The sequence below is a fragment of the Hevea brasiliensis genome, chromosome 10 (assembly GCF_030052815.1).
Source record: "Hevea brasiliensis isolate MT/VB/25A 57/8 chromosome 10, ASM3005281v1, whole genome shotgun sequence".
NCBI classification, from domain to species: domain Eukaryota; kingdom Viridiplantae; phylum Streptophyta; class Magnoliopsida; order Malpighiales; family Euphorbiaceae; genus Hevea; species Hevea brasiliensis.
Window position 1 is genome coordinate 84,315,279 of NC_079502.1, and position 72,089 is coordinate 84,387,367.

Below are 72,089 nucleotides of genomic sequence, written 5' to 3' on the forward strand. Positions count from 1 at the left end.
TTTATCAGCTAGTAAGTATGTCCAGGTTGACCTACTATAGTCATCCACGATGGTGAGGAAGTAGGATGCGCCTTGCAAGGACTTGATCTTATATGGACCCCATAGATCGAGATGTAATAGTTGGAAAATGGCTGAGCTGTTGATGATAATTTTTGGAAAAGGCAACCTTTTTTGCTTAGCCAATGGACATATATCACAAGAAAAATGATTTCCATTGAATTTTATTTTAGCAATATGAGAAAATGTAGACTCAGATGCATGCCCGAGCCTTTGATGCCACAAATAGGAGTCACTGACATGACTTGAAATTGCATTGATAGAATCTCTACAATTATTTGAAAGTTGACATAGTTCCTCAAATGTAGTGAGCACAGAGGGATGTCGAGCTTGGTTGAATGAGCTTGTGACAAGCTTATATAGTCCCTTGTCCATCCTTCCAATTGCCAATAACTTCCTAGTCCAGGGGTCCTGCATATAACAATGATTATTAGTGAAGAGAACAGGAATTTGTTAATCTTTGGATAATTGGTGAATGGACAAGAGGTTATGTTTGAATTCAGGTATATAAATCACATTTTGTAATTTCAAATGTGGATGTAACTCCACGGTTCCTATATGGGTAATTTTTTTGGTGGAGCCATCAGGTAGTTGAACAAAATTGGGTGATTTTTGGGGCGTAAGAGTGGTAAAAAGATTTCGATCACAACACATATGAGTCGTTGCACCACTATCAATAATCCATTTACCATCTTTACATAAAGCAGAGGTGTGAGAACTCTTACCAGCGAAGTTAGGGAAGTCGACACAACCAGCTTCATGATCAATTTTACCTTTCAATGCTTTCATGATTTCTTGCTGGATCAAGTTAGTGAGATTTGGGTTGTTCCAATCTCTAGAATGTTTGCCTTGTTCAATGGGTTCATCTGCTGTACTTCCCTGAGAAGTTGTATTTGCTAGATTAGCAGATGGTGTGGTTCTTCGTCCTTTATACCATTCCGGGTATCCAATGATTTTAAAGCAGCTTTCTGAGAAGTGGCCGGTTGTCTTACAATGCTCACAGTACTTATCCTCTTTCTTGATTCCATCCTTCCTTTTGTTTTGATTTTTGTTGCCTTCATGGATTCTTTTGGAGCTCAATCCTTTTGCCAACATGGCTACGGAAGATTTGGTGCTGTCAAGGGAAAAAGTGTTGATCTCTCTCTGTTTTTCAACTCGCAAAGCCATAGAGTAGGCTTTGTTGACAGGTGGGAATGGGTCCATGAGCATAATTTGGTTGCGAACATGGTCATAAGATGGGTTCAATCCCATAAGGAACTGAATCAATTTTGTATTATTTTCCATTTCTGCAATTTCCTTCGAGGCTCCACATTTACAAACTGGAAATTGCTTGAGACAAGCTAGTTCATCCCAAAGCTTTTTGAGCTTAGTGAAGTAATTTATGAGAAACATATTACCTTGGCTAAGAGAGCATATCTCTCTGTTGATTTGATATATCAAGGGACCGTTGCTTTCGCCAAATCTCTAGGCAAGCTCATCCCATAAATCCTTGGCAGACGATGCATATAGAAAAGCTTCTACTATTTCTTTTGACATAGAACTTAGTATCCAAGAGATGACCATGCTGTCGACCTTGAGCCATTTCTCAGAATCTGGAGAGGTATCTGCTGGCTTTTTGCATGTGCCATGGATGAACCCAAGTTTATCTTTGGCCCTTAATGCGATCAACATGGATCGACTCCAAGCGAGGTAATTATCGCGGTGAGAGGGGCGTTGACGGTGACATGCAGGTGATCAGACTTTGATAAGGTGAACTGGTCATGTTCTGTTTCTTTCTTGGATGTGTTAGCCATGGTGGAGTAATAACAGGTACAGAAAGGCTAGGTGTATTTGAAAGATAAACTGATGTTGTCGATGTGGGATCTTTACTGCTCTGATACCATGAACAAAATGGTTTCTCTTTTTTTCTATGTGATTATTTGCTGTACAAGGTATATATTTATATACATAGAAAAATGATATAGGTAAATCTACAGATTCCTTAATATCCTTGATTTGATATGATGATCCTTGATTTACTTCTACAAATTTCTTAATATCCTTGATTTGATATGATGATCCTTGATTTGCTCCATGAATTTCTCTGACTTCATGATTGGATCCAGCTATTGATGTTATCAGGGTTACTGATAGCGATTCTTACAGAAGAGGGAACCTGTCTCTATGACGATTACTCCATATAAGTGGTCTCTCACTCGGTGGATCTTGTGTAACTTGTGATATCTGAGAACTTCTTTGTGTTGTGTTTATGTCGACTCTACTATGGTCACAGGAACATTCCCGGTGCTAGCTGAAGTCAAGTTCTTTAATGGCCATTGCATGCCAGAGGACTCCAACATACCACCCCTGTGAGAAGCTAAGATTGGCCCTTAATTAGGCTGCTAGAGCCTGCTTTAGTTGATGCTAACCTCTTATAAGGTTCGATCTGTTAGAAATCAATTGGTGATGAGGTCTCCCAATTCTAGCTTCCTTGTTCCTAGTGTTGATGATGGCAACTTCAGTTTGGAGCCACAGATCGTGGGTAGGGTTTCCTTTGGTGCCCTTAGAAAAGATCATGCCCTAGATCCACAAATGGGATAGGGTTATGGATTTAGACCCTCTAGCTGCTAGTTTTTCTATTAGGCTTGGGACTATATTATTTGGATGTGGCCTGTTTCTTAGTTGTTTCCTATGTACTGTGACCTTATTGTAACTAGTACTTTTTTTACGTGCGTTCTATACTCATTTGTATGTACTTGTAATTTAATTTTTTTATTGGCAATTTTAGAAAAAAAAAATTTACTTACTAATTAATTAACTAATCTTAAAACTAATGAAAATTTTTCTTCAAAGCAAATGTAATAATAAAAAACACTAAGAAAAATAAAGTAAAGATCTAAATTAAAAAATATATATATTATATTCTAGTTGTATATATTTAAGAAAACAATATATATTATTATTATCATTTATCAACAATATCTTAGATTATTAGGAATTGATGTTGGGTTATTTTAGATTGGTAGAGAGAGAGGATACAGATTAGGAGACAGAGGTAGAGGACAAATAGGGAGAGAAAGAAATTTGTATTGTTCTAAAGCCATAGCTTCTGTGTATATGCTGCAATCTTCCTCTTCTGGGAAAAATTTAAAGCATTTCTTCTTAATCTGAAAAACCATTGGCCCTTTAAATTACAAAAGCTCACATTTTATTGAGAAGCATTCAATCGAGAGATACTAAAGATTACTGAGAAGTATTTGCTCTTTAAGGTTTAGATTTTTTTGGGTTAAAGGGAATTAGGTGTTTAGATTTTGTTACCTATTAATGCATTCTAGTTATAACTTTTTCAAGTTTTTTAAGAGTTTTGATGAACAAATTTGTGGAATTGTAATATAAGCTAATTTCCTGTTAATAAATTTCAAATATGATCTTTTTTAAACTGTTAATAATTTTCAAGTTGAGATTTTTTAGCGTTTTGATGAATTGGTTTGTGGATTGTGATTTTGTTTCATTGCTGATTTTGGTTCATTAGATGGAGAGAGAGAGAGAGAGAGAGAGGAGATATCATGCATAGAGAGAGAGAGGGGAAGAGAGCAAAAGGAGATGGCAGAGAGTGAGAGGGAGACTATTCATGGCAAAGAGAGAAATTTTTTACTATTAAAATGCCAACGTGGCACGTCCATGTGAGCTTTTCGCTAGAGATTCCATCTGAAAGTGGTTTCAAGGACTTTGGACAGTGCTAAATTTGAAGTTGAAGGATTTTTGTGATGCAAATTGAAGTTGAGGGATATTAATGAAGTTGAGGGGTGGTGAATGAAATTTAGCCATATTTTGATTGATTGATAGCCAAAAACTTGACTATAACCCATCATGTGAAGAAGGAGAAAATCTCCTTTTTCATTGGTTGATCTTTTGAAGTTACCATAAATTCATAACAAGTTTCTCACATAGTGAAAGATTTTATCTAGAATAAATTTTTTTCAAATATTCACCAAGACTTTTCATTTATTTATGGGACCACAGTTAAAGAGAAGTCATGGTTATAGATGGATTAGGCATTTTGGCTAAGTAATTAGCAAGCAAATGGGTGTGAAAAAGAGAACAAAGTAAGAGCAAAGTTGAAAGAGTGAGAGATATTTACAAGTGAATGTTTTAAATATTTGAGTTTGTGAGGGATAGAGTATGTAATACCTTGAATTTTTTTAAAATAAAATTTTTATAAATATTGATATTATTTTAATGTAAGCTAATTGATTAGAAAGATCGTTATAAAATAAGATGATTTATAAATAAGTTAATTTAATTTATAGTTAATAAATTATGTTAAGTAATATTTAACTGTCCCTAATCTTATTATTGCCTAAAAAATCAATAATTTATATATTTGATTGTTGTGATATTAATTTATTATTTTAATATAAATTATTAGATTCTTTGAAGTCTTGGATTTAATTTATTTGGAACAATAAATTTTATATTTTAATATTTTTAAATTTAACATTGTTGTTGTTGATATTTATAAATTTAACGTTATTGTTGCTGTTGGATTTAATTTTTTTAGAACATTGAATTTTGATTATAATTTTATGTTTTGATATTTTAAATTTAATGTTGTTGTTGTTATTGGATTTAATCTTTTTGGAACATTGAATTTTGATTATAATTTATGTTTTGATGTTTTTAAATTTAACATTATTATTGCTATTGTTAATATTTTTAAATTTAACATTGTTCTTATTGGATTTAATCTTTTTGGAACATTGAATTTTGATTATAATTTTATGTTTTGATATTTTTAAATTTAATATTATTATTGCTGCTATAGATATTTTTAAATTTAATGTTGTTATTGTTGGATTTAATCTTTTTGAAAAATTGAATTTTGATTATAATTTTATGTTTTGATATTTTTAAATTTAATGTTGCAGTTGTTATTGGATTTAATCTTTTTGAAACATTGAGTTTTGATTATAATTTTATGTTTTGATATTTTAAATTTAGCATTATTATTGTTTATTGATTTTTTTTTTAAATTAACATTGTTTTTGTTGGATTTGTCTTTTTGGAACATTGAACTTTGAATATAATTTTATGTTTTGATATTTTGAAATTTAACGTTATTGTTGTTGATATTTTTAAATTTAACATTATTGTTATTGCTGATATTTTTAAATATAACATTTTTGTTGTGGTTATTGATATTTTTAAATTTAACATTTTTATTGTTGTTGTTGATATTTTTAAATTTAATGTTGTTGTTGGATTCATTCCTATTGAAACATTGAATTTTAATTATAATTTTATGTTTTGGTATTTTTAAATGTAACATTGTTGTTGTTATTGTTGGTAGTTTTAAATCTAACATTATTATTGTTTTTAATGTTGTTGTTGTTGTCGTTCACTCTTAAAATAAAAGAAATTTAAATAACGTGTTTTATATTAGTATACATGAAAAAAAAGGAAGGCATATTAAATATATGTGTGTGTGTGTGTGTTTATGTATGTATGTATATATATGTGTGGAGTAATATGAGAAAGGCCAAAATGTTATAAAAAAAATTAAAATTTTATACGTTTTTGCACATTATAGCTAAACCTTTTTTTCAATTTTGACCTAATTTGAAACTTTAGTATTTATTGTGAATTGATCAAAATTAGAAAATTTAGGATATTTATGTGGCAAAAATATTATTTTTTAAATATTTTGTTACTAACGTAACAAATGTGTGGCATGAGTTTTTATGTTTTAGCTAACGTGACAAAATATTATTATTTTATATGTAGTAACTGATGTAGCGTAACTTTAATAATAAAAAAAATCTAAAATTTTTCTATTTTTATCAATTATAACTAATTCTATAAGTATGTTTCACTTATAACCAATTGACTAATTTTGATATAACTTAATCAAAATTAATATTTTATTACTTAATACAATTATCACAATCGAATATTTATATTACTTACCATAACAAAAAATATAATAATATTCCCCTATCTCTCTCCCTTCATTTTTTATAGTATTTATAGAATTTATTTATGAAAATAGATAAATTTTTTATTTATTTAAAGTTAAAAAATCCCTTTAGCAACTTCTCTCTCACCTCTCATCCACTATCATCCAATAATACATATACACCCCTCTATCCACATCTCTCTTTAAAAAATATCTCTACACCTACCCTCCCTTTCTCTCTCTTTCTCCCCTGCTCTCTCTCTCCCCTCACACCCACTATTATCCAATAATATATATATATATATATATCCCTTTCTAAAAAATAACTCTATGCCCTCCTCTCTTATTTTATAGAAAGGGAGATGGGTGGAGGGGTGTGTGATTGTGTGTGTATATATGTGTGTGTGTGTGTGTGTGTGTGTGTTTATTATTATTAAATATGCATTACAATAATGATTATTATTATTAATGATATTTTTTACATTAATTTTTATTTTTTAAATAAATTAAAAAATTTATTTTCATAAATAAGTTTCATAAACACTGTAAAAAAAAATAAGGTGAGAGAAGGGAAAATTATTTTTTTTATTATATTAAGTAACATAAATATTCATTTTTGCAATTGTATTAAGTAATAAAATATCAATTTTTGTCCAACTTAGATCAAAATTAGTCAATTGACAATAAATAAAATAAACTTATAGAATTAATTATAATTGACAAAAATCAAAAAGTTTTGAATTTTTTTTATTATTAAAGTTACACCTATTAGTAACAATATATAAAAAATAATAATATTTTGCCATATTAGTAAGAACGTAAAAGCTCATGCCAATTACATATTTAAAAAATAATATTTTGCCATGTCAGGTTTCCTAATTTTAATCGGGCCACAATAAATACTAAAGTTCTAAATTAGGCTAAAAATGACCAAAACAAAATTTTGGTTATAATTACAAAAAAGAGAAAAGTTTCGAATTTATAACATTAGACCTATGAGAAATGAACCAATAGGAACTTAGAAAAAAAAAATAAAAGGGAAAAGAAAGAAGTTGCCAATTATGTGCAAACAGCCAAGAACCCCCTTCTCTCTCTCTCTCTCTCTCTCTCTCTCTCTCCATCGCGGCCCTCTCACTTGAAATGCCACTATCCCACTTTTTCCCTTTCTTCTTTGATAAGCTGGCCAACCCACGACCAATGAGCCTTGCCTCCTCCTCCCATACCTTCGATTACACAGCAGGAGCATTAAATAGTGGCGTTTTGGGGTGGTTTCCAAAAGAAGAAAGGAGAGACCACCGAAACTTCCTAATTCCATTTTGGGCGATTCCGGTGACCATTCAACATGAGGTCCATAGCATTGGAATCCTTTCACTAGCAACTTTCATTTCTTATCAACCTCGTGTCGAATGGTTGTCGGATGAAGGAAAACATGGAGAGAAAAAATGGGTAGACTCGGAGCTTTCCAACTAGATTCTGTCCAATTTGATAGTCGGATCGACGTTTTGAGACTACTGATGAACTTAGCATGTCGAAACCTACAATTTGGACTTGTATTAGGTTTCTTATAGGCCAGAATAGGCAATGTGTTTATTGTGGTAGGCTTGAGGTTCTATGTGTAGTTGTTATTATGAAATTGTTAACTTTTCTTACAGGAGGGTTAGGTCTAGTTACAGAAGAGATTCTGTCGAAATTTCAACAAAGCCTTAGGATAAATTTTTGCTTCTATAATTTAAATTAATTAATTATTTTTATCAGTCATTTGATAGAGGTCATTGTGTGTGTATAGGTGATTAGGACCAATAGTCCTTTTTTTCCACTTGAACCAGTTGCAGTCGAGTCAAATAATTTGTGAGTTAGATACTGATTATTCTTAAAATTTCAATATTATTTATATATTTATAATTTCAATATTATTTATATTTTTATATTCTATATTTGTTGGCATGCTCATGCATTCACTTATGTATATGTAATTAGTTATTATGTTAGAGGCATCCCGTGTTTGTTGGATTATAATTTTTTGTGTTGTACAAGATAAGTTAGAGCTTATATATATGTATTATAGATGTGAAACCCCTAAGGTAGGTATGATATGAGAAAGTCACTAACTCCCGTGGATATATATATGGATAAGTGACGTAGGTATATGCACCATATTTTCATTGACTTGCTCCACCTATGGGGTAGGTACGTATGCTATATTTTTGCTGACTCCTACAATCTAGAATAAGAGAACCTGTTGGAATTTAAGTGTAATGATCGGGAACTAACCACTAGAGGAATTGTCCGCTTTGGCCATAAGCCTCACGGTTTTGTCCCATAGGTGGAATGGAGAACTTCCCAGGAGGTTACCCATTCTAGGATTTCTCTCAAGCGAGCACGCTTAACCCTGGAGTTCTTCTAACTCTCCAGGCCATTCCACCAAAAGGCACCTCTAGTGATTAATTCCCCCATTTTATATATCATTACTTTTTGAACCCAAGACCATCTCCGTGCTTTGCCAATGTGGGATTTGCCTAAGGAACCTTTCTTCCCCTCTTTCGGGACTCAGCTTCCTCGCTGAGGCTTGCCCTACCATCGCCCAAGAGGACACGTGAGCGGCTCTGATACCAATTGTAACGATCGGGCTCCAACCACTAGAGGAATTGTCCGCTTTGGCCATAAGCCTCACGGTTTTGTCCCATAGGTGGAATGGAGAACTTCCCAGGAGGTCACCCATCCTAGGATTTCTCTCAAACGAGCACGCTTTGGCCATAAGCCTCACGGTTTTATCCCATAGGTGGAATGGAGAACTTCCCAGAAGGTCACCCATCTTAGGATTTCTCTCAAGCGAGCACGCTTAACCCTGGAGTTCTTCCAACTCTCTAGGTCATTCCACCAAAAGGCGCCTCTAGTGATTAGTTCCCCCATTTTATATATCATTACTTTTTGAACCCAAGACCATCTCCGTGTTTTGCCTATGTGGGATTTGTCTAAGGGACCTTTAACTAAACATGTCACACCCTACTCCTCGTAAGATGTAAAATGTTCCCGTAGTATACCTAATGAATTACCGTACTTTACCTACTAGTAACCCATTAAATTTACTACAAGGGATTTTAAAACAATTTTCGTTCATTTTGAAATTGATGGGTAAAATTTTTTTCAAATTTTAAAAACCTTGATTTAAAGTCCAAACATAAATTAAATTCTTAGATATTTAAAAATCTCCGTAATTTTTACAAAAATTTCGGCAGAGTGCCGCCTGTATTTTGAGGAAACAGTTCTTCAAAATCTGAAAAATAGAAACACTCCCAATATATTTCTCAAACACAACTCCATTTGCAACCACCAAACTTCAAATCAACAACAATAGCAACACTTCAATTCAAAATCCAAATTTCAAATAAAGAATTAATATCTCAAAACAATTCATAACTCATGCACATTGCATTTTAAATCATTAATTTACAATCATAAGTTAATTTTACAGATGCAAAATCTCAAAAATAATAATATTACAATTTTATCTGTACAACTGCTCAAATTACAGAGATACATATGTATACTATCATATTTACATCAAACTAAACTACCAGGGTATAGACAAATACCCGTACAAAAATTCTTCAATTGTTCTCCTCTCTAACTGTAGCAGCTCGCTCTGCTGCTATGTCCTTTTCTCTATCTGCGACAGCAAGTTAAAGCTATCGCTGAGTATATAAATACTCAGTGGTGCACAATAAAGCATAAAATGCATAATATAAAACATTTATGAACAAATCATCATTCAAAAATCTCATAATCGCATTTCACAAAATTTTTTTTCTCAAATCACATTTATAACAAATCATTTTCCATTATGAAAACTATAATTTAAAAATTTTTGTGCACAAACCTGACGTGAGTCGCCTCTAGGCCTTGACTCAGTCCCTTATATCTTCCAGGTCTTTTTCAACTGAAACACAAAATTTATAGTGTTTCAGTATCTTATTTCACAATAAATCCAATAATTAATTCATAAATACTTAATTCTAGCCCAAATATGCTTAAATTAATATTCTTAGAAATTTTCATTTTGGAGTTACTATTCATGGTACTATTCAAGTCAATTTGTTGACTTTCTAAGGCTTAATAAGTATGGGAATTCCAACTTCACCCACATATCACATTTTGGTCACTAAATTTGTTGGTTTTGGTTGTTTACTCAAATTCTAAATCTTTTCGGCAAATTTGATAAATTTTCAGTTTTTGTGTCTAAGGTTGCACTGTTCCATTGGTCATTTTACTGTTAGAATTTTGCAAAACATTCTTCATAGAAAATGTTCCCTATTGTCTTAAGTTTATTCTCCTTTTTGAATCACTCCAATTGGAGTTTTGTAGCTCAAGTTATAGCCATTTGAACCATGGCTGCCGGATTAGACTTAACCCAGATTTTCTGGGCAAATTTTGGTTCTGGCAATTTTAGGTCCCCAAATTTGGGTGGCCAAATGACATGTTTAATGGCATAATTTGGGTTGGTGTTCTTCATGAAAGTTTTAGGTCTATATCTCATCTAACCACTGGTAAAATTTCAGATCATTTAGACTTGCCTAACTCAAGTTATGGTCAAATGAACAAATACTGTTCATTTGGCCAGTTTGTATAGGGCAGACTGAGATTTTCCAAGTTTGGTCAATTTGTTCACTAGATTTTGGTCACTTTTTGGGCATGCTTCCTAAATGAAAATTGTGGCATTTAGTGTCTATTTTCATTCCCAATTGGTCTCATACCAATTGGACTTGTAAATTTTCATTTTTGGTCCCTCAAAGGTAACTTGGTCATGCTGCAGACTCAATCCGAATTTGCTTTTGATTCAAACACTCCTAACACACCTCATTAGGTCACATTTGACCATTTCTCACCTCAAACTAGGTCAAATACATCATTCCACCATTTCTCCAAATTTTGTCTTCTAAAACCCTAGGTTCAAACCCTAATTCACTTGATTTGTTACATTTAATTAATTCCAAGCATTCCAACACCATTTCTCAACTCATTTAAGCTTCCTAACATATTTAATTCAATCAAACTCATGCATTCTCATCCCTACATGCTGCTGGCTAAATTTCATATATAGTCCCTCAACAATTGTTTTTGTTTCTTTTCTTTAATTTCTAAGTTAATTTAAGTAGCTAAGCATGCATTTAAATAGAAAATTGAAAGTTAAAACACTAACCTCCTTCTTTGAATTTCCAATCTTTAAATCTCTATTTTTCTTCCTTCCTTTTCTTGATTAATAGTTGAACTAAGGTGCTAAATCAAGGTTTAATTTAGTGGATTAGGGAAATTATGGCCTAAATGAGGGTTTTGAAAAGCTTGAATCAAGCTTTCATGGGGTTCCTTAAATGGAGAAAATGGGAGAGGTGGAGCGGCCAAAGGCTAGGAAAGAAGAAGAAGATAATTTTCTTTTTAATTATTTTGTCTTTTAACTTATTAATTATCCCACAATTCAAATTTTGTAAACATTAGGTTTATTGCATCATGCATGATGTCATGCATGATGTAATTAACCTTTTTCAACTTTTTCTTTTTCCTCTTTTTTTTTTTCATTTATTTTTCTATTAGTTCTTTAATTTAATTCCCGACTTTAAAATTTTCTTTTCTCCGATTTTATTTGACAGTTAGGTCAGGAGTCAGCTCTCGGGTTCAATTGACCAAATTGCCCCTCGCCGGTTCAACCCGGTTTGCAAATAATTCAATATTTCTTTCGGCTCCCTGACCTAATTATTTGACTGGCTTAACAATTCTTTTTCGTGATTTTCTCTTTTCCACTGTGTTTGTAATGGTCCTAAGGACCGCAGCGTCACATTTTACTGTTCAAAATTTGAGTTTAAATCGACTTCGCAGTCGTTCCCGAGAAGATCACCCATCGCTGTGACTCTCGGCTCGTTTAACTTCTTATGTTCTGTTCTTCTTATTTATACTTAACTAATTGGCAATTACTAATTATTTGTGTTTATAGCTTAACTAATTGTCTTAAGTGTGGTTTTAATCCCCTTAATTGTCCGGACCGATACCGGTCACCGGAACAGTAACATATACCAGGCTATAAAAATAGGGGTGTTACAATTCTCTCCCCCTTAAAATAATTTCGTCCTCAAAATTTTATCTGGTATCAGTCTCTAAACAGTTGTGGGTGCTGTCTCCTCATGTCCTATTCACGCTCCTAAGTAGCTTCCTGGCCTGAATGATGGTTCCTTAGCACTTTAACCAATACTATTTACTCATCAATTGCTTACCTCGTGTGTCATGTTCCTTATGAGCTTCTGTCATAAGTTAGATTCAAATTCATTTCAATTTTAGAGGTAAGCGTGCTAGTGGATCCACTCTTTCTAGGACCTCGTACGATCCTATGGGTGAGAACTTAGTTTTACTCTTTTCTTGCTGTTGTTTTAGCAATTATTTTCTTTTGTAGTCTTTTCTTTCATGGCCATAGGTCTATAACCATTATCTTACCATCTCCATTTATGACCAAGGCCTATGTGCCATTTTGCACTATCTTGTTTGCTTTAGTTTAACTTATTTCTTTCTTGATAAAATAGTTTGGAATATCATTACGCATCTTAAGTAAATTGCTTGCCTTGGTGGCAATTCCTCATCTAGTATTTTTCTCATTTCTTACTGTTCTATTTATTTTTATCTATCGATATTCTATAGCTTATTTTGCACTAATGTGTAGTCATTATTTTCTTTTATACTGAACTATAACTTTTCAATTCTAACTTTAGAGTTTTAAATCCCAGGTTAGGATTTTCAAACTCCTTTCCAATAAGACAACTTTATCTTATCATAACTGTACCCAAACAGATGCCATTTGCAACTATTCTTATTCTTGTGTACTATTGGGTAGTACGTAGTTCTACACAATAAATCCCAAGTCAGTACTGTAATCTGCAGCTTACAGCACAAACATCAAGAATATTGCATAGTTACTACGATACATCCCAATAGAACAAACTTCCCTATATCTTATTTCTTTTAAATTCACTAATATCTTGAACTTATTTTGATTATGGTACCCACTGACATCTATCAGCAGTAATACCCTTACCTGCATCTAAGGTAGCTATATTACTATAACTTACTTTTAGGTTCTCTTTCCTTACATAATTAGGCTTACTAATTAACTTTACAAATTCTTGTGTGCTAGCAAATACTTTTCACTGACAAACTCTTTCAAAATTAACTTTAAAAAGACTAGTCACTAACATATCAAAATTGATTTTTTTTTTTTTTTACACATATACATATCTCAGTTAAGAATTGAGAAAATACCAACAACCATACCAGAAGTCTCATCCTCGTCCCTCTATCGCATAGTGTATACTCTCACTGGAGCATCACCCTGTCCTGGTTGATTCACAGTACTCTGACTTCCAGGTGTACTACCCCTACCTCTGCCTCTGCCTCTACCAACTGTTGGTAAACTCTTCGGGGTAGAAACTTAGGCTGATCCTTTTGCCATGGTAAATGATCCATAACGGCGTGGACTTATGCAATCCTTAGCAAAATGACTAGTCCCTCCACAATTGAAACATGCTCCTATAGCTCTATAACATACTCCACTATGTGGTTTACCATAAGTCTCACAAAGTTGATCCGACAGCGTATTTCTGCGTGTCTGTTGAGTTTGCTAATCAGATTGAGATGGTTTCTGTCTAGAAGATATATCTCTACCCGATTCGCGCGAGTTAGATCCTCCAAAATGTTTTCTTTTCCCAGAGCCACTCTCAATAGCTTGACCAGTAATCTTTTTAGTTTTCTCTTTCTCTTGTGTACTCTTTTTCACTGCCCATTCTGATTCTATCCTTTCCAGTTCCAGGGCTTGTGAAATCAATTCAGAAAAATTCTAGTGTCGGAACCCTACCACTTGCATTCTCAAGCTAGGCCTCAACCAGCCTCAAACCTTTTACACCGGTGTCTGGGGGTGGAGACTAAGCTTCCAGCATAATGGCTTAGCCTTGAAAAGTCCCACTCATACTCTGCTATAGTTCTATCCCCTTGCTTCAAACTTAAAAACTCTTGCAACTTCATGTCTACATAAGTTTCAGGGACCCACTTTTGCCGAAATTCCCTTAAAAAGTCTGCCTATGTGAGGACTGGTGGCTCTACCAGACTGTAGGGGATGGTCTTTCACCACTCATATGCATCCTCTTGCAGAAGTGATACTGAATATTCGAACTTCAACTCTTCAGCACACTGTAGTTTTCTGAAAACATGTTCCATCCTCTCTAACCACTGTTCTGCTTCCAGTGGATCCACTGTTCCTTTGAATTCTGTAGCCCCAAATTTCATTAATTTCTCATATTGCCAAGCCGGAGGCTGTGGTTGTGCTGCAGGTGTTCGTGTCTGTGCTTGAGGTGGCACATTTCCCGCCATTTGTTGAAAGAACGCAGCCATCTGCTGTGCAAACTGAGCAGGGAACTGTGGTGCTTGAGGAGGAGCTGGAGTGGCTAACCCACTCACATTCTGGAGTGCTGGGGCTTCTCCTTGGCTCTCAGCCTCGACAGATTGCTCTACGGAATGATCACCCTCTTCCATTCCATTTTCCAGAAATTTTCTACTCTCTGATAACAAACACAAGGAGGTTGACCTTCGTTAGTGCATATTCATGATGTAAATATGTTATATATATCAAACATTTGAGCAGTTGTATTTATCGACAAAATATTTCAAATTCACAATTCAAAATTTATTTTAAATCCTTGCTCTGATACCACTAAACATGTCACATCCTACTCCTCATAAGATATAACATTTTCCCATAGTACACCTAATGAATTGCCGTACTTCACCTACCAGTAACCCATTAAATATACTACAAGGGATTTTAAAATAATTTTCGTTCATTTTGAAATTGATGGGTAAAATTTTTTTCAAATTTTAAAAACCTTGATTTAAAGTCCAAACATAAATTAAATTCTTAGATATTTAAAAATCTCCGTAATTTTTACAAAAATTTCGGCAGAGTGCCGTCTGTATTTTGAGAAAATAGTTCTTCAAAACCTGAAAAATAGAAACACTCCCAATATATTTCTCAATCACAACTCCATTTGCAACCACCAAACTTAAAATCAACAGCAATAGCAACACTTCAATTCAAAATCCAAATTTCAAATCAAGAATTAATATCTCAAAACAATTCATAACTCATGCACATTGTATTTTAAATCATTAATTTACAATCATAAGTTAATTTTACAGATGCAAAATCTCAAAAATAATCATATTACAATTTTATCTGTACAACTGCTCAAATTACAGAGATACATATGCATACTATCATATTTACATCAAACTAAACTACCAGGGTATAGACAAATACCCGTACAAAAATTCTTCAATTGTTCTCCTCTCAACTGTAGCAGCTCGCTCTGCTGCTATGTCCTTTTCTCTATCTGCGACAGCAAGTTAAAGCTATCGCTGAGTATATAAATACTCAGTGATGCACAATAAAGCATAAAATGCATAATATAAAACATTTATGAACAAATCATCATTCAAAAATCTCGTAATCGCATTTCACAATTTTTTTTTTCTCAAATCACATTTATAACAAATCATTTTCCATTATGAAAACTATAATTTAAAAATTTTTGTGCACAAACCTGACATGAGTCGCCTCTAGGCCTTGACTCAGTCCCTTATATCTTCTAGATCTTTTTCAACTGAAACACAAAATTTATAGTGTTTCAGTATCTTATTTCACAATAAATCCAATAATTAATTCATAAATACTTAATTCTAGCCCAAATATGCTTAAATTAATATTCTTAGAAATTTTCATTTTGGAGTTACTATTCATGGTACTATTCAAGTCAATTTGTTGACTTTCTAAGGCTTAATAAGTATGGGAATTCCAACTTCACCCACATACAACATTTTGGTCACTAAATTTGTTGGTTTTGGTTATTTACTCAAATTATAAATCTTTTAGGCAAATTTGATAAATTTTCAGTTTTGGTATCTAAGGTTTCACTATTCCATTGGTCATTTTACTGTTAGAATTTGGCAAAACTTTCTTCATAAAAAATGTTTCCTATTGTCTTAAGTTTATTCTCCTTTTTGAATCACTCCAATTGAAGTTTTGTAGCTGAAGTTATAGCCATTTGAACCATGGCTACCGGATTAGACTTAACCCAGATTTTTTGGGCAAATTTTGGTTCTGGCAGTTTTAGGTCACCAAATTTGGGTGGCCAAATGACTTGGTTAATGGCATAATTTGGGTTGGTATTCTTCATGAAAGTTTTAGGTCTATATCTCATCTAACTGCTGATAAAATTTCAGGTCATTTAGACCTGCCTAGCTTAAGTTATGGCCAATTGAACAAACACTGTTCATTTGGTTAGTTTGTATAGGGCAGACTGAGATTTTCCAAGTTTGGTCAATTTGTTCTCTAGGTTTTGGTCACTTTTTGGGCATGCTTCCTAAATGAAAATTGTGTCATTTAGTGTCTATTTTCATTCCCAGTTGGTCTCATACCAATTGAACTTGTAAATTTTCATTTTTGGTCCCTTAAAGGTAACTTGGTCATGCTGCCAGCAGCATGACCACACTCAATCCGAATTTGCTTTTGATTCAAACACTCCTAACACACCTCATTAGGTCACAATTGACTATTTCTCACCTCAAACTAGGTCAAATACATCATTTCACCATTTCTCCAAATTTTGTCTTCCAAAACCCTAGGTTCAAACCCTAATTCACTTGATTTGTTACATTTAATTGATTCCAAGCATTCCAACACCATTTCTCAACTCATTTAAGCTTCCTAATATATTTAATTCAATCAAACTCATGCATTCTCATCCCTACATGCTGCTGGCTAAATTTCATATATAGTCCCTCAACAATTGTTTTTGTTTCTTTTCTTTAATTTCTAAGTTAATTTAAGTAGCTAAGCATGCATTTAAATAGAAAATTGAAAGTTAAAACACTAACCTCCTTCTTTGAATTTCCAATCTTCAAATCTCTATTTTTCTTCCTTCCTTTTCTTGATTAATAGTTGAACTAAGGTGCTAAATCAAGGTTTAATTTAGTGGATTAGGGAAATTATGGCCTAAATGAGGGTTTTGAAAAGCTTGAATCAAGCTTTCATGGGGTTCCTTAAATGGAGAAAATGGGAGAGGTGGGGTGGCCAAAGGCTAGGAAAGAAGAAGAAGATAATTTTCTTTTTAATTATTTTTTCTTTTAACTTATTAATTATCCCACAATTCAAATTTTGTAAATATTAGGTTTATTGCATCATGCATGATGTCATGAATGATGTAATTAACCTTTTTCAACTTTTTCTTTTTCCTCTTTTTTTTCATTTATTTTTCTATTAGTTCTTTAATTTAATTCCCGACTCTGAAATTTTCTTTTCTCCGATTTTATTTGACAGTTAGGTCAGGAGTCAGCTCTCGGGGTCAATTGACCAAATTGCCCCTCGCCGGTTCAACCTGATTTGCAAATAATTCAATATTTCTTCCGGCTCTCTGACCTAATTATTTGACTGGCTTAACAATTCTTTTTCGTGATTTTCTCTTTTCCACTGTGTTCGTAATGGTCCTAAGGACCGCAGCGTCATATTTTACGATTCCAAATTTGAGTTTAAATCGACTTTGCAGTCGTTCCCGAGAAGGTCACCCATCGCTGTGACTCTCGGCTCGTTTAACTTCTTATTTTTTGTTCTTCTTATTTATACTTAACTAATTGGCAATTACTAATTATTTGTGTTTATAGCTTAACTAGTTATCTTAAGTGTGGTTCTAATCCCCTTAATTGTCCGGACCGATACCGGTCACCGGAACATTAACATATACCAGGCTATAAAAATAAGGGTGTTACATTAAGAGAGTCAAGATATGGGTCAGCTTCCAATATGTATTAGGAGTAGGGTGTTTGTAACTCTAACTTATCTTCTTGTGCAATGACTTGGTGCATTCATTCTTTGTAGGATTATATTAGCATTAGATAGTAATAAGAATTGTGATTATAATTAATATTTAAACTCTTTGAGTCGAACGTTCATTCCTGTTCAATATTTTTTTCCCAAGTTGCAGGAGAAGTAATTTTGTATGAAATCTAACTTGTATTTTTCTCTACAGGCTGTGATACCATTTAAATAATAATTTTTACTGTGTTTAGTTAATTAATTATTTGTCTATTTCATTTTTAGAATTCTGATGTAACACCAGTGTATAAATATATTGTCTCAATTAATGAAATTAGGGTAAATTTTAATAACTGTCTCTAAACTTATATAGCTGTAATACTATAGTTCTTTAGCTTTAAAATGTAACATAAAACCCCTTAAACTTTTAAATTTTGCACAATAAAATTCTTTTGACTTTTAATTATTGATTTTCTAGTTAGAAACTGATGTAAACAACTCACACATGCTATTTTGTCAATATTTCTCTCTCCTTTCTTATGCAAAGTGTAAAATTATTCTCTCCATACGTGAAAAATTATTTTGTCCATAGAGAGAAGAATGATTCAATTTATTCAAAGCTTGAGAGAGAAAAGAGAAATACTGACTAAACTCCATGCTAGACCTGTCCATGTCAGCGTCTAACTGAAAAATCAGTAATTAGAGGTTAGAAGGATTTTGCTGTGCAAAATGTGAAAGTTGATAGAGTTTTATGTTATATTTTTAAGTTGAGATACTGTAATGTTACAACGAAATAAGTTCAGAAACGGTTGTTAAAATTTATTAATGAAATTAATGAATTATGCATATTGGGTATTAGGATTGAGCTGAGCTCCCTAATTGTGAATTTATTATGGTTTTTTAATTGAGTTAACGTAAATTAATTTATAATATTTTATTTTATTTTGTTATATATATTAGACTTTAATTATGGACCTAATTATGACTTTAAAAACAATGAAACTTATTATAGGATTTGAAAACTTTATGTGATCCAAATCTTAATGCGGATCTGGTCATGATAGAGCAAGTGAGATTTGGATACAGTAAGACAATTGGGCTGAGAGCAATTTAATTATCTTTGTCGTATATCTTTAATTTTTTTTTTCTGTGTGAATTTTTTAACTGTTTTCGTATGTGATTGTACACTTATTACCAAATCACATTAAATTTTTATATTCTATTTTCTTATTTATTTTCAATCATTTTATTTTCTGTTGAATCATTTAATAAAGTCTTGGAATGTCATTTTTGTGACAATAAATGATATTAATGTAAAAAATTAAAATTTTCAAATTTTAAATTTAATTGCAAAAAATTAATTTCTATTAATTTATATATTATGTAAAAAAAAATTAAATAAAAAATTAAAATTTATTTAGACAATGTGTAAATTTAAATACTAGTATATCAACACAACACAAACGATATAATTTTTTGCTCAAATGTGTAATTGGTGGGTTGGTGAGACATATTTATCATGAATCATGATTATTTTGTTTTATCATAGTTACATGTGGACACTATAAATTCCTTTTCTTGGTTAGCATTACAATCACATTTAACCCTAACACTCAATTATAGATTACTAAGTAGATCTTTTACATCTTTTTGACTATTAAATTTTAATTGTATAAAAAAGTAGATGTCTAATCATTTAATTAATTGAGTTTAAACTCTAAAGAGAAACTAAAATTTTGTGTCTAAAGCTATTTCTTTCTTTTTTTTTTTTTCCCTCTCTCCCTTCTCTCTTCCTTTTTCCTTTTATTTTTTTTATATTTCCCTTTAAATGGTCATTAATGGATGTTTTTTATCATTCCTCTCTTTTTTTTCTATTTTTTATTTATTTTAATAATAGATTATATATATTTACAATAGATTCTGAGTATATCTCCTCATATTTATCATTATTGATAAAGATTGATAGAGATGTGAGAAAATAAATCTTTAGATTTGTCATTGTTAATAGATTTGAGTGTATATATTGTGTTTCTCTCTTTTTTTTTTATTTGTAAATTAAAAATATTAATTTTCTTAAGAAAAAAAGTGCATTAAAATAAAAAAAAGATATCATACAAATCAATCACTTAATTAGATATCAATTATCAGCTATCAACTATATTCAATAATTAAACCTTTATTATAATTTCTTTTCCAATTTTAGAGTTTTAATTCAAGTTATTTATTAGATTGATATGTAAAATAATTCAAGTTATTTATTAGATTGATATGTAAAAAAAAATTGAATTAATTTATAAAATGTGAATCATTTTGACTTAAAAATATTAATTTTCAAAATTAATTTTATCTATTTAAAATTTAAATTGATATGATTTAAATTTTAACGATTTCGAATTGAATCATATAATTAGATTGATCATTAATTTTTTGAGTGATTTGAATTCATATCATTTCAAATAGACTTAATATATATATATATATATATATATATATATATATATATATATATATATATATATATATATATATTAATCCATGATCTAGTTCTTTTCATAATTTGCTTTTTAAGATTTTAATTATTTTTTAATCTGGCCATTATGTATAATACTTTTAAAAATCATGGAAACATTTATTTAATACTAGTTTTCAATGCTGGGGATCTTATATCACAAAGTTTATATGCAGCCAAAATAAAAGGCCATTTAAATAGTTTTTAAATTAAATATTTATATTGAAATTTATATACTTACCATCATAATTCGAAATTGTGATAAGTTAATAAATAAAAAAAAGAAATAAGTTATTATTAAAAAAAAGTTAATAGAGAAAGAAATAAGAAGAGTATATAAAATAGTAATTACAACACCCTTTCTTTCTTGTGCTTTTCATTTCTTTCTTTTGCTAGGAGACTTGATCCTTTTTTTCTATTGGTGTGCAGTTGTTCTCTGCCCCATTTGGGCAGGGGACCGGAATTGTTCTTGTCCAGAGGTGGGTTTCCTCCCCCTATATCTGAGTGGTATTGTAAATAGTATATTTATTGGGATTGGATTGCCGATAGCGATTCTTACAGAAGAGGGAACCTGTCTCCACGACTATTACAGCATATAAGTGGTCTCTCACGCGGTGGATCTTGTGTTATGCAGAAGTTGCTGTATTGTGTTTATGTCTGACTCTACTATGGTCCTGGGAACATTCCCGGTGCTAGCTGAAGTCAAGTTCTTCAATGGCCATTGCATGCCAGAGGACTCCAACATACCACCCCTGTGAGAAGCTAAGATTGGCCCTTAATTAGGCTGCTAGAACTTGCTTTAGTTGATGCTAACCTCATATAAGGTTCGATCTGTTAGAAATCAATTGGTGATGAGGTCTCCCAATTCTAGCTTCCTTGTTCCTAGTGTTGATGATGGCAACTTCAGTCTGAAGCCACAGATAGTGGGTAGGGTTTCCTTCGGTGCCCTTAGAAAAGATCATGACCTAGATCCACAAATGGGATAGGGTTATGGATTTAGACCCTCTAGCTGCTAGTTTTTCTATTAGGCTTGGGACTATATTTATTTGGATGTGGCCTGTTTCTGAGTTGTTTCCTGTGTACTGTGACCTAATTGTAACTAGTACTTTTTTACGTGCGTTCTGTACTCGTTTGTATGTTTTTTTATAGGAAATTTTAGAAAAAAAAAATTTACATATTAATTAATTAACTAATCTTAAAACTAATGAAAGTTTTTCTTCAAAGCAAATGTAATAATAAAAAACACTAAGAAAAATAAAGATCTAAATTTAAAAAAAAAAATTATATTCTAGTTGTATATATTTAAGAAAACAATATATATTATTATTTATCAACAATATCTTTATTTTGTTATTCAAAATATTTGTCAGTATAATATTTTTGCTCCTAATTTTTTTTATTATTCCTAATTTTCAAAAAAATTAAGTTAACCTGATAGTAAAAAATTTAAAGTTTTCAGCTTTTTGCTATTGTAGCCAATTTTTTAATTTTTCTAAATTTTAGATTGATTTTACATATTTGTCATTTTTAGTTAGTGGTCAAAATTAAAATAGTATCAATGGTGAAAATTAACTGAAATAGAGAGCAATAGTAAAAAATAACACTTTAGCTTATTTAAATCAATTTTGACTATGGATTAACAAAAAATTTATATCAAGCTAAAATTAATTATAAAAAAAGATTTACATATAATTTTAAAAATCTAAAAAAAAATAATTTTTTACGATTAAGCCTTTCATATACATAAAATTGCTTATTATTAATAAAATTATGTGGGATCACCAAGATATCCATAAATATTTTTTGAAATAAAATTTATAATAAGATTAAAATTTTAATATATTAACTATTATTTATTTATTGTAAATTAAAAAATTATAAGAATAATATGTCCAAATCCTAAATTCTTCCATTTCTACTTTTATATTTTTTATTATTTTCTATATATAATTTTATGCAACATAAGTTAAAAAAATTTAATAAATTGAAATGTTTTATAAAACACGTAAATATCGTAAATATATTGATGAAAATTTAAATTGTATAATTTAAAGATATATTGTTATAATTATATATTGTATATTAATTTTATTTTTTAATATAATTTTAAATATTTATATATTTGAATAATTAGATAATAATATAAAACTTATTTAAATAGATTTGAAGTGAGTGAGCATTTAAATTTGATATTATGATATCTTTTATTTTTTAATATAAAATAAAATTTTATTTTTATTTTAAATAGTGAGTTATTCAAATAAAATCTAAATAATTTTTATGAATAGTATTTTTTTTATAAATTTATAAATTAAGATATTTTATTATCATAAAAAATGAAACAACTTTCTCATTAAAAAAAAGTTATTTCTCTTAAAAATAATTTAGGCTCTGTTCGGTATCACTGGATTTTTGTTTTTTTGTTTTCTAAAACCTAAAAACCGCTTTTTGTTTTTGTTATCTATTTTCTAAAAACTGTTTTTATAACAGTCTCTAAATAAATTACTATATATTAAAATAATAAATAAATAATTGTAAAACATATGACACTTGATAATAAAATACATATACAATCTAAAAGTAATTAATAAATTTGTATTTAAAGGAAAGTTTGTGAATTTCATAATAAATAATTCATAGTAATAACTAATACACATGTCAAATTCATCATAAAAGTGCAAAATAAAATTACTGACTATTATAATTTTGCCATAAATGATGTGCTATTCGGTCACGAACGTTGCTCATTTGACGAAGTTGGCTTGAATTAATACTAACAGTTTCACGAGCCCCTGAAGTACCAGCTTCATTTATTTGTTGGTCATCATCTCCCAAAGCGATATTTTCATCCCCATATATAGCAAATAAAGTATCCATATACTCTTGCATTCTAATAAAATTGTGAATAACACAACAAGTTAGAGGTATATACTTTTGCCGCTTAACACTATATGAAGGCATATCTCTAAGGATGGGAAATTGTGCTTTCAAGACCCCAAAACAACACTCTGACATTGCATAATGAGGAATGGATATAATTAAATAACTCTTCTGGTCCCTTTGGATTTGGTCCTTCTCTATAATCACGCAAATGATAACGTTCTCCACGATATGGACTAAGAAAACCAGGCATATTGGTATACCCAAAATCAACCAAATAATATTTACCTCGTGGAGGCATAGGAAACTCATTTTCTAGTTTGGTAATAGTTTCTAAAAAAATTCTTGAATCATTTGCAGTTCCTTCCCAACCAGTCATAACAAATGTGAATCTCATATCAAAAGAGCACACACACATTATGTTTTGAGTTGACTCAGTCTTTTTTTCACGGTATGGAATCTGTTGGTTAATTGGAATAGATGCAGAAATATGGATACCATCTATAGCTCCTACACAATTCTGTAATAAAAATAAATGATTTAATAATAATAATAATAAAATAATAACAACATTCAAATAATAACAACATAACACATAAAGTAAATTCTAATATTCTAATTTAAGTAAAACCAAAAAGTTAAAGAGGTAGTACCTTGAAAAATGGAAAGTATTTTGGATTGTTCTTTATCTCTATAGGTGTTTCTTCAAATGATAAAGGAACAATCACATGTTTAGCAAGAGAACAAATAACATATAAAACTTTCCTAAAATGTCCGAGATTGTGTATGTTGAGTGTTGAAATCGATCTCCAACAAATCTTTGTCTTTCATTTTGACCAACAATTAGCAGAAATATAGCTAGTTGTTCTTGTACTGAAACAAACTTAGAATCTCTTAATTTTGCTCTTCCTTTTAATTCCTCACAAAGGTTTATAAAAACCTATTTCTCTAAACGAAATAATTCATAACATGTTCTTGGATGACCATTCAATATTTCAACTACCCATTCATGACCTGTTAGTTTTGAAATTCTTTGTGGGCGAGGTTTATTTTTACACATAGGATTATACTCATTATTTAAATAAATAATCATCAACTGCTCAATCTCCTCTTCAGAGTCTGAAAAAAATTCCTCCAAATCCATGTGTGGATTCTTTATATAAACCTAAAAAAATTATATTACAATTAAAAAAAGCATATAATGTATTAAATGAAATTATAATAAATAAAGAAAATACAATAAAATAAATTCAAACTAGCTAACTAATAATAAACCATAACTCATATATTAAAAAATAATTAAGAGAAATTTCATTATCCAAATTTATTGCAACATAACAAATGTTCACACACCTATAAAATTAAAATAGCAAGAATCATAGAAAAGTTAATGCAATACAAAATGTGCATTACTAATGACTATGAATATAAGTTCAAATATTAAGCACCCAATCTTTTTTTTCTTTCTTTTGGCATGGCCAAAAACATAGATCTCCATAATGGATCGTCATGTATAAATCTAGTTGCTTTTGCATAAGATGATCCATCAATTCCTTCAAGAGCATTTAATGCATTAAGACAATTTAAATCGGATTCTTGATCTTGTTTGGAATGTGTTTCACAACTCTCTCCACTATCCCCAACTGAAGTGAATGACGTTCCTGAACTCATTCTTCTCTCTAATAAATATAATTTCTTTTTGGAATTTTCCCCCATTATGGTTAATGCTCAAGCCATTGCATTTTGAAATTGATCTCTTGTTTTGCAACGACTAATTCCTACATTATTTTTGTGCTTTTTGACTTTATGGGTATCTTCACCCTCTTCATTAGAACTATCAGACCCTTCTTTATTAGCATCTTCATCTTCACTAATAGAAGTGCTATTGGTAGAAGCATGGGCATGAGCATCTAGAGTGTGGTATCACCATAAATTATACATAACTTCTCATATTCTTTGCATCCATAGTTTTTAAACCTCCTTGCCATCTTATTCACCTATGAAAAAAAATTGCCAATTTATGAAATTGTAAAACTTCTCCAAAGAATGCATCAGAACTCCAATTTTTATATTCTACAATAATAAGATGACAAATGCATAAGTAGTTTTGAAAAATACCTCATATAATTTTCTCCATATATCTTCACCTGCAACAACTTGATCGGTGATTGAATTATATCCAATTTCTGTTTCTTTTAGCAATTTGTTGAAATTCTTCCATCAACTCCTAAGACCATTAAATTTATTTTTGTTGAAATTCTTCCATCAACTCCTAAGACCATTAAATTTATTTTTTACTTGGATTTGAGTATAGTCTCTCCTCGTCTTCTTTTTCATTTCTTCTCTAATCCGTTGCCATGCATTTTTAGTGAAAGTGGTTGTTTTTCTATTTCCCTTCTTAACTTCCTCTTCCATTAATAATATGGAATGATCTTCTACTTGTTGAGGCCACACTGCTCTATCATTTCCAACTTCATTTTCATCAGTATTCAACTCTTGATTTAGGTCATCCATCTAAAAAATACTAAGTTGCTCAAAGAAAAGGAAAAAAAAAACAAACATGTTATTTAATGTGTGATATACATAACATGTAATCTAATAACACAGTAAGTTCCTAGCCTTAGGTGATCTTAAGTTTCATATTGATTTGGGACTTACAATATAAATAATCATTTTAGTTTAGCAACTATTTGATGCAAAAAAAAAAAAAAAAAATCATCAGTTAATATATAAAATCACATCAAAAAAATTATCTCCATTATTAATATATAAAATCAAACATGCTAATGAAAGTTTCAAGTCAAATCTCCAAAGCTTAAATATCATACATGTTAGTGGTATCGATATAAGGATCCTCTTGGATCACTATGATCAACTATAATGCTAAGCATTTATGCTTAAAATAATTAATTATATCCTAATACAATTTAGAAAGGTTTCCTATATTGAATTCTATATTGAATTATGTAATATGGTGTTCCATCATCATATGGAGCAACAAATTCTGTGTCATTGAGTTCTTCTAAACTATACAAGTTTTCAAACAACAACCTTGTCTTTTTCCCATTTTTTAAAACACCACATAAGGTAAATAATTTAGTATCAATAAATAAGATAAAAGAAAATTTCCATATTTTGAACCTTGGCATAAGATGCTACCTCTACAAAGGATCCTTTAAAGCCTCTCCTTTTAATCAATCTTGAACCTAGAATAGATTCATATCAAGCAAGGTCATATCAAGACATGAGACATCCCCTAACAATCCATACAACATAATGATTTTCAATTGGAATGTGAAATTGTGAAAAAAATAACTCAGAGCATTTTCATGTTAGAATGATCCTAATATTTAAATAATTGATTTCTACATATAGCTTAGAGCTAGCTATCTTTTGATCATAATAGATGATCAAGAATCTACAAGAATGTACAATTCCAGAAAAGCCATATCCTACCAACATGATCTTAAATATTATTACAAAGAATATTCAAAATGAGTAGAATCCTACTTTTGGATGTGCTTTAGAAACTAACAGCATGAATTAAACAACTAAAATCAATAATACAAACAAAGGATATGGATCCGTGTGTTTAAAACTAATTATATATTTAATGAAAAATTAATTATGGAATTAATTAGTACTATAATGTGAAATCATACAACCCTTTTCTAATGCTAATTAAGAGCTTTCTAGTGTTAGTTAAAATTCTTTCTTTATTTATAATATCCATAGCTGGAATGTTTTCTTGCTATGAAAAGCAGCAATTAAGCCCACATTATTGCATTAGTACAAAGCATTAAAAGAAAAATAGTAAGAAATTGATAAGGAAAATAAGATTTGTCCATAGCTATTTGACACAAATTTAACAAATGATTGAAACCCATTAAAATGGTAAACCCATTGAAAACCCTAGTAACAAATTCATTATCTGATTGAGAGAGAGAGAGAGAGAGAGAGAGAGAGAGAGAGAGAGAGAGAGAGAGAGAGAGAGAGAGATATGTGTGATTAACTTACCAACTCTAGACTTGGAAAGCAACAATGGCAAAGCCTAGTTTCTCAAGCAAAATCCAAAGATCAAAAGAAGCTACAATCTATTTTGTTATTATAAGCACGCAAATCTAAGGCACACACACAAATTACACAATTATACAGTATTGAAAAGAAAAAAAGAATAACACAGGATTTAATATGGTTTAACCATAAGGTCTACGTCTACGGGCAAGACAAGAGAAAAAGTTCCACTATGATGAAAAAAGCAAGATACAATCAATAAGAACTCTTAAATTCTAACCCCAGTGTGTTTCTCGAATATCTCATAACTCTACCACAAAGGATAGAATATTACAATATTTATACTGGTCCATACCACGGGGGCAACACCCCTGCACCCCTAAGGAGATCAGTGGTCTCACTTTTTATCCCAATTGGGTCGCAGCGTGAAACTTTCCGATCAGGTCATAATTCGGATCCATGAAAAAATATATCCAAAATTCAAGCCACAAAAATAACAATTCTTCCCCTTAGCTTGAATTCCCTTTATCATCAACAAAATAACCACAAAATACTGCCTTGCTATATGTACTCGCAAGGGCATTACTGAGCGCTATAAACACCAACCAAGTCTAGGCAATACCTAAACTTGCTGACTGGGACTCCCTTAATCATCATATCTGCTGGATTATCATATGTAGAGACTTTTTGCACAACTATAGTCTCCTGAGATACAATGTCCCGAATGAAGTAATATCTGATATCAATGTGCTTAGTTCGCTCATGGTACATCTGATTCTTTGTGAGATGTATTGCACTCTGGCTGTCACAAAATACCGTTGCTTTGTTTTGTATCAATCCAAGATCACCCACCAAACCTTGTAACCATAAAACTTCCTTTACTACCTCTGCTAAGGCCATATATTCAACCTCTATGGTAGACAAAGCAACTGTAGCTTGCAATGTTGCCTTCCAACTGATAGCACTTCCAGAAAGAGTAAACAAATAACCTGCCAAAGATCTCCTCTTGTCTAAGACCCCTGCAAAATCTGAATCCACATATCCAACAACTGAATCACTCATCTTAGCCCTGTCAAATGTCAGACCAACATCTGTAGTACCTTTCAAATACCTAAAAATCCATTTCACTGCCTGCCAATGCTCTTTCCCAGGACACACCATGTATCTACTCACAACACTGACTGCATGTGAAATGTCAGGTCAGGTGCATACCATAGCACACATGATGCTACCAATGGCACTCGAATAGGGAACACTAGACATGTGCTCCATCTTCTCATCTATTTTGGGTGACATGTCTACAGATAACTTGAAATGGGTAGCAAACGGAACAGTTACAGGCTTAGCATTATTCATTTTGAAACGCTTAAGCACTTTCTCAAAATAAGCCTATTGAGACAAGAAAAGCTTCCCAACACTTCTATCCCTTGTAATTTCCATTCCCAATATGTTCTTTGCAACACCCAAATCTTTCATCTCAAACTCATCACTCAACTGCTTTTTCAGAATGTTAATTTGTGACATGCTTTTAACAGCAATAAGCATATCATCCACATACAACAGCAAATAAGTAAAGGAATCATCTGAAAGCTTCTTATGATATACACAACTATCATATGAACTACGATTAAAGCCATTACGAATCATGAATGTATCAAATCTTTTGTACCACTACCTAGGAGACTGTTTCAGACCGTATAAAGATTTCTTAAGTAAGCAAACATGGTTTTCCATACCTGGAATGAGAAATCCCTCAGGCTGACTCATATAAATTTGCTCCTCCAACTCACCATGCAAAAATGTTATCTTCACATCTAGTTGCTCAAGCTCTAGATCATGAAGAGCAACCATAGCAAGTAAAACTCTGATAGAATTGTGCTTCACAACTAGAGAAAATACTTCATTAAAGTCAATCCTATCCCTTTGAGTAAAGCCTTTTGCTACCAACCGTGCTTTATATCGAGGTGCTTCAACCCCTGGAGTGCCTTCCTTTTTCTTGAACACCCATTTGCAACCTACCACTTTTTGTCCCTTAGGCAAAGTTACAAGCTCCCAAGTCTGATTCTTATGAAGAGATTCAATTTCTTCACTCATAGCATCGACCCACTAATCTGTATCTGAACAAGAAATAACTTCTCTAAAATTGTTGGGTTCATGCACATCAACTGTCTCAGCAACTGATAAGGCAAATGTAACTATATATGCATATGCATATCTCTACGGTGATTTAATTTGTCTTCTCTCTCTACCAGTTGCAATGCTATATGATTCTTGTTGCTGTTGCTTAGGTGCATCCTCTTGTTGATCATGATCTTGCACCTCATCCTCTGAATCACTGAACTGAACTGTTGAAGTATCAATATCAAGCTCCACTTGTTCTCTAACATTGTGATCTGATTCTGCTATTGACTTCTCTCTCTGACTATCTAATGAAGTAGACTCATTAAATGTCACATCCCTGCTGAAAATTAATCTTGAAAACTTTAGATCATTGTACCACAACCTGTAGCCTTTCACTCCAGATGCATACCCTAGAAATATATATTTTCTTGCCCTCGACTCAAGCTTACCATCTCTTACATAAGCATAAGCAGGGGTAACTAAATACTCTCAGCTGAGAGTAATCAGCAGATGAATCGGATCAGATCTCAAAAGGAGTTTTGCACTCAATAGCTGTAAATGGAGATCTATTAACCAAGAAACAGGCTGTATTAATTGCTTCAGCCCAAAAATCCTTTTCCAATCTTGAATGTGAGAGCATGCTTTATGCTTTGTCACAAAGCGTTCTGTTCATGCATTCTACAATACCATTCTATTGTGGTGTCCTTGTACAAGTGAGATGTCTCACTATACCTTCATTGATGCAGAATGCATCAAACCCACGATTGCAAAATTCCAACCCGTTATCAGGTCTAAGATGCTTGACCTTCTTTTCTGTCTGCTTCTCAATCATCATCTTCCACTTTACAAAAGTTGAAAATGCCTTATCTTTTGTTTTCAGAAAATACACCCACACCATTTGAGAGTAATCATCAATCAAAGTCATGAAGTACCTGGCACCACTCTTGGATGGGATTCTGTTAGGACCCCATAGATCTGGGTGGATATAATCCACCGTTCCTTTGGTTTTGCGCAATGCCTTTTTGTCAAACTTCACCCTGGTCTGTTTGCTAAACACACAGTATTCACAAAAGTCCATAGATTTTGTTTTCTACCAATTCAACAAATCCCGCTTACTTAACATAGATAATCCTCTTTCACTTATATGATCAAGACGCATATGCCACAATTGAGTCTGATTCTAATTATTGCTTTCGGATGCTATAACAGCTTCCCCTAAAACTATACTGCCCTAATGAAAATACAATCCTGAAACCAAACTGGTCTTCATGAGTACCATAGAGCCCCTGCACACTTTGAGAACTCCATTCTCTACATGGTATCTGAATCCATGAGAGTCAAGTGTCCCAAGAGAAATCAGGTTCCTCTTTAGTCCTGGAACATGCCAACATTCTGTAGTTCTGACAACTCCATCAAACATCCTCAATCTGATGTTACCAATTCCTTCAACAGATAATGCATGATCATTGCCCAGAAACACCTTGCCACTCATCTGTTTGTAAGTGACAAACTAGTTTCTATATGGACACATGTTATAAGTAGCACCAATATCAAGAATCTCGGAATTTTGTCCATGATCTGAACTCACGAATAAAATTTCTCGAGCACTGTCATCACAATCAAAATCAATAAAACTATCAACCACATTCGCAGAACTTTCTGGTTGCTTTCCCTTTTTATTTTTCAACTTGGGACAGTCTCTCCTGCAGTGACCTTCCTCTCCACACTCAAAACAGTTGACCTTTTTCATTCTTGACTTAGATCTGGCCTTAGATTTCTTCCTGCTGGAAGAACCCTTCCCTGAATGTTTTCTTCCCTTGCTCACCAAACCTTTCCCCTCAAATCTTTCTCTATTTTCTGGAAATTTCTTTTTCAACTCCTTCGATTTTAGAGAATTACTAACATCGTCTAGTGAAATACTATCTTTCCCATACAACAGAGTATCAACAAAAGTTTCATAGGAGGGTGGCAAATAACATAACACAATAAAAGCCTGATCCTCATTATCAATTTCAATATCAATATTCTTCAGATCCATAATGATTGAATTGAATTCATCCAGATGTTCTTTAATGGGCGGACCTTCGCTCATTCTCAAATTGTAAAGTCTTTTCTTCAGATACAGGCGGTTGGTCAGTGATTTGACAGAGTATAACTCCTCTAATTTCTTCCATGTCGCAGATACTGAGCTTTTACCAGCAACATTATCAGTTACGCTCATGAAAATAGCACTCAAGGCTCTCTCATTTGGATCAGCCTTCTCCGCCTCTTTCATACCTTCTGGAAAGTTATCCTTGATTACCTTCCATAGACCTTGTAGGATCAAGGAAGATTTAATTTTAATCTTCCATAGACTAAAACTTGATCCACCATCAAACTTCTCCATCTCATACTTCGTTAAAGACAATGCCATCTGTAAACCCTAGGTTTTGCACACAAAGCTCTGATACCAGTTTGTTATAATAGCACGCAAATCTAAGGCACACACACAAATTGCACAATCATACAGTATTGAAAAGAGAAAAAGAATAACACAGGATTTAACGTGGTTCAACCATAAGGTCTACGTCCACGGGCAAGACAAGAGAAAAAGTTCCACTGATGAAAATAGCAAGATACAATCAATCAGAACTCTCTAACCCTAATCCCAGTGTGTTTCCCAAATATTTCACAACTCTACCACAAAGGGTAAAATATTATAATATTTATACTGGTCCATACCGCGAGGGCAACGCCCCCGCACCCCCTAAGGAGATCAGTGGTGGGCTTTAAGCCTGGACCTATAGGCCGATACCCTCTGCTACCACCACAGATCTTATTTTTTATCCCAATTAGGTCGCACGCAAAACTTTTGGGTCGGGTCATAATTCGGATCCATGAAAAAATATATCCAAAATTTAAGCTACAAAAAATAACATATTTTGATTTGGATGGAGATAAATTCTTGAATTGAAGGAAAGCTGCCATATTTTAAGATAATGGTGAAGGAAAGTTGGCCTTCTTTTAAGATAAAATCAAATCGTAACTAGAAAACCAAGATTCAAAGTTTTCAAATTTAAGTTTCTTATTTTTAAAAACGTTATCTGATAAGTAAGAAAAAATAAACCACATCACTAACAGCCGAACAGGTTTTATGTTTTTTTTTTTTTAAATAAAAAACCAAAAACTAAAAACAGCAACGTAAATAAACGCACTCTTAATTTTTTTTTATTAAAAAAATATTTTTTACTGATTTATTTTTTAAAGTACCTCATATACTAAAATATATTTTTTAAAAAATATTTTTCATGAAACGAATGAAAACTTAAATTAAAAACTTCCACATGAGACCTTGGAATAATTGTTTTTTAAAGTCTAAATAAAAAGAAACCTATTATAATAATAAAATAATAAAATATAACTTTTCATTTTTATTGTAAATTTATTATTGTACCATACAATGCTCTGCTGTAATTATCATTTACTAAAACACAAATAATCGTGCAGCACACATCAATATGTATGCCTCAAAAGTAGTTATATGAATAGTAACAGATTAAAATTTTACAGATATTTAATTTAATTAAATTTTAATAAAATAAATTTAAATTATATATAATTAAATTTTAATTTTTTATATTGAGTATCTATTATCTTAATAATATTTATAAATTTTAAATTTTTATTTTAAATAAAATAAATTTTAAAAATTTATGAAATCATTAAATTTTTAAAATATAAATATTTAATAAAAAATATATTTTTATACAAATTATTATTTAAAATATCTAAAATAAAATAGTTTTGGATAATAATATTTGGAATGGACAAGGATAGTTGATAATAAATTTTAATTAGATTTGAGATAAATTTGAGTTTTAAAAATATTAATCGAATTCAAATTCGAATAAAGTGATTTTTACGGGTACCCTACTCGTTGTCATCCATAATATACCATCCACAAAGACCACACCATTGACAACATTAGAGAAGTAGAGATCACAAACAGGTTAGGTTAGGAGGATTTGAGTTGGGTTTATTTTGAATTTTATTTTTTTAAAATAATTTAAATTAAAATTATTTTAAGTCGTAAGTTAATTTAAATTATTTATCAGATTGCTATGTAAAAATTTTTGAATTAATTATAGAATGTGAATATTTTGAGTTAAAAATATCAATATTTTCTATCTAATTTTTAATTTAAAATTTAAATTAATATTAAAAATAAATTTGGACAATTTCCAATTCAACCACATAAATTATTAAAATGGATTAACGAAAATATTTTTCTAATTAAAGGAAAAATTAAGTTATTTTTAAAGAAAATAACTTACTTTTTTAATAACAATAGAAAGTCATTTTTTATTTTTTAATTTTTGATAATTTTATATATATATATATATATATATATATATATATATATATATATATATATATATATATATATATATATATATATATATAATAAAGATACTTAAATGGCTCTCCACCAATTGTCTCAATATTATACCTAAATCTCCCTTCTCAAATATTTAGACCATTCCGTTACAAATATCCCTCACTCTTTCGACTGTTTTCTCACTTTACTTTTTTTTCACACCCATTTGTTTATTAATTACCTTGCAAAATGCATAATCAAATCATTTATATTTATTTTTTTTATAAAAAATTGAGAAAGTAATGATGTATTTTTTGAATTATTGAAATAAAGTAGATTAGGTGCCTGGTCTCTTCAAGTGTGGTCTCATTAATAAATGATAAGTCTCGGTGAAGATTTGAAAATTTTATTAAAGACATAATCTTTCATCATACGAGAAACTTGTCGTAAAGATTCAATCTTCAAGCAACGGACAAGGAGATTTTCTCATCCTTCACGTGATCGGTTATATTCAAGTTTTTTGTCATTAATTAATTTATGAAAAAAAAATGTGTTGAGAAGAATATATATATATATATATATATATATTAATTTAACATTATAATTAAATAATAGTAAAACATTTTTATAAAAATATTTTTTATAAAAAATATTTTTCATATATAAATTTTTTTTATAAAATAAACAGAGACTTAGGCTCCATTTGTTTCAAAGAAAATTATTTATATATGAAAAATATTTTTCATAAAAAGACAATATTTTCTGTCATTTGGTTGTAATGTTAAATTAATAATATTTATTTATTTCATGTATATATAAGTGTGTTCATATTTTTATAAAATTTAGAATACAAAAAATGACTCTCTCTTTTGAAAAATTAAAATTATTTTCCTTAAAAATGACTTAATTTTTGTTTAAACAAGAAAATATTTTTCACTGATCGATTTTTTTGAGTGCCCCTAAATACTAAAAAATATGAAAAATATTTTTCAGAAAAATATTTTTTGTGAAGCAAACGGAGCTTTAATATAAATTTAAATGAAAGGGAGTTCAAAAATTATCCCTTCTAAAGTAAAGTTTGCACTATTCTATATCAAAATGCATGTACCAGATAATTCAACAACAACTTTGTTATATACTTCTATAGATATAAAATCCATTTGTTTAGTAAATTTCTTAGAGCATTTTATACAGATATGCAAATATGCATTTTAAGGAAATTAATTATGTAGTATTTAGTCCCTTTATTTTATGAAAATTAATTATTTAGTTTTTTATTTTTAAAAAATATATTATTTAATTTTTTTTTAGTCCGTGAATTATTTAATCTTTCTGTTATTAATTTTTCTATTAGTTAAGTTAGTCAAAAAAGGAAAATAATTGTACATAAAAACTGAATAATTGATATATTTAAAATTACAGAGACTAATTAAATGGTTATATTATTCAGATTATAGAGATTGAATAATTGAGTTGGAAAACTTTTGTTTTAAAGTAATGAGGATAACTAAATAGTTCATATACTAAAATAGATTACTAAATAATATATAAATAAAAAAATTAAATAATTAATTTCATTAAAATACAGAGATTAAATAATAATTTTTCTTAAGCATAAACATATAAAATGTGATTTTAAAAATGCATATATCATTCTTAATTTCTTATATGCTATTCCTTAGAAAAGGAAAAAAAATTAACGAATTATTAAAAAAAAGTAAAATAATAAATTACTATAATCTCAATAATTTAGCCAAATAATGCATTTTTTTAAAGAAAAATTAGGAGTTGCTACTTTTTGTTTTTTTTATATATATAAACTTTATATTTTATTTATAATTTTTAGTTATTGAAATTTATTGACTTATCTTTCCTTTTCCTTTTTTTCAAATAAATTGAAATGATTGAAATTGAATTTTTATTTGATTTATTTAATTTTTATATTTTTAATAGTTAATTATTTTTTATAATTATTTATTATTTTCATTAATTAGTATAATGCTATAAGATTTTTCATCTATAAAAAAGAAATGCTCTCTAACAAAATAAACCTTCTCCCAAGTCCCAAAGCTGCCACTTTCTTCCAAAGGAAAACCCATCAGTGGACACAATGTCAAATCTCCCTGGCACCCGAAACCAAGAGATTGGAGAAACTCCCTCTCAACATGTAATGATCAGCATCCCAGCAGAGGGAGAAGTAAACGAGAAACTATTGTTACATTCATTAATGGAAGAAGTGCCCAAGTTGTTGAAGAAATCAGCAGGCAAGAACCCTTGTTCTATCTTCAGGGTGCCTCAAAGTCTTCTGAAAATTCACCCCGAAGCCTTCCATCCACAAATAGTCTCCATTGGCCCTTACCACCATGGAAAAGAACACCTCCAGATGATTCAAGAGCACAAACGGCGATTTCTTGATGCTGCTCTTTCTCGGGCACAAGAATTCGGTAATGGATTCGACGACTTTTATAAGGCCATAGCCAAGAAGAAGGAGAAGATAAGAGAGTATTATTCAGAGAGCACAGATAAATATAGCGATCATGAGTTGATTGAAATGATGATTGTTGATGGATGTTTCATTATCGAGGTCTTGTGCATAGCTGGAGGATTAGTTCAATTTGAGGAGGGTGACTCTATATTCAGTTTGCCATGGATACCTTTTTCCCTTATGAGGGATTTTGTCAGGCTAGAGAATCAAATCCCTATCTTCGTTCTGGAAAATTTGTATGAGCTTTCAATTTTAGCCTCCGAAGCAGAAGATCTTCCTTCCTTGACAGAACTCATCCTGAAATTCTTTGATCACACGTTTTCACGACCTGAAGCAGTCCTGGAAAAGTACAAGAACCTTGGTGGAAAGCACTTGTTGGATTTGTTTCGCTCGACTTTTGTTCAAGACCTGAAGCAGCCCCAAGAAGTTCCTAAAGATGTTGATCATGGGGAGTTTCTTCGACTGATCCAACCAGTGGCGAAGCTCCAAGTGGCTGGGGTCGAGATCAATCCAAGTAGTCCTGCTGCTGAAAGTTTCTTGGACATTAAATTTAGACGTTATGGAGTTCTTGAAATCCCACATTTGTCAATAGATGAATTCTTTAGCACCTTCTTGATCAATTGCGTTGCTTTTGAACAATGTTATAAGCATGGTTCAACCCACTTCACATCATATGTTATCTTCATGAGCTGCCTCAACAACGCACCTATTGATGCAGGGTATCTGAGAGATCGCAAAATCATTGAGAATTTCTTTGGAACTGACAAAGAACTTGTTAAATTCTTCAATCAGGTAAGCAATGGAACTATTTTCGAAATTGAGAATAGTTATCTAGGAGAAGTTTTCATGGGTGTGAATCAGTATTATTTTAATGATTGGCATGTGAGATGGGCAGGGTTCAAGTATACTTATTTTGACAGTCCATGGGCTTTCCTCTCAGCTTTAGCTGCATTAGTCCTGCTTATTCTCACTGTTATTCAGTCCTTCTTTGCTGTCTATGGATATGTAAACCCCCCTTAATAATGTAACAGTATTTTTCTAGTGAGTACAACTGCAATATAATATATCAGGCCAATAGCCAATTATTGGAGTGACTAGCTTAGTCTTTATTAATAACAGGGTAATTTAATCAACAAAGTAGTTGAATCTATGGCGTAAAGTTAATTTCTAGGCGAGCTTTACTTGCAAGGTAAGAGGTTTGAATCCAGAAATTCTCATTATTGGGAGGCTTTACTTGTTTACCACTGTCAGTAACTATTAAGATTTACAGTTAGTGAATATGAAATATCAAAAAAAAAAATCAATTAAAATTAAATTTTGAGTTAGTGTGAGTTGTAATAAGAAGGAAAATTTTGAAATTTTAATACATTATTTTATTTTTTTTATTAACTTTTTGACTGATTAATATGTTGAATTTTGTAAGGAAGAATTATTCTATTAAAAAATAGCTCAAAAAACAGCCCAAAGACTATTTTATTTCATATTAAAAATAGAGATTAATATATAATTTTTACATATTTTAAGGACTAATTTATAAATTACCTTTAATAGCTAAGTGTTTATTGTTGTCAAGTTGAATTCCTAGCACTTCCTTTTTCTTTTCCTGATGTGTGTGTGATATATGTATATATATATATATATATCCTTTTTAATTAAAAACATATTAAGTTTATTTTCAATTTGAAATTGTCAATAAATAATATTATTAAATTTGTTTATACTGAAAATAATTTTTAGGGAAATTAAAATTAATTTAAACTTATGATTACTTTAATTAATATTTTGTAAAATTTATTTTATTTTATTAATTAAGTTAGGAAGCCTAAAAATAATTTAAATGATTAAGTGGGTGGTTATTTGGATAAGGAAGAAGAAGTTAGCTTAGTGTGAAAAGTTAAAAGCAGATAAAAAAAAAAAAAAAGAAGGAAACCATCATCACGTTGAATAAATAAATTATTTTATTTTATTAATTTTTTTAAAAAATAATATACATAAAATATATTTAGTTATTCTCTTACCACTGAATTGCCCATTTTTTTCTATACATTCTTTATTAATAATTGATGATGGCGTTAGTGTTGTTTTTTAATTTTAATTTATATCATAAAAATTTTTTCTGAGCATTATTAAAATTTTTATAACATATTATTATAAATTTTTGAGTTAACTTTAGATTAAAATTTACAGTCTTGATAAATATTACACACATCCCTTAACTTTAAATTATTTCACAAAATTCTTTAAAATATCATAAAATGTTGAATTAAAAGTAATTATATTAAAAAAAAATACGAGCACCTTCACAAGATTGGAAAATTATAAACAGTATGCGAATTTTTAATACACCATGTACTTAAAAATTTTTAATTGTATTATGGGATGTGGGCCCATAATTATTGTAAGAGAGGAACCTATGCTCTAGGAATCCTTGTACGCGATTCTGCAGAGTTGGCGCCAAATGTCATAACAGAATAAGCCCAATTCAAAATTGAATCCTTATGCGCGTTCCTCTTTCTCTCCTTCTCCATAAAACCATCACTAACTACTGAAAATCCCCATTCTTCACTTGCAAGAAATCCCTCATTTCTCCGCCAAAGATTCCATTTCAGGTCACAATGAGTGAAGAAAAAGAACACGAAGATGCCATTCAAGATCTGATGAGTAAAGCAATAGAAATCCTCATATTCGAGGACAAATTGGCCTTTGATAAGAGTAATGAAGATTATGCACAGATGGCATTTGAGGAATTGATCGAGTTAACCAAGGAGAGACCAGATTTGTTCTTGCCGCATCTTAAAGATATGTTTCAATGTATTTATCAAATCTTGGACAATTCTGAATTTGAAGAGAAAACAAGGTTTCTTGCTAAGGAACTTATGGTGCTACTTCTCTTGCATTATAGAGATGAGAAGCCGGTGCTTTTGCGAACTGGGAAGTTTATTTCTCAAATACTTTCTAGGCTTCAGGACATTGATGATGACCCTTCTTGGGATGGGAACGACAACTTTGATGATGATTCGAGGGTATTTGTTCAGGGAGTAAAAAGATTGGCTCAATATGCACCTGCCATTGGTGGCCAATTTATTCTGGAGAAATTCAAGATAATGTTTGATTTCAACTTCTTTTCTCAGAAATGGCAAAGCCGCCATGCTGCTGTTATATCATGCTCCATTATTGCAAGGAATTGCCCAAAGGTATCTGGGTTGGGGCTACCTTCTCTTCCAATTTCATGTTTTTATTCTGAGTTCAAAATCTTTAAGTTTCTTTATGTTCATTTGATGGAGTACAAGTTGTTGAAGCAAAAAAATTTGCAGCTTCTGCGTTGTTTGTCCCATTTTTGTAATCATATATGTTATTGTTATTTAGCTGTTCAAGATCTTCATTTGTGTTCTCATTTTCCAGTTCTGTAATTTTGTAAAATATGTATGTGTTCATTATTTGATTGCTTGATTTGTTGGCCGCAAACAGAAAAAATATGTGTTCATTCAGTGAAAGACTGCCTTCGCCGACCAAGCATAGAAATCATTTTCTCATTCTTTAATATTACAGGAATCAATAAATGAGCTGGATCTCTTGGTAGAACAACCTATGAAAGCCGTTGATGACACCCACTTTCGAGTGCGTTGGGCAGCTATAAATGCAATTCAGGAGTTCTCCAAGAATTTGAACCCTGACTTTCAGTTTCAGTATTATAAAAAGGTGCTGCCTGCTTTGACAAAAGCTTTGAATTTTTCCTCTCATCCCTACGTTCAGGTATATATTTTACTCCCTTGACATAAATATAATTTCATTAACGTCTATGAGCCCAATAATGCGTGTCTCATTGTGTAGCACAACAACTTAACTTGAATGGGAAAGGAATAGTAAATGCGGAATATCCTTTTGACTTTTTGAATATTCATTTGATGCTATACACGAATATGGCCTTCCATACCCATTCCTAAATTTTTGGACCAGTGAGCCTATTAAAAGGTATAGATGGCTTTTGTTATTCTATGCTGGAAGTAGTATTTACTGTGGGTTGCTGTTGCTTCCTTCTCTCGAAATTATCTTCAATTTTAGTTATACTCAACTCGAAATTATCTTCAATTTCATGCATACTCAACTCAACTCAACTCAACTTAACCTTTATTTCAAAATATTGTCACAATAAATAGAACGGCCAGTGAAATAGATTTTAGTTAAAAAAAAAGAAGTGTAAATTTTAGCTAGATGCCATGTCTCAAAAAGCTTTACTTATAGAAAATATGGTCTAATGAAAGCATATGAAGTTTGAACCTACTGAGAATTATGGGCTTACGAGTGTGAATATTAAATTGGTAGGCTACACGTTGTAATGGGCTCCCCTCACCAAAATGGCCCATTTTAGTTTGATTGTCTACACTTATATGCCTCTTATGTGGGATTTGTTCCCACAAGTGATATGCCAACACTCTACAACTGGTACATCTGGTTGACACCTAAAACCTAAAATTGAATACAGCAATAGCATCAGAAAATTTAATTGAAACTGAAACTGGTCGCTGACCTGCTCTAACATAATGTTAATTTAAGAATAAAAAGAAGAAAAAGAAAAAAAAAAAAAGAGAAAGGAAGAAACAAAGGGAAAAGGATGGAAAGAACCACAAAGGGCTACATCTTTATTTTTTATTAATTCTATAAAAGATTACATATTTATATATATAAATCTCCTATAGTTACACTACTAATTAGGAATCGAAATCCTATCTATTTAGGAATATAAATCCTACACTAATCCTCTGCTAATTTAATTAGGAATATAACTAAATATATATATTGACTTTCCATAAGACTCTCTCTTAAAATGTAATCTCATCAATTTCAACATTCTCCTTAATGAGATTCTTCTTAGAAGACTAGTCCAGCGATACCTTAGGCATAATAACACAAAGTAACAGTGGGGTACCTGAAGCTAGAATCATACCACTAGACCAAATGCCCACCCGCTTGACCATCTTTTCTTCTGCTTCTATTTATAGTGCTTCCAAATTAATGAAGCAATAGTTTTAGGAATATCATGAACTACGTAGAAACTGTATACAGAATATGGATCACCCAATCAACTACCATGCACACAAGTCTTGCCTCTCTATCACATTCAGAGAAGGTCTAAGTTGTTAAGGAGTGGAGTTAACAGCTTGGTGTCATCTTGTGCCCATGCGATATCATAAGTCTATCCACATCTCGGTCTCGCTTATAAAGAGCCTGGACATGCAGTTACTGCAGGAATGAAATAGAAACCTTGATTTACTAAAGCTGTCTCCACAACTTGTATGATTCCCTGCACCACCTGAATTCAATTCAAGCTTCATATACCCCTTCCATATTTCTCAAATATGTAATGAGACTAAATCAAAATTTACTTACATAGTCAGAATCCTGTTCTTACTAAACTTCGGCTGCTGAGAAATTGAAATCACAGTAGAAATATTTAGTTTTTACAGCATGATTTTTTCTTTTCGTCAATTGAACATCAATCATAGGTAATCATAGATAATTTTGTAATCTTCCTAATATTTTTGTTTTGTAGCCAATAATGCTTAATAGCATTTAAGGCTTGACTGGCTTGATTTAATTAATGCATTGCCTCTGGTTCTATTTTATATGTGCACGTCTTGCATATGCATCTAGCTTTTTGGCATGAAATATGTTCATGTTTCAATTTTGCATATGTTTTCGCAGGTACAAGCTGCTAGTGCGCTGTTTTACTTTAGTAAGGATTGCACTTCAGGTCTCTTGACACCTTACATGGATGAAATTGTCAACAAACTGCTTAGGTGCCTGCAGGTAGAAGAACGTATTCAACTTAATTGAACCTGCTTTTTTTTTTCTTTCTTTCTTTCTTGTTTATCTTATACCACAAAATTTTTATGCAACTGTACCTCATTTCTCAATTGCATAACTAATGTTTACACTGCTCAATTAAGAGAGGGAAGCAACTGCTGAAAGAGGAGGCTTTGACAGCAGTAGGATCACTTGTTTCATCATCAAAGGTACCATTTAAGACTTGCTTTGATTTTCAATTCTGGGTTTCTTTTTTCAATATTTGTGTTTTTGTTTTTTGCAGGATCATTTTCAAGTGTATTACAAAACTGTTATGCCTCATTTGAAAGTTATAATGATGAAAGCAGCTGCTGAATCCAACAGCGTGCTTCTTCGTAAGTCTATAGAGTGCATTACTATGGTTGGACTAGCTGTTGGGAAGAAGATGTTTAGTGATGATATTCAAATGGTAATTATCAGAACTAGCACTTTTAGATGCAACTTCCTAATAAGAAGTTACATATTAAGGTTCTCAAAATTTATAGTTAATTACTTGATATTCTGTTCTGACACACTTAGCAGAAGTTATTTACCTCAACGCATGTGTAATTTGTTTAACTAGTCTGCATGAGAAATGATTAAAATGTAGAAGAATTCATGTGGGAGATTAACACATGTTAGTGGGGTAATGCCTTATCCCAACTTTTTCCAGCGAATTGTCAAGTCTTCTGAACTTTCATCATAGTCTAAGTTCTATGCTATGCATTTTCTTTAATTTTTGGTGGTTAAGAATCTAGGTTGAAAAAACCAATCCTTTGTACTTGCTCCCTTAAAATTTAGAAATGCCAAATATTTTCCTAGTTCACTATGTAGTATAGTGTAGATGTAGTTGGATTCACAATACAGGTCCTGAAGCCTCCATAATAAAGCTATATTGCGTCCATTTGTGTTTTAGAAATGCCATTGACATTATCATTGGGATATGAACGTTATTAACTATTCCTTTTCACATGGAAGGTTGTGCAATCGCTTATCTCCTTGCAAGAATCTAAACTAGAGAGAGGAGATCCAATGAGAAATCAAGTGTTACGAGTATGTTAATAGTATTTGTTCAATTTCTTTTGAAAACTGAATTTTCATTCTTCTTTAGTACCCTATTTTTCTGTAAACCTTGTAACTATGTTACAGGCATGGGGCAGACTATGTAAATGCTTAGGCCAAGACTTTCAACCTTACCTGGGTGTTGTTATTCCTCATTTGCTTCAATCTGCTCAACTTGAGTCACGTGTCACTTCACCTAAATATACTGAAAGTAAAAGTTCATTTCAAAGGTGTGTCTACATGTTAAGAAATGTTCTAGTACTTTTCTCTTTTGTTAATTAAATGCTTCAGGTAATTTATATAAATATTTTTAGAATCAAAATCAAGCCTTATCAAGTCACATTGAAATCAAATACCCCTAAAAATTTCCAACTTTTTAATTATCTATAAGGGTTTTTTTTTGTTTAATATCTTCTTCAATTATTTTAGTGCAAACATGGTTAATATTCATCAGAAAAGCAGAATGCAGAAGTTTGCATGCTATATATATAATTCAAGTCTTCAGTATCTCAGATAAGCAAACAATGAATTATACTCTATCTTACTTTGAGGGACAGTTAAAGAAATTTTTCATGCATTCTATAGAGAATGATAGTTGAGTGTTTGTAAAACCAAATTATCTACATATGACTCTCAAATCCACAGTTTACATATGAGTTTCAAACTCTTCTCGAAGTTTCTTATAGTAGATAATTAGAGGGATTTTAAATTGATGGATATTTTTCATGTTTCCTTGCTCCCTTCATCTAATGCAAGCTACCACAATCCCATGAAAGCAAAGAATTCCCACACACACTCACTCACATCTATATATATTACTGTTTTTACTAAATTTTTGCTTTATGCTGGGGGCATCCATTTAATGCAGTGTCATATCCCCGAATCTAGGAGATGACAGGACTGAGATCGAAGAACAGGTCATCGAGGAGAAAGCCGAAGCTTGTAAAGTGTTATTTTCCTGTGCTACTGAGTTGATGGAAGGCTTTGATTTATGGATTGATGAGGTCTGTTTATGACATTATCTTGTTGCACAGATGAATCTCTAGGCTTCTCTAAACAAATTTGAAATAATTTAAAAGTTATTGAGAATTCTGTGTAGGTTGCTCAAACTTTAGTCCCACTTATAAGTTTTGACCTCAATGAACAAGTCAGAGAGGTTTCTGTTTCAGGTAGTCTCGTGCTTTATAGCTTGCTATCTTTTTTCTTTTATGCTTATCTAGGCTTTCCCTAGCCATCACAAATGTAAGCCTTTGTTTATTTATCAGCCATGCCAGTATTATTGAACATATCTAAAGCATCAATGGAGAAAGGGCATGTTGAGGGATATCAGGGATTACCTTTTGAGGAGTTGTGTTTCTACACTATACCAGCTTTAGTGGAAGCTCTTCATAAGGTAAATGTAAGGAATATTGAATAGTTCAGTATGGTTGATAATTATTGAATATCAACAGTATTTATAGAATTCTTTCTTTTTGTAATTCAAGCTTATTGTCAGAATAATGAGCAATTTTTATTTTCTTTTGGTTGTAGGAGCCATCAATGGAAATTCAATTAACCATTTTAGATTCACTAGAAGAATGCATGGAGGTCTGTATCATTTTTTTTTTCTTTGGTTTATTAGTGAAGCTTAATTTCATGTATATTTTGCACATCCTAGACCATAAGATTTTGAAGCCTATTTTAGAACAAAAGAGGGTATCTATTAGTTACATACATGTCTTGAAAGATATGTATGAAGGAGCAACTACTATTATGCGCACAGTGCGAGGAGACATAAGAGATTTTCCTATCTCAGTTGGATTACACCAAGGTTCAGCTGTAAGCTCTTGCCATTTTACATTAGTTTTAGATGAATTGACGAAACATATATAAGAGAGTATCCCTTGGTGCACGATGTTTGCGGATGATATAGTTCTGATAGATGAGACGCGGAGTAAATAGAAAGCTAGAGCTTTTTAGAAGTACTCTAAAGTCAAAGGGCTTTAAGTTAAGTAGAACGAAGATAGAATACATGTATTGCAAGTTCAGTGAAGGCCGAACTGGTGACAGGGAAGGAGTTAGTTTGGATGGTGGAGTGGAGTGGTACTGTCCCAAAATAATTACTTTAAATATCTCGGCTTAGTCCTTCAAGTAGATGAGGGATGTGAGGAGGATGTTAGTCATAGGATTAAAGCCAAATGGTTGAAGTGGAGACGTGCTACAGGAGTTTTATGTGATCCCAAGATTCCCAATAAGTTGAAAGAAAAATTTTACCGTACAATCATACGACCAGCCATGTTATATGGTAGTGAGTGTTAGGTACTGAAAGAGTCATATGTGTTTAACATAAGGGTTGCAGAGATAAGAATGTTAAGGTGGATGAGTGGTCATACTAGACTAGATAAAGTCCGTAACGAGAGTATTAGAGAAAAAGTAGGAGTGTTGTCAATTGAGGATAAGTTGAGAGGAGGGAGATTGAGGTGGTTTGGTCACGTGAAGTATAGACATACGGAGGCTCCAGTTAGACAACTAGAGCACATTAGGTTAGATAATAGAAAGAAAAGCAGGGGTAGACCTAAACTGACCTGGAGAAGAGTAGTACAACATGACCTAGAAGCATTACACATTTCCGAGGATTTAACCCAAAATCGTTTAGAGTGGAGAAAGAGAATCCATATAACCAACCCCAAATTTTTGGAATAAAAACTTAATTGAGTTGTACAGTTTTCCTCACAAGTTTTGTGTATCTATGTTATAAAATAAAAAAAAAAAAAAAAAAACAGTGAAGCTGTTTTTATCTGGTGTACTAACTCAAGTTGAGTTTTAAACTTTACTGCTTGGTACAGGATATGAGGTATCAAATTTATTTATTCAAAATTCCTGCCCTAAATGAAAAGAAACTAATCAATTACAATGTTTTCTCCACTTTGATGGATTAAATAAGCAAGCTTATGTGAAATGGTTATTCTGTATGAACATGATTCTTATGATTCTTGCAACTTTGGTATTCTGTGCCCTATGACATGTACAAACTGTTACCTAACAGCTAAATGCAGTTTTCCTTGATTTTAAAGTTTGTATTGCTAAAGTCTAGCCTTCTTTCCAAGGTCATATTACTTCTCTTGAGAAGAAACAATGCCCTAATCTGAAAAACAGCAACTCCTTTTCCTTTCAGATGTCTGGACCTACTCTAAAAACAGAACAGATCAAGCGTTTCTTGCATATAATATTGGAGATTTTAATAACCAGTTCCACCCTTTCAAGAAGTAGAGTGGAATATGAGCAAATAGAAAAAATTCATATCACGGTTAGTATTTTATAATCCTCATTGAATATTTGCCTTTGGTGCTATTTGCTACTCATTTACAAGAGCACATTGAACTTTGCTTCTTTCTTAATACAGGCTGGTGATTGCTTAATCACTTTCACTGAAGTGTATAAGGCATACTTGTCACAATTCTTTGACCAGCTCTTATCATGCATGGCATATATGTGGGCAAGTTTCTTCCTCCCTGTCTACTACCTTTGTGTTACCGTTGATGCATTAGCAGTCTGCAACCCTTGAATTTGATCAATTATAGGATCCAAACACACAGATACCTGTTTCGATCGATTGAAATGGTTTAATGATATATAAAACATGTTCTTTGGCTGCAGGAGAATGATAAAAATGCAAAAGAAAGAAGAACTGCCTTTCGTATTTTCAGTGATGTTGCAGAGAAATGCCAAGAAGAAGCATTGAAGTGAGCACACTTGATTAATTTGATTAATCATCGTAGTTTGAATTCACTTTAACTCATTTTGATAAAATAGGTACTGCGAGGGTAATCTTAGATTCCTATTTGATGCCTGCTATGAGAGGAACCCAGAAGTTCAACAGGTGTCTCTCTGTCTCAGTCTATTGTCTAGTGTTTACCCTTGGTGATTCTACAGCTCTGATTCTAAACAATCATTATTGCAGATAGTCGCAAAGTGTATTGGTGTTAGCGCACAATTTGGTGGTGCAATATTCAAATCTCACATTAAAGGTAGCATTCCTACGCTGCTTTTGTCACATTATCTCCTTTGTGTGCTATTTATATATTAAATTCAAATATATTTTGGTAGAGGCTCTTGGCGGTCTAAATTCCATCATGCGGGATCCAGAAACACTGAATCCAGATTACTTACCAGCACACGATGCAGCTGTTTCGGCTCTTGGAAAAATATACCTTTTCCATGACGAGCAACTCAATGAAGCTGAGGTACATATACTTCTTGCATTTTATAATTATGATGAAGGGTAAGACATATGTAACTTTGTAATCTTGAATTTTCCTGGAAGTCTTGCAAATTTCATTCATTAATGCCATCCTGAGAGAGCAGCCAAAGGACTGATTCTGGATTCTGGATTTCAAATTGGCAATCCATTGACCTCCCAAACTGGCACCAGTATGGGTGATAGAATCAGTCCAACTGAGCCAACCAGTTCAACCAGGATGTGTTTAATTCAATTATAGTGCATTGGTAGCATTTACCAAGCAATTATATCTTATCCATAGAATTTGTGAGATTGTAAAATACCTAGTCGATTTTACATCAATTTTGTGATGTTACTTGTAATTTATCAAACAGGTTTTTGGTAGATGGTTAAGTCATTTGCCATTAGTGAATGATCTAGATCAAGCCAGAGTTGCCCATGATCAGCTTTGTTTGATGGTTGAAAAGTAAGCTATTTATTTTACCATACATCATCTGTGCAACCAGAACACTAGTTTTCTAGTAATTTTCCTACCTAGGCTTATACATGCAGTTTATCATTTCAGATTCAGTGAAGAACTTATTCATAACGATAATGCTCATCTATCCAAAGTCATTGCAGTCTTTGCAGAGGTATACTCTATCTTAATTATTTTTATATATGTATATACACACTTTATGTCAATTATTTTGTTTTATATATACTTCAAGTTTTCTGAAATTCATTCTACGGCAAGAAACTATACATAATCATATAACACCTTTTCTATAGAAAATTTCAAATTCATATTTAAATAAGGTTTTTCCATAGTTATATACGTAATATAAATTTATGCCTAATCAATTAAAAAAGAAAACTATACATAATCAAATTTATATCTCACATTTCAAATTCCTCCTCCCAAACACAAGTTCAACTAAAATATTAAATGCCTATTAATATTTTGTTTAGTTAATATAAGGCAAAGTCAATTTAATTTACATTTTCTTTACCTTACTGCATGCCACTTACCTGTTTGTCTTAACTGTGGGAAACTTTGTTTTTATGTAGATATTATGGGCTGGTCAAAATTTGGCCTCAAAGGGAACTGTCAACAGAATAATTGAACAGTTAGAGAACTTTCAGAGCGATTTACCACCCAATACATGGGCATCTACTCTCTCCTCCTTGGCACCCTCTCGAGCAAAAATTTTGCAGTTGAAGTTGTTATCTTAGCCTGTTCTTTCTGGTCAGCATGACATTGATCCTCTCCCGAATCTTCTTTTCTAAATAGTTAGCCCACCACTAAATGTCTATAAAACAATGTAATCAATGCTATACAGAAAATTGAGACTCTGCAGGTTACTTGTGTTTCATTAGGATCTGTACATGGTCAGAGGCTATACTATACTATACATCATTGTTTAACAGGGAAACATACGTATAGAAACATAAAGATCTGCCATTATGCCTTGTGTGCGATATTTTGTCTTCTTGGTCTTGTTCTCAACTTTTATTCGTTTTACAGTTCTCAATGTTGATGTTTTCTTCATTTCTCTTCCACTGCTTTTGGGAAACAATAGCTACGTGTTTTTTCAACTTCAAAGGAGAGTACAATTGGCAACCAACTATGATTCAGATTTTATATTATAATTAGGAAGTTTAGATTTCTATTATTTATAATTATTTATATGGTTCTTAGAGATCCTAAATTAAACTAAAAAATTGTACTGAAATCAAATTGAGAATCAAACTTATATATATGTTTTTTTTATAATTTTTAAATGTATTACATATTTTCAATATATATATATATATATCGACTTAATATAACTTAATATTATATTTCATTTCTTTTCATCTTTTTAATAATTATAAATGTCATGACCCAATTTTTGGACCGAATCGGCACTAAAACTTGGGTCAGTATAAGGTCCCTGAAACCTGTAATAAGTCTAATTATATATAGCCCAACCATAAAGCCCATAAATGTAGTTCAATTTCAAGAAAACAAAAGGATAAAGTCCGGCTATAAATTAAACTATCCAACAGCAACTTTAACTCACCCGACCTATAAACCAATAAAACAACAATATGAGGAGCTCAGCTCACTCTTACAATCCTCAAAGCAGATAAATAATTCCTTCATTCCACATAAATGAATATCTCATGCATCCAAACATTTCCACATAAATAAGTTTACAACCTCAAAAATTTAGTTATTACTAACCCAAATAAGAATACTAATATACTGGTACATGCGGAGTTCTAGAATTTGAAACAATGATAATAAAAACACAATTAAGCTTTTTTGGTAACCTGCGAGAAAGAAAACAAGTTATTCTTAATAAGTTCTCCTGTCATCTAAGAAAAAATAATTGAACAGGAGTGAGCATTCGACTCATAGAGTAATATATTAATTTTAAATACAATTTCTATAACTATCTAAACATAATGTATTCCTATGAATGAAATACCACATACACACATAATTCTAAACAATTCAACAATATTCGCATAAAAAATAATTTGGAGTACTCACACATCTGTGTGTCATATCAATATATATATACATATGGGAGCTAATCCCCTATACAGCTCTCTGAATTCCAATACCTGTCAACGAGATCAGCTCAAGCCGGACTTTCTCTTAATAATCTAAGTGAGGGGGTCAACAAGATCAACTCAAAGCCGTACTCACCCTGACGTATCTGCATATAAGGATCGAGTCCCAGTGAGTTGAGCTACAGCCGCTACTACCCATCCTACTCATATCAATATCCACACCACACGCACGCCAACACACACACACACGGCTCTAAATTATCTTAAGGCATCATCCATAACAATTTCATCAATAAAATATGCAACATAAGGGCGTGCCTATATATATATATATATATATATATATATATATATATATATATATATATATATATATATATATCCACACTACACGCACGCCAAAACACACACACACACATGGCTTTAAATTATCTTAAGGCATCTTTCACAACAATTTCATCAATAAAATATGCAACATAAGAGTGTGCCTAGCATTTAACTACATATATATATATATATATATATAAGGGAATGTATGAGTATGCTTTGAATATATAATAATAATATTGAAATTATAAATAAAATCAATATCTACTCACAGATCAACCAGACATCACTGAGGCGGTTGGGCGAAGGAGGAGGAGGGTTGACTTAAATCACCTAAATAATTATATTCATGAATTTATTAATATTAAAATAAAAAAATAAATTAAAAAGTCAAAAACATCCTAAATTTATGCCGAAAATTCGACAGAGTTTCTCCTGTACCTAGGACTACCCAATCTGCAAAGCAACTCAAACAACACTTTCTAATCCAATGGCCTCAGGCCTACATCACAACAACATTATACTGCCCCTCCTGAGCCTGCCAAACCAGTCAAAAATCATATAACTGCACACTTCAGCTATTAAGTTTAAAATTAACAATTTATAAAAACTATCCAAACTAACCCCAAGATTTCTATAATCATGCCCCACAGTCCTTAGCAATGCTATCTTACTATTGCAAAAGGAATTATAATTTTCTGGTTGCTCACAAATATTTTATGAATTTTATTCTAAACCGAGCATTAGGCAAAAAGGGCAATTTGGAGTTGAGGTTTAGTTACGCCAATTCTGACATCTAGAACGTGTCCAAGGCGTCTAAAAATGGTGAAAAGTACTATAATATTGACCCACTTCCAAAGTGGGTTCTACAGCCAGCCTGTCTAGCATGAAAATGCAGTCTCGATCGTTGGTGGAATTTCCTTGAAACGAGAACACCTATGCGAAGTCCATAATACCAGGAGTTAGAATACAATTTTATTTAATTAAAAAATCCCATTAAAGACTTGAAAAATCATTGCTAAGTTTGTGGGACCCATCAGATTTTTGGTGTCAAAAAAATTCCAAATTAGTGTTGTTGTGAACCTCTCAATGAGTGGGGTGTGCTGGTGGTCTCAGAATGTCAGTGGGGTTCACGGATTGGGAGAAATCTAGCCCAAAAGTCAAAATGGACTAAAACTTCTCGGGTTTGATTCGCATAAACTGCCTAATGAAATTGGTAAAATAGGTGTCTATGGAAAGCTCTTGAGGAGTAGAACACGAAGGGAACTGGACTTGATCCGATTGGTGGCTGGATTAGCCGAAATTGATCAAGGAAGTCAAATCGGTGCATGAGAAAAGGGAGGCACTTTTGGGCTTTTTTTCAGCCGGCTAGAGGGGTGGCGATGGTAGGAGAAGCTGGTCGGAGGTGCGCCAGCATGTGGAGGAGCAGGGGGATGGGTCGGCTAATGGTGGGGGAGGGAGGAGAGAGAAAAGGAGGAGAGAAGGAGGAGGGGTGTCGCGCGTGGGAAGGAGGAGAAAAAGAAGGCCAGTCCGATTTGATCTATCCAATTCAGTCCGATTCGATTGATTCGATTCAAAATACATGAAATTTGATTTTTGCTCTGTCTTGGGACTCAAAATGAGATCCAAAAATTCCAAAAAAATTATAGAAAACCCAAAAAAATTTATAGAGTCTAAATATATTTTTAAACTTGCCACATGCTCTTTAAATTAATTTTTAAAAATCATTAAAATTAATTATCTCAAAAAATAAAAACTCAATTTTGAAAGCCTAGAAAATTCAAATTAAATATCATAATATTTAATACATTAAAATATCATAATTTACACAAAATAATTATTTAAAAATTCGGGATATTATATTCTTCCCTTCTTACAGAAAATTCATCCTCGAATTTTACACAAGGCAGAATAATAATACAAAATTACATATTAAACAAATATGGGTACTTGCCGCGCATATCCTGCTTTGACTCCCAGGTGCATTCCTCCACAGAACTTTAACCATAAGGATCTGCTTTAACCAAAGTTATTTTATCTGATAGTCTATTATGACTACTGGCTGCTCCTCAAAGGTCAAATTCTCATTTAATTCTACTGTATCTGGTTGCAGTATATGAGAAGGATCGAGAACATACTTCCTAAGCATGGACATATGAAATACTGGGTGGACATAAGAAAGGTTTGATAGCAACTCCAACCAATAGGCAACTGCTCCCACTCTGTCCGTGATCTAAAAAGATCCTATGTAACAGGGTGTCAACTTGCCTTTCTTTACAAATCTCATAACCCCTTTCATAGGAGAAACCTTTAAGAATACATAATCACCCACTGTAAATTCAACATCTTTCTACCTTGGGTTTACATAACTCTTTTGCCTACTGAAAGCTGTCTTTAAATGTTCCCTGATCAAAAAAACCATCTCGGAAGTAACTGCTTTAAATCTAAATCATGTACTTTCGCCTCTCCAACTTCTGTCCAACACAAAAGGGATCTACACTTCCTACCAGATAATGCTTCATAGGGTGCAATTCTAATACTGGAATGATAACTGTTATTATAAGTAAACTCTACCAATAGTAGCTGATCATCCCATTAACCTCCAAAATCAAAGATACACATGCAAAGCATATCCTCTAATGTTTGTATTGTTCTTTCAAATTTCTCATCTGTCTGTAATTGGAAAGCTATTCTAAAATTTAGCTATGTGCTAAGTGCTTCCTATAGTTTCCTCCATAACTGAGAAGTGAACCGGGACTCTCTGTCAGATATTATAAAAATAGGAATTTCATGCAATTTGACTATCTCACGAATGTACAACCTTGCATATTGAGCACCAGAATAGGTGGTCCGTATAAGCAAAAAGTGAGCTGACTTGGTCGGACGGTCCACAATCACCCATATAAAATCATACCCTCGGGTAGTATAAGTTAACCTAGTCACAAAGTCTATGGTGATCATTTCCCACTTTCATTATGGGATGGGAATCTCTTGCAACTTTCCTGACGGCCTCTGATACTCAAACTTTACTTTCTGATAAGTTAGGCACTTGGACATAAAGTCTGCTATGTCTCTCTTCATACCATTCTACTAGTACCTATCTTTCACATCATAGTACATCTTTGTAGATCCTTGGTGAACACTATAAGGTGTATAGTGTACCTCCTGCATAATCTCATTTCTTAGGTTATCCACATCTGGCACACATGCCTTGGAGCTTTGTATAAGGGTACCATATCCATCAAACCCAAATTCACAATCTTCTCCCTGCTGCACCCTTTCCACAATCCTCATTAATTGTGGGTCCCTATGCTAAAAAACTCTAATTTTGTCTCATAGATTCGGCCATACTCTGAAATGTGCCAAAAGTGCACCCAAAGTAGTTATATCCAAAATCAAACCCTAATCCATCAACTCATGCAACTTTTGTATCAACGGTCTCCTTTATGCTATCATATGTGTCAAGCTCCTAGAAAACTTCCTCCTCAAAGCATCTGCCATAATATTTGCCTTTCCAGGGTGGTACTAGATGGTGCAATCATAATCCTTCAGAAGTTCCATTTATCTCCTTTGTCTTAAATTTAAGTCTCTCTGCTGAAAAATATACTTCAAGCTTTTATGGTCGGTGTATATCTCGCACATTTCACCATACAGGTAATGCCTCCAGATTTTTGATGCAAAGACTATAGCTGTTATTTTCAAATTATGAGTGGGGTAGTTTTGTTTGTGCTTCTTTAACTGCCTTGAAGCATAAGCCACCACTTTACCATGTTGCATCAAAACACACCCCAATCTGACTCTAGAAGTATTGCAGTACACTGTACATCCTTCTCCACTCATAGGCATAGTTAACACAGGAGCTGTAGCTAAACAGTCCTTAAGCTTCTAAAAACTTTCCTTACACTTATCTAACCAGAAGAACAGGACATTCTTTTGAGTCAACTGTGTCAGATGAGTTGCTATCCTAGATAAATTTTGCATGAACGCCCGTAATAACTTGCTAGGCTTAGAAAACTTTGCACCTCGATGACTATGGTAGGCCTAAGCCAATTAGTTACTACTTTAATTTTCTTAGGATCCACCTGAATACCTTCACTAGAGACCACATGTCACATGAATGAAATACTCTCCAGCCAGAACTCACTTCGAAAACTTGGCATACAACTGATGCTCCCTCAAGGTCTGCAATACCATCCTTAAATGCTAAGCATGTTCTTCTTGGATCTGGGACTATACTAAAATGTCATCTATGAAAACAATGACAAAGCGATCCAGGAATGGCCTCAACACCCTATTCATTAGATCTATAAAGGCCGCTGGTACATTAGTGAGTCCAAAAGACATCATTAAGACTCATAATGACCATACCTACTATTTTTGGCACATCGTTACTCTTGATCCTCAGTTAGTGATAGCCTAACCGTAGATCTATTTTTGAGAAGTACCTTGCTCCTTGCAACTGATCAAAGAGGTCATCAATCCAAGAGAGCAGATATTTATTCTTAATTGTCACCTTGTTCAGTTGTCTGTAGTCAATACATAACTTCAATGACCCATCTTTCTTCCTTACAAACAAAACGAGAGTACCTCAAGGTGAAGTACTTGGCCGAATAAAACCCTTGCTCAGAAGCTCTTGCAGCTGCTCCTTCAGTTCTTTTAGCTCCACTGGTGCCATTATGTAGGGTGGCATAGAAATAGGGTTTGTACCCAGCATAATATCTATGCAAAATTCTATCTCCTTATCCAGTGGCAACCTAGGAAGCTCCTCAGGAAACACATCCATAAATTCCCTGACAATAGGTATACTTAAACATCAGTAACTTCAACAAATGTGTCCCTCACTAGTGCCAAATAACCTTGATAGCCACACCCCAATATTTTTCTAGCACTTATGGCTGACCCTAGGTTGTATGGAGCTACACTTCTGTCACCATCAAAGCTGAACTCTTCTACCCTAGAAATATGGAAATACACCTTTTTGTTTCTACAGTCTAATGTGGCATAATGAATTAACAACCAATTAATGCCCAAGATCACATCAAAGTCCATCGCCGGTAAGGAAACTAAATCTGCTTAGAGGATCTTTCCTTCTACTATCACTGGACTGTCCAGAAAAACCATTTCCACATCATATTATCATTAAATGGAGTAGCTATAAACAGGGGACACTCTAAAGTCGTAGGATTTCTACCCAGTCTCAAAGCAAACACAGGGGAAACAAACAAGTGCGTAGCACCCGGGTCTATTAAAACACATGCCTCAAAAGAACAGACCGAAAGAATGCCTACTACCACTACTTTTGAAGCCTGAATATCTTGGTGTGTCAAAGTGAAAACTCGAGCCTGTCCGCTGCTATGAGATGCAGAACCCTGGAATTGACTCTTTCTACCAGATCTATCTCCAAAACTGTGCCCCCCTTGATCACGGCCCTGTTGGCCACTAAACTGGCTACCCTCCATGCTAGAAGTACCAGGGAGTAGCTGGCAGGGTACATTGGCTATAGAACCCTGGGACCCCTTTTGATGCTCACTAAACATAGGGCATTCCCTGGCAAAGTGACCCGGCTGGCTACATCTGAAGCATCCATCAGTGCTCATCAAGCAAGGTCTTGAATGTACTCTTCCACATTGAGTGTATGATGCAAAAGAGGATCCTGAACTAGATCCTGAATTGTTGTAACCCGAGCTTTGCCAGCTGTTAGAGCCATATCCTAATATGAACCATATAGATCTTTGTCTAAGGCCACCTTTCTTGTTGCCTCTGGTTCTACCACTGTAGTTACGCTGGCTGCCACCACCCATTGTACTCATATAGGGTGCACCAAATGACCCTTCAGCTTTGTTCTTCTTTGGTCTACCTCTGTCATCACCAGTATAGCTAATTTTTATTTGTCGAGCCCTATCTATAACCACATCAAAAAGCTAGTCCGATAGCATTGCCAAGTGTGCATATCTTCTGTCTAGTCCTTTTAAAAATCTCTTTACCTTCATATTCTCAGTGGCCATGGCAATTGGAGCATATCTATTCAGTTCTAGAATGTTGCACCTTACCCTTCTGTAAGATATGATATGATCCCGTAATATACCTAATGAATTACCGAACTCCGCCTACCGATAACCCATGAAATATACTATAAGGGATTTTGAACGAACCAAATTCATTTTTAGTTAAGGAATAAATTAAGCATTTCAAAAACTAAGAAGATTTTTGTAAAAAATTTGCATGGTGATGGCTTTAAATTCAATAAATCAAATTTTATTAAACCTATTAAAAGAATCATGTATCATAAATTTAATCAAACAATATTCAATATCAAAAGAAATATGCTTAATCATTCATAACATCGAAGAAACATTTAATTACAGTTTACATTCATTGGAAATAACAAAATTAATATTACAAAATTTACATTTGAATAAAGTCTCAAAAATAATATACAACATTTATGTACAACAGCTAGAATATTCATAACTACATACATTCTTAATTTACATCAAAATCTAAAGTACCAAGGTATACCTAAAATATATCCGGTGTCTATCCAAAACGTAGCTCCGCTGTCTATCACTCTACAGACTTCTCCTTTTCCCTACTTGCGACAGCATACAAAAGCTATCGCTGAGCATTGAACTCAGTGGTACACAACTAATAATTTTAAAAACTCATTACAAACATATTTGCCAAATCATAATTAAATATTTGTAAAATTCACATTTCCCATAAATCATGAAAACAATACAATATTGTTCAATCACTAGCAAATCAATTGTGTTCAATCACATATTTATCAAAATATTCACAAACACAAGTGTTGCCAACAATCACACAGTTTAAGCCATGACTCAAAATTTCACGATCAATGCCACATTGTACACCACGATAAAGCGATCTCAATCTCACTAACCATTATTAATGAGAGAGGTGGCTAGCTAGCAATATGGGTACTCATCCAATCTTAACCTCAACTGGCAAGCCAGAGAGGGAGATAACACAATCAAATATCAAACCCCAATCAGCCGTTACTAATGGGGAATACCGTAAGGGACTGTTATGCCAATTGTGGTTTCAAAACAAATTTAAAATAAATTCCATTCAAAGAACCACATTTACAAACCAAATAATCACATTCAATTATCACAAATCCACAATAGTGGTTGGCAACACATCAAGTTTCTTAAACACTTCAAAAATGCATTCAAATCAGCTCATCCCCTTGCTACAATAAATTCAAATAGCCAACATCCACCTTTCCACAATTATAAATTCATTTCACAATTCAAAACTCTCAAAACAACATGTAAAATTCTCCAATACAAAATAAAAGCACAATTGACTCATATAAAGTCCATTCAATCCAATTACAAATTTTAAAACAAAAGAGAAATCTAGTTGTGCACAAACCTTCTTTCAATTCCCCTTTTTCTTGACTTAGTTCTTCCCTTCCTTGGAGGTCTCCTTATCTACTGAAAATTCACAAATTCTAAACTTTAATACTCATTTTAAGTTCCACTCATAGCTAACCAAACAAATTTCTAATGAATTCAAAGTTATAGTTGATTTTTGGGATCGAGACAGTTTTGAACCATGACCTTAGAAGCCAATGTCAACCTAGCTGCAGTCATAATTTGATAATGAAATCTTCATGAAAGTTGTTCCCCTATGTCTTAGTTTTAATTCCCTTTTTGAATCACCCAATTTAAATTTCTGGATCTCTAGTTATGGTCAAAACACTAGGAATTGCTCCTAGGCACTTAACCCTGCATTTTTTTTAGTTTTCCAGGTTTTCACCTAATTTTACATTCAATATCCGAGCACCTTATGCTCAAAATTTGAACTAGGTCCCTGAAACAAAGTTTTAGGCCATTGTCTTAAGTTTCTAAATCATTTTGAATCACCTAAATTGGAGTTTTGTAGAGGAAGTTATGCCATTATTACTACTCGGAGGTCACAGGGCAAATTTACTGAAACGCAGCAATTCCAGATTTTGAATTCCTAAATTACTCTAACATTTCTCTTATTTTGCCCTAAGAACTGGCTTTGGAATCACTTAATTTGCATCTATATAGCTCCAGTTATGGCCATTTTACCAAAACTGGTTGGACACCTAAATTTTCCAGAATTCAGGTCCAGTCTAGAATCAGGGCAGATTTCTAAACTCATTTTGTTCAAGCAATTTAGGTAAGTTATGATCATAATTTGGCTTCATGGTCTTCATATGAATTGTTTTCCTATGTCTTAAGATTACACAAGTTCAAGAATTACCTAATTTGAAGTTTCCTAGAGTGAGTTATGCTTAATTGATTAGGTACTGTTCATTTAGTCAATTTTTCCAGGTCTAGAATTGCAATTCTGGATTCAAGCCCTAATTGAGGTATCCTATGGTCATTTTCTGAGCAAGTGTCCAACATAAAAGTTTGAGCATTATGTCTTAAGTTTCATTTCTAGTTAGTTTCACACCAATTGGAGTTGTGTAGCTCAACTTATGAATATTTAAGTATACTGAACTCAAGTGTCCAGATTTCAACACATTGACTACCACTCCTATATCGTTGATCCCTTTCACCAACTAACCTCAATTCTCATTCAATGCAACATCAATTGACCATTATATGACCTTATATACATTAATTGCACTTCATAGCACAAAACCCTAATTTCTCAAAACCCTAATTTCATATCTTTCAATTCCAAGCAATTTCAATTGCACAATTCATCCACACACCTCATGCAACACTAGAATTCATAAGTAATTGAGTCAAACCACCCAAAACCCTATCCTTCCCAAGATGGCCAAAATTTCCCTCTCCCCATTCATGCATAATTTCCACCATTTTTCATGTTAATTCCTCATAATTAAACTTAAATTCAAGAATTACACAATTGGGAAGGCTTGAAAGACAACTTACCTCACTTGACCAATTTCCTATCTTCCACAATCTTCAATTTCCTTGATTTCTTTTGCTACCAATGTTCTAATCAAGACCCAATTTCATAATTTCTCTTGATCGTCTATGTGGTTTATGGGAGAAAATCAAGAATTAAAGCTTGAACTTAAGACAACAATAGAGGAGAGAGTGAGGGGAGTGGGACGGCAATAAGATAAAGGAAGAGGAAGAAGATAAGCTTGAATTAAATGTCTTTTGTCTTCTTTCCAATTTATCCTGTATATATATTAATTAATTTTAATTTTAATTATAATAATTATTATTATAACAATTTAATTAATTCCATGTATGTCTTTTATAATTTTCATACACTTCTCCATTAATTTAATTTCATTCTAGTGTTTTAATCTCACTCATTTTAATGGACATTTAGGTTAAAAGTCTACTCTTAGAGTGAATTAACCAAAATGCCCTTCATCGGGTTATAGTCCATCTTTTTCCATAACGCCCGATGAGTCCTTTGGTTTTGATTCACTTATTTGTGCTTATTCCCTTTTCATTTCTTTACTTTATTAATTCTCAATAATTCTCAATAATTCCTCAATAAATCCTCAGTTAAGGATTCTATAGGGTTCCACACGAATTTTGGGTAGCAACTAAACTAACAATCACTTTCCGGATAGGTCACCCATCGTCGGGGACTTAAGCTCATTTAACCGATTTATAATTCATTTCTCTTATTTTCATCTAACCTCATTTGATCTTTATTAATTTAATTTATGGCTTTTCTATGTGATATAAGTATGGTTCTAGACACTCTAACTATCCGAACAGATATTAGTTGCCGAAACAATAGAATGTACGGAACTGCCTAATATGAGGGTGTTACAATTCTCCCCTTGTTAAAAGAAATTTCATCCCGAAATTTATCTGGTATTAGTCTCTGAATAGCTGTGGGTGTTGCTTCCTCATGTCCTCTTCACATTCCCATATAGTCTCCTGGCTCGACTGATGGTTCCATAGCACTTTAATTAGAGGTATCTGCTTATTCCTTAACTGTTTCACTTCACGTGCCAAGATCTTTTTGGGTTCCTCATCATAAGTCAGATCTGGATTTACTTCAATTTCTTCCATTGGCAGGATATGCTATAGGTCTGATCTATATCTCCTTAACATGGAGACATGGCATACATTATGGATCTTCTCCAACTCTGGAGGCAAAGCAAGTTTATATGCTAATGAACCCACTCTTTCCAGAATCTCATATGTCCTGATGAAGCAAGGACTCAGTTTTCCCTTTCTGCCAAATCTCATAATCTTCTTCCATGGGGAAACCTTCAGGAACACCTTATCACCCACATTGTATTCAATGTCCCTTCTTTTCAAATCCACATAGGACTTCTGACGATCAAATGTAGTCTTTATTCTATCTCAAATGAGCTTAATCTTCTCCTTAGTCTGTTGTACAATTTCAGGGCCAATCAACTTTCTCTCACCCACTTCATCCCAACATAAGGGAGTTCTATATTTTCTGCCATACAATGCTTTACAAGGAGGCATCCCAATGCTTGACTGATAGTTATTATTATAAGCAATTCAATCAAGGGCAAGTGTGTATCTCAGCTTTCTTCAAATTCAATAACACAAGCCCGAAGCATATCCTCCAAAATCTGAATAATTCTCTCAGACTGGCCATCTGTTTGTGGATGGAATGCTGTGCTAAAATTCAATCGAGTTCCTAGGGCTTTTTGAAGACTACCCCAGAATCTAAAAGTGAATCTCGAATCCCTATCGGACACAATAGATACAGGCACTCCATGTAATCTCACTACTTCATCAATATAGAGCTTAGCCAATCTATCCAGACTATAGTCTATCCTCACTGGCAGAAAGTGCATAGACTTAGTCAATCTGTCAATAATAACCCAAACTGCAACAAAATCTATGGTGATTCTTTCCCATTTCCACTGGGGAATAGGCAATGGTTGTAGCAACCCTGCTGGCACCTGATGTTCTGCCTTCACTTACTAATAAGTTAGGCATTTAACTACATATTCTGCAACATTTTTCTTCATCCTAGTCCACCAGTAGTGCTCTTTTATAGTTTTGTACATTTTAGTCCCACTAGGGTGCATACCAAATGGTGAATCATATGCTTCCTTCAAAATAATCTGCTTAAATCCCACATCATTAGGAATATACATTCTGCCCTGGTATAGCAACAAGCCTTCACCATTTACTGAAAATTCTGTTTTCTTGCTATCCCGAGCCTCTTCTACTAATTTCAAATACTTGTCATCATTTTGAGCTGCTGCTTTGATTTGTTCAATCAACATTGGCTTCACTTGCCAGGTAGCCACCATCTGCCCATTATCATCTATCTCCAAATTTGTATGTAATGCCCTCAAGTCATGCACCATGGACAAAGGTGAAACTCTCAAGTTAGCCATGGTCTTGCGACTTAAGGCATCTGCTACAACAATAGCTTTTCCAGGCTAGTAATCAATCAAGCAGTCATAGTCTTTTATTAATTCCAGCCATCTCCTCTGTCTCAAATTCAACTCTTTCTAGGTGCCCAAATACTTCAAACTCTTGTGATCTGTATGAATGTAGCACTTCTCTCCATATAAATAATGTCTCCAGATTTTCAAAGCAAAGACAATTGCTGCTAGCTCCAAGTCATGAGTGGGATAATTCCTCTCATGTGGTTTAAGCTGGCGTGAAGCGTAGGCAATGACGTTCCTATCTTGCATCAACACATAGCCTAGTCCATTATGAGAAGCATCACTATAGATGGTGTACTCTTTACTCGGTGTAGGTAAAGTCAAGACTGGAGCTTCAGTTAAACACCATTTTAGCTCATCAAAACTCTTCTGGCACTGGTCAGTCCACTGAAATTTCACATCTTTTCATAGTAATTTGGTCAGTGGAAATGCCAGCATAGAAAATCCTTTCACAAATCTGCGGTAATAACTAGCTAACTCGAGAAAGCTATGAACTTCTGTAACATTCCTGGGTGGCTTCCAATTGAGAATGGCTTCTACCTTGCTAAGATCCACCTTAATACCTTTTGGTGACACAATATGCCCCAAAAAGGTAATCTCCTTCAGCCAAAACTCACATTTGGATAGTTTGGCATACAACTATTTCTCCCTCAAGGTCTGCAATACAATTCTCAAGTGCTTATCATGCTCCTCTGCATTCTTCTAATACACCAAAATGTTATCAATAAACACTACTACAAATTATTAAGATATGGCCAAAAGATCTTGTTCATCAGGTCCATAAATGCATCCGGAGCGTCAGTCAACCCGAATGGCATCAGCAAAAATTCATAGTGGCCATACCGAGTCCTAAAAGCAGTTTTGGGAATATTTTACTCCTGTACCCTCAGCTGATAGTATCCCGATCTCAAATCTATCTTGGAGAACACAGTTGCATCTTTCAGCTAATCGAACAAATCATCAATCCTTGGTAGAGGATATCTATTCTTCACTGTCACCTTGTTCAACTGTCTATAGTTTATACACATACGGAGAGTACCATCTTTTTTCTTGACAAACAACACAGGCACTTCCCATGATGACACATTAAGGCGTATAAATCCTTTATTAAGCAACTCTTGTAATTGCACCTTCAATTCCTTTAATTCAGCAAGCGCCATCCTATTTGAAGTGATAGAGATTGGCTCCACACCTAGCATCACCTCAATTTCAAACTGTACCTCTCTTTTCAGGGGGAATCCTGGTAATTCATCAAAAAAAATATCTAGAAAGTCACTCACTATAAGGATATCCTTAAGATCTGGACTCCCTACCTGGTGTCTATCACATGAGTTAGGTAAGCTTCACACCCCTTCTGAATCATCCTTCTGGAAAGTGTAGCTGAAATGAGATTAGATGGCAATAACTGCCTCTCCCGTGTATTAACATATCTGCGTATTCAGGAAGACCAAAAGTGACTGTCTTTAATCTACAGTCAATCATTGCATGGTGCCTAGCTAGCCAATCCATGCTCAAGATAATGTCATAATCTCTGAAGGGCATTTCAATCAAATCTGATAAAAATGTATGCCCCTGAATCACCAATGAACAATCCTTATACAATCTATTCACCTTCACCTCTTGTCCTAATGGACTAATCACCAGCACATCAAAATCCATTTTCATACAAGGAATAACAGAAGAGTTAACAGCGCTAAAACTAACATACAAATGGGTAAAGCTGGGATCAAATAACACATATACATCCCGTTCAAATATTGAGAATGTACTGGCTACTACATCTAAAGTCTCTGCTTCTTCCCTCTAGCGCATGATGTACAACCTGGCTAGTGCACCACTCTGCTCAGGCTAGTTCACTATACCTTGACTGCCAGAAGTACTACCTTAGCCTCTGTCTTTGCCTCTGCTAACTATTTATGAACCTCTCTGGGTAGAACGTTGGACTGATCCTTCAGCTGTGCTAAGTGGTACAGATCTGCGTACACTGACACAATCTCTAGCAAAATGTCATGTTCCACCAAAATTGTAGCAGGGTCCTATGGCCTTATAGTATATCCCTCCATGTACCTTGCCACAAGTTTCATAGGTATGGACAGGAAAGGAATTTCTGGGCGCTTGTTGACTCGATCTGGGTGGCCTCTGTACTATGGATCTCCCTCTACCAAATCTATGAGTACTGGGTCCCCCAAAGTGCTTTCTCTTTCCCAAACCACTGCCTGAACTCTGACCAGCAATCTTCTCTCTTTCTCTTGTTCCCTTATCAGCTGTCCCTTCCAATTCTATTCTTTCTAACTCAAGGGCCTGTGAGATCAATTCTGAGAAGTTCTCATGCTGAAACCCAACTACTTACAACCTCATGTTGGGCCTCAAACCAGCTTCAAACCTCTTGCATCTGTCCCTATTGGTAGCAAGCAGACTCCCTGCATAGTGACTTAGGTGGGAAAATTCTCTCTCATACTCAGCTACAGTTCTATCCCCTTATTTCAGACTCAGGAACTCTTGTAGCTTCAAGTTCACATATGTGTCTACGATGTATTTCTATCTGAACTTTCTCAGAAAATCAGCCCAAGTCAGAATAGGGGGCTCCACCAGGCTATTTGTGATGGTCTTCCACCATTCATATGCATTCCCCTGTAGTAGTGACACAGCATATTCAAACTTTATTCAAACACAGCATATGCATCCACCATTCATTACTTTGCTTTAAGTGGGTCTACTGTGCCCTTAAATTCTGTGGCTCCATACTTCATCAGTTTTTCATACTGTCTTGCTGGGGGTTAGGCTTGCACTGATGCCTATGCTTGTATATTACCAGCCATCTACTGGAAAAGTGTAGCCATCTTTTGTGCGAACTGTGCAGGGAATTGCATAGGTGGAATTTGTGCAGTCGACCTTCCTGCACCCTGAGGGGTTGGGGCCTCTCCATGAGCTTCTGCTGCAACAGAGTGTTCCTCTGAGTGATCCCCTTCTTCCATATCAGATCACAGGGATTTCTACCTCCTGAACAACCAACACAAGGAAATTCTCTCCATTAGTCCATTTTTATGATGTAATTGCACTATATGTATCAATCAATGATATTTGAGCAGTTGTACTTATCAGGAAATATTTTAAATATACAATTCAAAACTTGCATTAAAAACTGTTGCTCCGATACCACTAAAACATGTCACACCTTACCCCTTTGCAAGATATGACATGATCCTGTAGTATACCTAATGAATTACCGAACTCCGCCTACCGATAACCCATTAAATATACTACAAGGGATTTTGAACGAACCAAATTCATTTTTAGTTAAGGAATAAATTAAGTATTTCAAAAACCAAGAAGATTTTTGCAAAAAATCCACTTAGTGACGGTTATAATTTCAATAAATCAAATTTTATTAAACCTGTTAAAAGAATCATGTATCATAAATTTAATCAAAACAATATTCAATATCAAAAGAAATATGCTTCATCATTCATAACATCGAAGAAACATTTAATTGCAGTTTACAATCATTGAAAATAAAAAAATTAATATTACAAAATTTATATTTGAATAAAGTCTCAAAAATAATATTGCAACATTTTTGTACAACTGCTCGAATGTTCATAACTATATACAGTCTTAATTTACATCAAAATCTAAAGTACCAGAGTATACCTTAAATATACCCGGTGCATATCCAAAATGAAGCTCCGCTGTCTATCACTCTATAGACTTCTCCTCTTCCCTACCTGCGACAGTATACAAAAGCTATTGCTGAGCGTTGAACTCAGTGGTGCACAACTAATAATTTTAAAAACTCATTACAAACATATTTGCCAAATCATAATTAAATATTTATAAAATTCACATTTCCCATAAATCATGAAAACAATACAACATTGCTTAATCACTAGCAAATCAATTGTGTTCAATCACATATTTATCAAAATATTCACAAACACAAGTGTTGCCAACAATCACACAGTTTAAGCCATGACACAAAATTTCACGATTAATGCCGCGTTGTATAATACGACAAAGCGACCTCAACCTCACTAACCGTTATTAATGAGAGAGGTGGCTAGCTAGCAATATGAGTACTCATTCAATCTCAACCTCAACTAGCAAGCCAGAGAGGGAGGTAACACAATCAAATATCAAACCCCAATTAGCCGTTACTAATGGGGAATACCGTAAGAGACGGTCATACCAACTGTGGTTTCAAAACAAATTTAAAATAAATTTCATTCAAAAAATCACATTTACAAACCAAATAATCACATTCAATTATCACAAATCCACAATAGTGGTTGGCAACACATCAAGTTTCTCAAACACTTCAAAAATGCATTCAAGCCGGCTCAACCCCTTGCTACAATAAATTCAAATAGCCAACATCCGACTTTCCACAACTATAAATCCATTTCACAATTCAAAACTCTCAAAACAATATGTAAAATTCTCAAACACAAAAGAAAAACACAATTGACTCATATAAAGTCCATTTAATCCAATTACAAATTTTAAAATAAAAGAGAAATCTAGTTGTGCACAAACCTTCTTTCAATTCCCCTTTTTCTTGACTTAGTTCTTCCCTTCCTTAAAAGTCTCCTTATCCACTGAAAATTCACAAATTCAAAACTTTAATACTCATTTTAAGTTCCACTCATAGCTAGCCAAACAAATTTCTAATGAATTCAAAGTTATAGTTGATTTTGGGTTCTGAGCAGTTTTAAACCCTAACTTTAGAACCCAATGTCAACCTAGTTGCAGTCATAATTTGATAATGTAATCATCATGAAAGTTGTTCCCCTATGTCTTATCTTTAATTCTCTTTTTGAATCACTCAATTTGAAGTTCTGGATCTCTAGTTATGGTCAAAAAACTAGGTACTGCTCCTAGGCACTTAACCCTGCATTTTTTTTTAGTTTTCTAAGTTTTCACCTAATTTTACATTCAATATCCGAGCACCTTATGCTCCGAATTTGAACTAGGTCCCTAAAATAAAGTTTTAGGCCTTTGTCTTAAGTTTTCAAATCATTTTGAATCACCTAAATTGGAGTTTTGTAAAGGAAGTTATGCCCTTATTACTACCCAGAGGTCACAGGGCAAATTTGCTTAAATGCAGCAATTCCAAATTTTGAATTCCTAACTTGCTCTAACATTTCCCTTACTTTGCCCTAAGAACTGGGTCTAGGTCAAAACATGAAATTTGTGGTTCTATGTCTTATGAGTATTTTGGCTTTCAAATCACTTAATTTGCATCTATATAGCTCCAGTTATGACCATTTTACCAAAACTAGTTGGACACCTAAATTTTCCAGAATTCAGGTCCAGTCCAAAATCAGGGCAGATATCTGGAGTCATTTTTTTCAAGAAATTTAGGTAAGTTATGGTCATAATTTGGCTTCATGGTCTTCATATGAATTGTTTCCCTGTGTCTCAAGATTACAGGTTCAAGAATTACACAATTTGGAGTTTCCTAGAGTGAGTTATGCTTAATTGTTTAGGTACTGTTCATTTGGTCAATTTTTCCTGATCCATAATTGTAATTCCGGATTCAAACCCTAATTGAGGTATCCTATGGTCATTTTCTGGGCAAGTGTCCAACATGAAAGTTTGAGCATTATGTCTTAAGTTTCATTTCCAATAAGTTTCACAGCAATTGAAATTGTGTAGCTCAACTTATGAGCATTTAAGTACACTGAACTCAAGTGTCTAAAATTCAGCACATTGACTACCACTCCTATATCATTAATCCCTTTCACTAACTAACCTCAATTCTCATTCAATGCACATCAATTGACCATTATATGACCTTATATACATTAATTGCACTTCATAGCATAAAACCCTAATTTTTTAAGACCCTAATTTCATATCTTCCAATTCCAAGCAATTTCAATTGCACAATTCATGCACACACCTCATACAACACTAGAATTCACATGTAATTGAGTCAAACCACCCAAAACCCTATCCTTCCTAAGCTGGCTAAAATTTTGCTCTCCCCATTCATGCATAATTTCCACCATTTTTCATGTTAATTCCTTATAATTAAACTTAAATTCAAGAATTACACAAGTAGGAAGGCTTGAAAGACAACTTGTAACACCTTCACTGTAGCAATTCTGTACATTCTACTGTTCTGGTGACACAGCCTTTTTTCATCAGTTTTCTTACAACTGTGGCTAAGTGAAATCTCTTTCCTTAGACACATAGTATCAGCTGAAGGGATTAGAGTGGATCCCAAAAAGATAGAAGCAGTGATGGAATGGAAGCCTCCTAGAAATACAATTGAGGTCATAAGTTTCTTGGGGCTAGCTGGATATTACAGAAGATTTGTGAAGGGGTTCTCTCTCTTTGCTGCTCCAATGACCAAGTTGTTACACAAAAATGTGAAATTTGGCTGGAACGACAAGTGCCAAGCCAGTTTTGAGAGGCTGAAGCGCACCAGTGTTAACACAGCCAGTGTCGGGAAAAGACTTTGTGATCTACAGTGATGCCTCACATAATGGGTTAGGGTGTGTATTAATGCAAGAGGGGAAAGTGGTCACCTATGCTTCTAGGCAGTTAAGGCCACAAGAACAGAACTACCCTACTCATGACCTGGAGTTAGCAACAATTATCTTCGCACTGAAGATATGGAGGCATTATTTGTATGGTGAAAAATGCTACATATATATAGACCACAAAAGTCTGAAATACTTGCCAACCCAGAAGGAGCTCAATCTTAGACAGAGCCGATGGATTGAGTTCCTGAAGGACTATGATTATGTGATAGATTACCATCCTGGGAAGGCAAATGTAGTTACTGATGCCTTGAGTAGAAAGTCCATCACAGCTTTAAGATCACTAAATGCCCGTCTGTCCTTAGCTCAAGATGGAGCTATTTTGGCTGAGTTACAAGTGAGGCCATACCTGCTATAATAGATATAAGATGGGCAGAAGGCAGATGAAAAATTAATGGCTGTTGTGGGTAAAATTCCAGAAGGGAAGGAAACTGATTATGAGGTGAAACCAGATGGGTGTCTGTACTACAGAGGAAGAGTGTGTGTACCAGATGATGGGAAACTGAAGACTAGTATTCTGAAAGAAGCACACACTAGTGTTTATGCTATGCACCCGAGAAGCACAAAAATGTATAATGACTTGAAGCCTCATTATTGGTGGCCTGGTATGAAGAAGGATATAGCTGACTATGTTATTAAGTGCTTGACATGTCAGCAAGTTAAAGCAGAATATCAAGTTCCATCAGAATTGCTACAGCCTATAAGCATACCTGAATGGAAATGGGATCGGGTCACTATGGATTTTATTAGTGGTCTACCTCTTACCCAGAAGAAGCATGATGCAGTATGGGTGATAATGGATAGATTGACGAAGTCAGCACATTCTCTGCCAGTTAGGACTGACTACTCATTGGAGAAGTTAGCAGAATTGTATATCAGTGAGGTAGTTAGACTGCATGGAATTCCACTTTCCATCATATCTGATCGATACCCAAGGTTTACATCGAGATTTTGGAAACTGATTATGAGGGAAAAATTCCAGAAAGGAAGGAAACTGATTATGAGGTGAAAGCAGATGGGTGTCTGTACTACAGAGGAAGAGTGTGTATACCAGATGATGGGAAACTGAAGACTAGTATTCTGAAAGAAGCACACACTAGTGTTTATGCTATGCACCCAGGAAGCATAAAAATGTATAATGATTTGAAGCCTCATTATTGGTAGCCTAGTATGAAGAAGGATATAGCTGACTATGTTACTAAGTGCTTGACATGTTAGCAAGTTAAAGCAGAACATCAAGTTCCATCAGGATTGCTTCAGCCTATAAGCATACCTGAATGGAAATGGGACCGGGTCACTATGGATTTTGTTAGTGGTCTACCTCTCACCCAGAAGAAGCATGATGCAGTATGGGTGATAATGGATAGATTGACGAAGTCAGCACATTTTCTGCCAGTTAGGACTGCCTACTCACTGGAGAAGTTAGCAGAATTGTATATCAGTGAGGTAGTTAGACAGCATGGAATTCCACTTTCCATCATATTTGATTGACACCCAAGGTTTACATTGAGATTTTGGAAGAAGTTGCATGAATCCTTGGGTACACAACTCCATTTCAGCATAGCTTTCCATCCTTAGACGGATGGGCAATCAGAAAGAGTAATCCAGGTAAACAATTGAAACCAATTGAATTAATATAAATATTGAACTGAAATGATAATAATAACATGAAATATATGTCAGGTCCTTGAGGATATACTGAGGAGTTATGTCATTGAGTTTGAGGGAAGTTGGGATAGATACCTCCCACTGCCAAAATTTACATACAACAATAGCTACCAAGCTAGCATCCAAATGGCCCCATATGAAGCACTGTATGGGTGGAAATGTAGAACTCTAGTGTGCTGGACTGAATTGGGTGAAGATAAACTAGTAGGACCAGACCTGGTGAAACAGACTGAGGAGAAAGTGAAGATAATCAGAGAAAGTGAAGATAATCAGAGCAAATTTGAAGGTTACCTCAGATAGACAAAAATCTTATGTCGACTTGAAGAGAAAAGAGATAGAGTATGTAGTTGGTGATAAAGTGTTTCTCAAAGTCTCACCGTGGAAGAAAGTACTGAGGTTTGGAAGAAAGGGTAAGTTAAGCCTTAAGTTCACTGGCCCATATGAAGTCATTGAACGTGTGGGACCAGTGGCCTATCGGCTAGCTTTACCACCAAAGCTGGACAAGATCCACAATGTGTTCCACGTATCTATGCTAAGAAGATACCGCTCAGATCCTTCACATGTCATCTCCATGGAAGAAATTGAAGTACAACCGGATTTGACATATTAAGAAGAACCCATACGGATCTTGGCTCTGGAAATGAAAAAGTTGAGGAATAAGCAGATTCCACTGGTGAAAGTGCTTTGGAGGCACCATAACACTGAGGAGGCAACTTGGGAAAGTGAAGAGACGATGAGGCAACAGTTCCCTAAACTGTTTGCATTAGGTAAATTTCGAGGACGAAATTTAAATTAGAGGGGAAGAGTTGTAATACCCTCACTATAATAATTCTGTACATTCCACTGTTCCGGTGATCGGTGTCAATCCGGACAGCTAGAACGTCTGGAAAAATATTTAAACTAAATTGAGGAACCATAATTAACTCAAATATTAATAAGAAAAATTTAGGAAAAATTTTAGAAATAAAATACAACCAAGTTAAATGAGCCAGTGCCCTAGTGATGGGTAACCCAGTGGGAAGTTGTGGTACTCACAACTAGGAGCCCTAGACCGGGGTGAAAATTCATAAAATAACTTTTGAAACTCCAGAAAAGAGTCATTGAGGGTTCTATGGCATTAGAATGCCAAGAAAATGCTTAGAAAAATTTTTCAATCGGTACAGACAATTTTGGTCTGTTAAGCCAAATGAAGGACATTTTGGTCATTTCGCCTTCAGAGGTAATTTTTGGCCGACTTGTCCAGTTAAGTAAATAATTATTATGATATAAAATGTGAATAAATATTGTTAAAAATTAAATTGAAAATGAGTAGAGAAGAAAATAAGAGAAAATGAGATAAAAGGTTAATTATGACATCACCATAATGTCATTAAACATTTACCACCAATTACAATTAATTAAGTATAACGCTCCTATTTGCATAGCTTGGTATATTTCACTATTCCGGTGAACGGTGTCGGTCCGGATAATTAAGGGGATTAGAACCATACTTAAGACAACAAGATAAGCCCTGAACACAAATAATTAGTAATTGCCAATTAGTTAAGTATAAATAAGAAAAACAGAACATAAGAAGTTAAACGAGCCGAGAGTCACAGCGATAGGTGACCTTCTCGGGAAGGACTACGAAGTCGATTTAAACTCAAATTTCGAATCGTAAAATGTGACGCCATGGTCCTTAGGATCATTACGAACACAATGGAAAAGAGAAAATCATGGAAAAGAATTGTTAAGTCAGTCAAATAATTAGGTCAGGGAGCCAGAAGAAATATTGAATTATTTGCAAACCCGGTCAAACCGGCGAGGGGCAATTTGGTCAATTGAACCCGAGAGCTGACTCCAGACCTAACTGTCAAATAAAATCTGAGAAAAGAAAATTTTGGAACCGAAAATTAAATTAAAAAACTAGGGAAAAATAAATAAAAAGAAAAGTTGAAATGAGTGACATCATGCATGATGTCATAAACACTAATATAATTAAAACTTGAATTTTGGATAATTATGGTCTTCCATAAGACTAAAAACAAAAAGGAAAAGAAAAAGAAAAAAAAAAACAAAAAGCCTTCTTCCCTAAACCTTGCCGCCTCACTCTTCCTCTCAACTCTCCCTCACCAAATCACCATTAAAGCTCATTTTGAGCTTGAAGAAATCAAACCTTAGCCATAAAAATTGTTAACCCCTTAATTAAACTTGGTCTTTTAGTCTTGAAAAGAAGTTTGAGCAAGAAAGAAAGAAGAAAGGAAGGAGTTGAAGAG

The 72,089-nt window shown here is 33.2% G+C and overlaps 2 protein-coding genes across 3 annotated transcripts; both read left to right on the forward strand.

The window, feature by feature from the left end:
- Positions 1–35,776: 35,776 nt before the first annotated feature.
- LOC110631834 (UPF0481 protein At3g47200) lies at positions 35,777–37,351 on the forward strand. The gene has a single exon (XM_021779806.2). The coding sequence runs from the start codon at positions 35,880–35,882 to the stop codon at positions 37,272–37,274; it is 1,395 nt and encodes a 464-aa protein (XP_021635498.1). The 5' UTR covers positions 35,777–35,879; the 3' UTR covers positions 37,275–37,351.
- A 1,245-nt stretch (positions 37,352–38,596) lies between these two features.
- Positions 38,597–48,819, forward strand: LOC110631841 (uncharacterized). Of its 2 annotated transcripts, XM_058154282.1 has the most exons (21): positions 38,930–39,065; positions 39,157–39,448; positions 39,804–40,007; positions 41,958–42,062; positions 42,203–42,268; positions 42,343–42,507; positions 43,056–43,130; positions 43,227–43,369; positions 44,008–44,143; positions 44,239–44,308; positions 44,405–44,532; positions 44,670–44,726; positions 46,294–46,425; positions 46,522–46,614; positions 46,776–46,861; positions 46,932–46,998; positions 47,080–47,146; positions 47,226–47,362; positions 47,733–47,824; positions 47,924–47,990; positions 48,409–48,819. In XM_058154282.1, the coding sequence occupies exons 2-21, from the start codon at positions 39,359–39,361 to the stop codon at positions 48,571–48,573; spliced, it is 2,145 nt and encodes a 714-aa protein (XP_058010265.1). In that variant the 5' UTR covers positions 38,930–39,065; positions 39,157–39,358; the 3' UTR covers positions 48,574–48,819. The 2 variants fall into 2 exon arrangements, with proteins under 2 accessions (XP_021635512.2, XP_058010265.1); XM_021779820.2 differs by having other exon boundaries at positions 38,597–39,448.
- The last annotated feature ends 23,270 nt before the right edge of the window (positions 48,820–72,089 follow it).

Coding starts and splice junctions, on each gene's coding strand:
- LOC110631834 (XM_021779806.2), top strand. CDS start 35,880: ATGTCAAATCTCCCTGGCACCCGAAACCAAGAGATTGGAGAAACTCCC.
- LOC110631841 (XM_021779820.2), top strand. CDS start 38,870: ATGAGTGAAGAAAAAGAACACGAAGATGCCATTCAAGATCTGATGAGT. Junction 42,063..42,202: donor AACTGCTTAGGTGCCTGCAG/GTAGAAGAACGT, acceptor TGCTCAATTAAG/AGAGGGAAGCAACTGCTGAA. Junction 47,825..47,923: donor CTTTGTTTGATGGTTGAAAA/GTAAGCTATTTA, acceptor TTATCATTTCAG/ATTCAGTGAAGAACTTATTC.